Source organism: Takifugu rubripes, chromosome 15 (assembly GCF_901000725.2).
Source record: "Takifugu rubripes chromosome 15, fTakRub1.2, whole genome shotgun sequence".
Classification (NCBI taxonomy): domain Eukaryota; kingdom Metazoa; phylum Chordata; class Actinopteri; order Tetraodontiformes; family Tetraodontidae; genus Takifugu; species Takifugu rubripes.
This window is the reverse complement of record NC_042299.1, coordinates 6,775,822-6,835,639: the sequence shown is the minus strand read 5'-3', so window position 1 is coordinate 6,835,639 and position 59,818 is coordinate 6,775,822. Positions and strand designations below refer to the sequence as shown.

General features: G+C 45.2%; 1 long non-coding RNA gene across 1 annotated transcript; it reads right to left on the bottom strand.

The window, feature by feature from the left end:
- Window positions 1–763: 763 nt before the first annotated feature.
- LOC115252679 (uncharacterized) lies at window positions 764–21,640 on the bottom strand. The gene is made up of 4 exons (XR_003891007.1): window positions 21,622–21,640; window positions 1,943–2,043; window positions 1,062–1,241; window positions 764–871 (listed from the first exon to the last, which is right to left on the bottom strand). It is a non-coding gene; the product is annotated as an uncharacterized lncRNA (long non-coding RNA).
- Window positions 21,641–59,818: the final 38,178 nt, after the last annotated feature.

Below are 59,818 nucleotides of genomic sequence, written 5' to 3'. Positions count from 1 at the left end.
ACCGGTCGGAATGATCTGAAACCTCCCTCCGACACCTCATCTGTTCCCGTTTCCCACAGCCCCTCCTCCGTTATTGCCAGTTTGATTGGCAGTCTGGAAAACTGCTTTTGATTTTTTTCTTCTCCAGACAGTGACCTGAAGCTTCAGACTGCTGAGATCTTTGGCTGCAGACGCAGGTTTGATGCGTGAAGGTCAGCGGATGACCTGCCGCAGACGGGGATGGATACATTTGCCCACATGGCTTCTCTGCTTTTCTGGCCCATTGCACCGAACCGGCCCCCACCCCCACCCCCACCACATCCCAGGGCAGATTCTCTGACAGATGGACGCCGCGTTGACTCTTTTAAAGCATCTGGGAGGAAGCTGACGTGAGGTCACAGAGCAACAGTTGGTGCACGTTAGCTCAATCTGGGTCTATTCCAGTGGATTTCAGCCACGTGCGACGGGCAGCAGCTTCTCCATTACCCAGGGCAGAAAGCACAGCTATAAATGTCTAATGCTGATGTTTAATGTTGTACTACTGTAGAATTACAATGCTCCGCATTGCATTAGCAAATGTTAGCTCGCCAGCTTTCCCTTTGATTTTGTCCAAAACCAGCTTTTAGATCCAGAAGATGAATCAGCTGGGTGGAATCGCTATCAGTATGATGCTGTTCGTCAACATGGATAATGCATTTGTCCATATGCGCTCCCCAAGTACCCCAAGTACTTGCTCCGCCCACTTTATTAAGTCTGCATCAGATGCGACTTGTGTAGGACAGCTGGGTATCCCAGGATGCATTTCTCCTCCACGAGCGACAGCAGCAGCACTGACAGGGAGTATGGACTTCAAACTGTGAGCTCCAGAAGTTCACAAGTGTGTGCCTACAGACTGAGGATGGAGAAAAGGCAAATAAAGTGGTAGAACCTGTTTAGCCAGTACATTTTATATACAGTTAAATGTGTTTTGATTTTGGCTTTTCTCTGTTTTGGGTCTTAAAGTGCGAAGTTTGTGCGACACTCCATCCTTTAAACACCATTTTAGTCTGATGACATCATCAAAAATGATCAGCATCTCTCACTTGATGATGATGGGATGTTGCGTACGTGGGAGCGTCAAGCAGCTGTTCACAGCCTCAGGACACCATTTCACTCTTCAGCCTGGTGTCACACACAGCCGTCCATCCCATAAAGAAATATGAGGCGTCGTCTGATGTTCCTGTGAGGTTCTCCGTTTATCTGCTCCGCTTGTTCTCAGGGAGCTGAGGGGGGGATTGGAAATTGAAAAGTAGCATTTGGACTGTGGTCAATTTGATCTTTGCCGTTTTAGCCACAGTAGCAGATTTTAATTACCGTATTTTCTGGACTATATGTCGCTCCGGAGTTTAAGTCGCACTAGCCAAAAAATGCATAATAAAGAAGAAAAATAGATATATAAGTCGCACTGGACTATAAGTCGCATTTTGGGGGGAAATTTATTTGAGAAAATCCGAGACCAAGAACATACATTTCATCTTGAAAGGCAATTAGCAATCCATTAGCATGGATTAGCAATAGGGTTACGGTATGCTAACGTAACAAATTCAGCTACATGACCCACAACAAACTGAGTACGTGTCTGCTTTGTAAACGTAACATATTAACAGTTATTCAGATTACTATAGCATAAAGAACATCCGAGCAAGTTTACCAAACAATCAAGTCTAACTCCACAGACGAAGCACCGCTTCTTCTTCTGTGTCGCTAAAGGAACTAGTTCCTCAGTACACATGCCCTCTTGTGGTTGTCAGTGTGAAAATAACGAACATGTGAAATTTTGTAATAATGTATTTATATAAGTCGCTCCAGAGTACAAGTCGCACCCCCTGACAAACTATGAAAAAAAGTGCGACTTATAGTCCGGAAAATACGGTAGTGCTCATTAGGTGAAGAGAAAGACTTAATTAGAAATGTTGCATCTTACTTTGAAATGCGAATAATCTGCCCGTCATCGTGTCTCAGGCGTTTCATCATTTTCTGAGGTTTGATGGGATGTTGGGATTAGAGCCGCTCTCATCAGCTCTGCTTTGATTCCCAAACAGGGAAGACGAAACTTTGTTACCAGAGAACTTTTGTTAAAACATCACCAAATAAACTAACTTGATTAAGATCCTGATGATCCCTCAGATCATATGGATCTTAAAAAGGGTTAGTTGAGCGGTTTGGAGGCTGAAAATCAGACATCAGAAGGTAAGACCTGATTTCCATAACCCCAACCAACAATGCTGAATGACTGAATATATTTTCCACCTTATCAGAGAGGTGGATTCTTCCTCTGCTTCAGAGGAACCAAGGTTCTAAAACCCAACTTGGCAACAACATTTCTTTCTCTTTGGGTTTGTTTTGTGCTTATTGGCTCAGCCACTCGTGACATTAATTTAGCTTACAAGCTTAATAAAAACGCCTCGAAGAATAATCATATGCTGTATGCATCAAGTGTCCTCACTGTCCATTTAGAACCTTGGAAGAAGCGTTCTTTCAAACTGGGAATGACGTGGGCACTGCGATCTGATTGTTCCATGAGAATTCTCCGAAAAAAGCAGCACATTAATCAAGCAGCCGCCCTTCCTCCCCCCATCCAATGTGGCACCGCTGGCGTTCATTTACATCTGACCAGTCCAGCCGTGCACGGATGATTTTAATTCCGGCTATCATTTCATCGGGGCATCTCATCTGGCATCTCCCCAAAAATCTGGATTGAAGTAACAAGAACCTATAGACAAAAGAAGATCAATGTACAGCTGTGAGACGTTTAGTGACCAGCGCTGCTACACACACCCTCACCCAGGCAACACGCACTTCCCATTAATCTGCCGCTCTGCTGCATGCATCAGAATATAATTAGCTAAGCAGCAGCAGCTGTGCTAATCACCCCACCTGCCAATGCTATCCCGCTAGCATAGCAAGTCTAGCATAGCAGGTCTGGCTTCTTCACTCAAGTCAGGAGCAAGAAAAAAAAACAAAAGAGGGGTTCAGAACACAGAACAAACCCCTCAAAAAGACCCAAAATGTCCTTCTGTTTGTAGCATACCAATTTTACGTCCTAGCATCATGAAGCTAAATGGTTCCTCATTCAGCCCATGTGCAGCTGTTCCCCGGTGACCTGCAGACAGACACAGATCACGGACACGATGCGGTGACTCACGGATGCGAGCTGAAGCCGCTCCTTATCGTTCCTCAATGCATAAATGAAAAAAAAAGAAATCTGATGGAAGACAGATGAAGCCGCTGACATCACAGGAAATCCGGCTCAGTGTGACGCTCCTCGCCTACAGTGCCGCTCCGCTCCTCTCCATATGCTCTATTCTTTAATGATGCATCTCGCGGTTGCCACGCGATGCAGCGCCGCTGTCACTCACTCATGTTTCTGTGGGCTGAACAGACTTTAAAACACACCAGTCCCAAACAGGCAGGCAGGCGTTCTGAATCTCCACTTTTCTGTTGGTGGGATCAGAAGAGAACGTTGGAGATGATGTTCTCTGCGTCTGAAGATCAGAAACTCATTATTTATAAAAAAAAAAAATGAATAAATAAATAAAAAAGAGGAAGCCAACAGGTGCTGAAGAATCAGGTGTGTGAGCAGGTTGAGGATCAGCTGAGGAAAGCAGATGTGTCTGAACATCAAAGCTTGTTAAATCATCTTCTGGTTGGTTCTCAACATTGTTGATGAGGTCACCGCCTAAAAATGACTCCTCTCACCCCCTCCCCCATCTGTGCTGGTCAAGAGGAGCCCAACCTCAGGGAGGTTACGATCTAAAGCTTTAGGATCTTATCTGCGTCCTCCAGAAAACGTTCCCCCTGAACCCAGATCTTCCACCAAGGTTCTGCAGCTGCGCTCTCCTGGTGGACCTGACTGATCTTTCCTGCTCATGTGGTTCACATCTGATATTTTTCAAATATTAACAGAAATCTCACCGACGCTTTATTCTGTGTTCTCAGACTGAAACTGAAGGCACAAGCAGTAATCAGTGTCGCGCACGTGCGCGCACTCAAGATTAGCATCGATGCCGCCAACATCGGTGGTGATCCCGCCAACGCTGTGGCCGTGATTGCTTCCGCTCCGAGATGCTGGTATCCTGTTTGGATCAAATTTCCTGCTTCAGTGTCGTCTCAGAGCCGCCAAAAATCCTACTGTCGTTGATAAATGTGATTGCGATTTCATGCGCGCGCGTGTCACATGCATGCGCCTGAGGGTCTGCACGCAGTGTCAGGTGTAACAGGATTCATATGATCTCCTTTTTCTGGAGAACGCAGGCAAACCTAAATAATCAAGCGGCTCCCGTCGACGGATCAGGATGAGGAAGGCTTGAGGAGAACGCCGTGCGTTCCACGCAGATCTTACTTCCTGTCAATTCCAGCGCCCAGAAAGTGCTCTTCATCGGAGGAGGCTGCATTGAAACTCATTCTCCAGCTAAAAACTCGCCTCCTTTACTCCTGATTGGCGCGAACGCATCCCCAGGAGTGATGCAACGTGAACGAGCCGTAAGTATCTTCAAAGGCCGCCTGTGCGTCTCTGGGGGTTCCTCACCTGAACCATCTCCAACATCTCACAGAACATATGTAAGAGAGAAGAAATGGACCACTTCTTGTCAAAGTGACAGGTTGACCTTCCCCTGAACCCGCCCACACCTGTCCCCCCCCCCCCCCCCCCCCCCCTCCCGCCTCCCGCCTCCCGCCATTCTCCCTTGCCCGCCTTTTTTTTAAAAAGGGAGGAGTGTGGATCCCCCCCCCCCCCCCCCCCCCCCCCCCCCCCACCTCCCTTTCTCCCTCCCGCCTCCCGCCTCCCGCCATTCTCCCTTGCCCACCTGTTTTTAAAAAGGAATGGCGGGAGTTACAAAACAGTTACAAATCAGTTTTGCCATAGTCCTGACATATCCATCTGTCGGCAACATGAGTAGTTCTACATCCGTGATTGGTGAGACGGCTGTGACCGTTATAAGAGAATTGTGTGGAAAAGTAGTTGAAAAATCCACGGTGTTTGTACAGCGTTCTCAGGCGTCACCTTGTGAGCCTTTGCAGCAAGAATGGTCTTTGGAGCCTTATAGTCAAACAGGGAGTTTTGGGTATGTGTTCCGTTACAAGACGGGGGAGTTGATTCTCTATCAGCGGGAAGAATCTTCCAGTGAGGGGTCTATGTTGTCGGCTACGATGTCTTCCAATGACTGGGGTGTGTTGAAACTGATCAAACCGGGAATGGTGTGTGTGACTGAAGAAGGCTGTGAAGAAAGAAACAACACAGAACAGAAACCTTCCACAGAACAAACATTTGTGAGCATTTGGTTGACGAAAACCTCGGGTACGGGAAGATGGTTCTATCGTGCTAGCTACAAGATGCAGATGGAAGAGATGTCAGGGAAACCGAGACAGTATTTTGTCTTGGATCTTTTTAACTCAGACTGTGGGGTTTTCAGCAACGTGTTGACTCTACCTCTTGCAGCATGGATCGAAAAGATGCATGAAATGGATGATAAAATCACAAAATTTTTTCACCATTGTCGTCTTTGGAACAACACTGTGGTGACGAAAAAAAGAGTCCTCCCTCGTGTAAGCCCACACCCATATCTCAAATGTATAAAAGACGTTCGTCTGAACCATACGTTACCCACTACCGGAGTGAAACACTAAGGAGAGCATGTCTACCAACAGAAGCGTCAAGAGCGGATCTGACAATCCGAGCAATTCCTATCTGTGGGATGAGGATGAGACACAAGCGGAATGCCGTCAACGTCGGCTTCGGCCTCGCAGGCTGGATTTTGACTCACTCATCCAACGCTCGGATCCCACGGATTCTAACGAGTCTCTCACTCCTTGGCTAAGCCCTCCACCAACCCCACCCCTCGGACGCTCGGCATCGGATCCTGGGGTGTCCAGTCCTCACTCACCCTCACTGACACCACCCGTCAGAGACTCGGCATCACTTCCAGAGCTGTCCGAGTCTCTTCTCCAAGGCAGAGATCCTGCGCCGTCTCCGGCTTCTTCATGTCCAGGTTCTCCAATCTCTGTGAGCGGTGTGGAGAGTCCTTCACGCTCAACAACCCCTGATCCGCCTTTGCCCGACGACGCATCGGATCTCCCCGGGGCTGTATGTAACGGTGCTGACCAGCTTGACGGCTGGGCATCTGAATTCTTTGGTCTGGTAAAAAAAGGCGTTCTTCATCTACTTAGCGTCGTCCTGGACCTGTACAAGGGTGAGGTTTGCAACGGATGTCGGATCGACCACCCCAGCCAGCGCCAACACCAGTGTTTGGATGTGATCGAACCGGGTTTCTACCGCAACAACTTTTACATGTTGATGAAAAGACTCTACACACCCAAGTTCATTCCTGCTATTCAAAATTTCCTGAAAGCGTGCGGTGTCAACGCTGACTACGTGAAAGTCAAGATCGCCGCAGAGAGCCTTTTGCTCGAGCTGAAATCCAGCGAATTAATCTACACTCCCATCCACCAAATGTACGAGAGTATCGCCGACAACGACAGCGAGATTAAACAGGAACATCTGGACACGGTGACTCAGTACTGGACTGAAAACACTTATATCTGAAAACACCATTTTCAGATATAAAATGGGGAGCTTCTGGGGAAAAGTTGTAAACGATGTAGAAGGTGTCAAGATCCAATTGATCAAGGGTCAGATAATAAACATCTTGTACCAGGCTATTGAGAACAAAACGGCTTCAAACAAAAACATCTTGCTGGAAAAAACCAGAACGTGTGCAGGACCCGCACTTTGGGAAGAGATGGTAAATGACACGATGCTTATGAGCAAATCTGGATTGTCGGATTGTTTTAAAGTAATTTTTAAAGAACTGTCCAACGATGTTGTAAAACCATGTCATATGATAGCCTTTTATGCTTTGCTCATTGATGTGACCAGCAGACTTGTGCAAAACAACCATTCTGTAAGCATCTTGGAAGAACTTGGAAAATTTCACGATGATATCTGCCTCAGTCTAGATCATAAAGTCTTAACTCAAACTCTATTGATGATAACGCATTGGTCTTAGACTAGTTTTTGACTATCTGTACTTTCACATTACAAATGTTACAAATGTATTTGCTCATGTTACTCACAAAATGTATTTACTCATGTTACTCACAAAATGTGTATGCTAAAGATTTCTTAACAGCTAATAAAAAAAAATAAATACCTCTCAAACGAGCATCCCTTCTCATTCTGTTTTCAACATGTCTGAGACACGCTTCATGGAAAAAGTGTACTATGATCCCGCGCATCCCGGTAGCCTCGGTGGTGTAGAGCGGCTCCATAAGGGGGTGCAAGAAGAAATGGGAAAGACGGTTCCTCGAGAAAATGTTAAAACATTTCTACAGGGACAGGACGCTTACACTCTACACAAACCGGCCAGGATACATTTTCCAAGAAACAGGGTTTTCGCCCCCCGCCCTTTAAACCAATTTCAAGCGGACCTGTGCGATATGCAAGCCCTGTCGGAGCATAATGACGGATATAATTATTTATTAACGGTCATAGACATATTTTCCAAAAAAGCTTACGTCAGGGCTCTGAAGAGAAAATCAGCGGCTGAGGTGGTAAAGGCGTTTGAATCCATTTTTGAGTCAAGTCAGACGCCTGAAAAAATACAAACTGATGCGGGGAAAGAATTTTTTAACAAGAGTTTTGAAGCTTTGATGAGAAAACACAATATCGTTCATTTTTCCACCGCCAGTCACCTTAAGGCCTCTGTGATTGAAAGATTTAATCGTACATTAAAAGGTAGAATGTGGAGATATTTTACAGCAAACAACACTCTGCGATACACCGACGTCTTACAAGACTTGGTGAAAAGCTATAATCACAGTTATCACAGCAGTATCAAGATGAAACCCGCTGAGGTAACCTCGGAGAACACTTTTAAAGTGTTTCAAAACTTGTACGGTAAATCTGAAAACCGACGGAAGGTTGAAACCAAGATGAATTTCAAGAAGGGGGACCTAGTTAGAATTTCAAAACTGAGAGGAGTGTTTGATAAAAAATATGAACAGAGTTTTACGAACGAGGTGTTTACGGTATCTGAACGCATCCCTCGCGACCCTCCAGTGTACAAGTTAAAAGATTACGATGGAGAACCCATCCAAGGGTCATTTTATGAGCCAGAGCTACAAAAGGTAACGATGGGGGAAGACAGACTTTTCCACGTAGAAAAGATTCTGAAGCATCGCGTCGTCAGGGGTGAAAAGCAAGTCTTTGTAAGTTGGAAAAACTGGCCGGAGAAATTCAACAGCTGGATCAAAGCTGCAGATTTAAAGAACGTATAAAAATCAACTCGCGATCGCAACGGATATCATTTCATCATGTACGGTCCGAAGGACGAGGGTTTTTTTATTACCCTACCCTCCAACGCCAGCGTCGATGTTTTTAAAGAAAACACGAGTTCCAGTTACCGCGTGGATTTGCCTCAACATATCGATTTAGAGGGAAGCTGGGAAGTAGCTTTAACGCAGATTTCATACCCGCACACCTTTTATCACCTTTCTCAGGAGGATGCCTACTTTTACTGGAGGGAAAACCCTCAAGAACCGGCCACGGAGAGCAAGGTGCATCGTCAAGAGATGAAACAATCATATTTCAACGGCTTCTCAGCCTTTAGATTCGAGATGGACGGACAATTTAGAAGAATAAAGTCTGATATTTACCTCGTCTATGACAGTCTTCTGAAAAGATTTGATTTCCAATCGGGAGGTAAAACCCACGTACTCTTCGAAGGACCCCTGGCATATTTGATGGGTATGAAATCAGGGGAATGGTTTACGTTTGACCAAAGGTATGCGTACTATCCCTGCGATTTACGAGCTGGGTTTTATCACATGTATTGTTACAGCGACGTAGTTGCACCGCAGATGGTCGGCGACGTTTATGCGCCACTTTTGAGAACGATTGATGTAAAAGGAACGTTCGGTGAAATCGTCACACAGTATTTCAATCCTGCTTACTATTTACCGGTGTCCAAAAACCACATTGAAAACATTCAGGTGGAGATAAAAACGGATCAAAACAAACCGGTAAAATTTTCATACGGCAAGACTATCGCGACTCTCCACTTTAGACCTAGAACTTGAACCCCAGGGTTATATATATTCCAATCGCCCGCGTCCTCATCATTCATTTTCAGGAGGCTGATCAGCTATCCACACACAAAGTGTTCAAGGCTAAGAGAAAAATAGAGAAAAAGAAAATGGCTCGGGTAGGTTTGAGAGAAGATCCTCACCGATTTGTACAATATTATGAGAGTCAAGTAGGGGGGAATTTGCCGGGGTTTTACGGTGCACCGGTCATGTACGGTCGGGGGATAGGATCTTTGTTTTCTAAATTATTTCGTTTCGTCAGCCCTTTGGCCAAGAAAGGTTTCGAAATAGCTAAACCTCATCTTAAAGCCGCTGCGAGTAACATCGCCTCCAACGCCGTCAAACACGTGATGGAACGGTTCGCCGGTGATCAAGAAGATGATCAAGAGATGAAGCAAGAAGGATCCGGGGGCATTATGGTGTTGTCGCGTAGGAAGAGAAGACGACCCCCCGGAGAACGCATCCCCTCCAGCTTTAATAAACAGCCGTTCGGTAAAAGGAAGAAATCAGTTGCAAAAGGCCGTCGTGTGAAGAAGAAGTCCGTCCGGAGCTCTGATATTTTTTAAGAATATCTTTTCTTTGAGAAAAAAGAAAATGGCTCTAGTACATCAGAAATCTCCAGAGTGTACTCTGGCCGAATTGGATTTATTTTCAGCACCTATGACGCAGCTGTCTATCGATGAAAAAACCTACACGGAAATTTCTCCCCTGTCAGCCATCACCGACGGGGGACCCATTGAGTTTTTCATCCCCGGAGACGGGGACCGGTATCTGGATCTGAACGACACTCTGTTGCATCTCCGTGTAAAAATCACCAACGCTAACGGATCGAACCTAGCTAATGACGCAGCGGTGGGTCTTATCAATTATCCTCTAAATACAATTTTCAGTCAATGCGACGTGACCCTGGGGGATCGACTCATCTCTCAGTCGAGCGCTACCCACCCCTATCGCTGCATGATTGAGACCCTGCTCAACTTTTCACCGGACACACTCTCCAGTCAGTTTACCGGGGGTCTTTTTTACAAAGATACCGCCGGGTCAGTGGACTCTATCGTGCTCGTGAACGGTCCAAATAAAGGGTTAACGAGGAGAGCCGCGTCCACAGCCCGTTCCAGAGAAGTACACCTGCTCGGTCCTCTCCACGGGGACATCTTTTTCTGCGAGAGACTATTGCTCAACTCTGTCGATTTGAGAATTAAACTGATGCGAGCCAACGATGCTTTCTGCCTCATGGGGGCGCGTGACTCTACTTTTAGCCTAAAAGTACTGGGGGCTTCCCTATTTGTTAAAAAAGTAGCCGTGTCCCCTGCAGTCAGGTTAGGTCACGCCGCCGCCTTAATGAAGGGCAACGCTCTCTACCCCCTTTCACGCGTTAATGTGAAAACTTACTCTATTCCGGCAAACTCTAGGGTTTGCAACCAGGAGAATCTGTTTCTGGGTAGCATACCAAAGTACGTGGTTCTGGGTATGGTACACCACGAAGCTTTCACAGGAAGACGAGACCTGTCGCCTTTTAATTTCAGACACTATGACATCGAATACCTGGCTCTCTGTCAGGACGGCCGGCAAGTTCCGGCTAAAGCTTTCCAACCCGATTTTAACAACGGGGTGTCCGTCAGAGAATTCTACAACATGTTCCTGGCTACCGGGAGACATCTCAAAGATTTACCCCTGAGTATCAGCCGTGATGACTTTAATGACGGCTACTCTCTGTTTGTGTTTAATCTCAATCCGAGCGATGACAACGACGCACTGTCTACCGTCTCAAACGGAAACCTCAGGCTGGAGTTGAGATTTAGAACACCCCTGCAGCACACCGCGACCCTTATCGTCTACGCCTGTTACGATTCTATTCTGGAGATCAACGCCAAGAGGCAGGTGCTGGTGGACTATTATTAAAAGATGGACAACGTTCAACTAGAGAACCTTCTGCATAGCCTGCTGGGAGATGTGTTTTGCGGGGTGTGGGCGTCCGATCAACTGCCCATGCTGAATCCCTCTTTTAGAACCCCGGCCTACTTTATCGTCAACACACATCCGGCTCACATGCCGGGGGAGCACTGGTTAGCTTTGACGCTGGAAAATGGTGGCATAGCCACCTTTTTTGATTCTTATGGATTTCCGCCGGACTTTGATCACTACCCCCCGAGCATCTTACAGTTTCTGGAAAAACGTTCTAAAAACATTGAGTACCACGACGTTCAGTTGCAGCACCACATGTCGACGGTCTGCGGACAACATTGCATCTATTACCTCTGTCACCGCGCGTGCGGGCTATCTTTTGATCAAGTACTGTCTTTGTACAATGATGATGTAATAAAGAATGACTTCATGGTGTACGACTATGTGAGGAAATATCAGCGCTGTATTAGAAATAAAATCAATGGTCCCTCCAAGCAGGGGTGTTGTTTTTTGCAATGTTTTAAAGATTTTTAAAGTTTTTGAATGAATGACTGTACGCTCGAAAAAATGTTTAATAAACGCTTTATTGGTAAAAGACAAAACTTTGTGTATTACATTTATTCACGATGAAATGTTAATCCAACGCGGGGGGTCATTTGTTCGTCTTCTAGTTTTTGACGGTAGATCCGCAGGTGTTTCAGAGTCTTGAGATCCGATCGCATCCATCTTGAGGAGTCGGTATTGATTACGCGCTTTTGGGTTACTTATAGAAGACAAAGGGATGTTTAATTCTGAGAGAGTATTTAAAAAATGTGTCCATCCGGGAGGTTCAGAACCCTCTGATTTTTTCTTTTTAAAAGGAAACAAGAGTCGTTTGAATAGATCGATCATGTGAGACCCTTTTACAACGTTGCCCCGGTACACAAATTCCCCTTTTGTATTCCAAACATCGTGACGGTCGGATAATTTCTTTAAGACGTATTCGGCATTCTTGCGATCTCGCGGTGGGAGGCTCTGCAACACGTCGTCGATGATGCTATCGGACGTCCGTACGTCCGTCCCAGAATCTGCCTCTGCCTCCGTCTTTGTCAGATTCTCTGTCAGATTCTCTGTCTGATCCTGCTTCACAAAGGTCAGATATCTTTGCAGTAACGCGTTATATTTTTTAATTTTTTCATGAGAGCTCAGCCCCTGCTCGTTTAAGATGGCTCTCATCCTAGCATCCAAATCGTCCTCCGCGACATCTCTGATGGACTGGGAGGGCCGCGTCAGGCGGTTGAGTTGATGAGGGGTGACGAGAAACATTTTTTGGGCCTTTTTCAAAGTCATTTTCGTATCAATCCTCCGACGAGGTTCCCGATCAAAGGTACCACCGCTGAGAGGAGAGGTAAAAGAAATCCGCCCGTCTGCTTCTTTAGAACCTGTTGCTTCCTCTTTAAACTGGTTCTTTTATCAGCCAACAGTTTGATAATTTTTTTCTGTCTCTTCAGTTTTTTAAATTGAGAAGGAGTCAGGGGGAGGTTTCCTTTTAGAAGATTTAAAGAAATCTCACACAGTGTCTGGATAAAATCCGGGGAGCTGTGAATAAGAATGTCTCTACGTTTCTTGGGTGTGGCACGGTACAGGGCCTTCAGCAGGGGTGCGTTTCTTTTTATACGCGCTGACATGATGATCTACGTCGACGCTCTGGGGATGTAAACGGCCGCTTGCTGGTGAGGAAGCACACCCGTCCTCAGTCTGTACGGATCTGGGCAGACGGGGGTGAGATCCACTATTAAATACCCGTGAGGGTCTTTTGTGGCGTCTTCAAAACTCTCCAAGAAAAATGTCTTTTGTGATGGAAAAATCTGATGAGCCAATATATTCATTTGTAGTTTATCCCGTGGGTTTTTAAACATGACCAAATAATTGCTGTTCAAACTGATGGTGCGACTGTGTTTACCCTGGTGAAACACGTTTTGAGTCAACATCATAACACTCATGTTTCTGTGGTGGCGATACTGTGTAAAAATCTTTACCACTTCAGGATGGTCAGAGGCTTGAAAAATAACATCGTCCAAAATAATCAAATGCTTTTGATCAGGAGGAAACAGTGTTTCATCTTCAAAAGAATCGGGCAGACCTTTGACAAATTTAATGTTTTTAATCATCTTTTGCAGTTCAGCGTACATAGGTTGAAAAGAGGTATAAATCCACACGATATTGTCAGGTACAACATTTATTACACGGTCACAGTTTTCCAATACATTTTTTACAAAATAGGTCTTTCCACACCCGCTCGGACCCGCGATTAAACAAGAAAAAGGAAAGATAAACCTAGGATCAAATTCAATTTCCTGCATTTCTAATACCCGAAAGGCAGAGTTGTTCCGTCAGCAAAGAGTCGTCTTTTGTCATACACCACCCTAAATTTTTTATCAAATGACACATTTCTCAATGCGAAACCCTTTTTATCACGTCTGATGCTGTGTTGACGGATCTCGATCGTGTTTCCCTCTTGTTTATTACTCAGGTAACCCTCCACCAGCTCTCTGACACTGTCAAAGCTCACACGCTCACAAAATTCCCGGGTCTGAGTGATACCTTTCACACGCATGACGACTTTCTTTTTATTTCGTGTTTGGTACGCGTAACTCTTGGGACCCACCGCTGCAAACTCTTGAATGCTGTCACCATCCAGTTCATCCGTCAGGTCACCTAAATAGTTACCCAGCTCTAGAGGTTTCTCACCCTCTTTGACCAGATAGATTAAACTATCTGTGTCGATGTAAAACACTCTGTCTTGTAGTTTTTCCAGATAACTGTACAGCTTCAGTCGTGCGTGTGCTGTGGTGAATGCTGCAATAAAAACATTACTCTGTTTACCTGGGGGTTGAACGTACCTGTCGGTGTATTTCCACCTGATGAGAGCTCTGTTGCTGTGGAGAACGGAAAAGTATTCGACTTTGTATTTACCTGAAAACATGTAACTAAAGAATTCTTTAGGATCTGAGACAATGGTGGTTTTAAACAAATTATCTCTCTGTGCAAACTTTCCCCACAAACTGTTGAGACACAATTTAGCAACCTGTCTTTTCACAGGATTGGTCTCGATTTTGCCAGCATCTAAAAGAATGCCCTGATGCTCCTGATAGTCCCTGATGTATTTTTCCCTGCTCTCTCGGTCCGTCGCCTCAGCGGGGTAACCCGAGGCTTCCTGCTTTCCTTTCAAAAAGGTGTGTATGTAGTCGGTAAACACAGTGTCGCTGCTCTTGTCAAAGTGCCAGACTTCTGTAATTTTACCCACCCTGTACCCCACATCCAGAGCTTTGATGAATTCAACGGTGACCCAGACCCCCGTCAGAGCTCTGCCCTCATCGTCGTGTTCGCAGGGGCCACCCTCATTGTTAGTTTCGGCACAGGTGCGACACAGTGTAAAGAGTAATTTACCTCCCTCACTTTTGTGCGGTAACACGGGGAATAAAAGACCTCGAGGAGGATACACAGTGGCTCTGATGAAGCCGTAGTAGCTGCGTGGGTCCTCGAAATCTTTGTAGATGATCACGGGGTGACCAAAGGGGTAAGAGCAAGTACTGTTGACAAACGGGTACAGTGAGGTGACATCAACATAGTGGATGGTTTCATCGGGCGCTGCCGTGTGTCGCAGTTTTAAAGCGCTCGTTCTACCTCCGAAAAGTGCTTTTCGGGGGTTGAGAGGCTCAGGAGCGTTAAAGCAACGGAGAAATTCTTTAACCTCCGTGCATGTTGTTTTCATCTGGTTCCACGTGTGTTCTCTCATGACTACAACACGAACCCCATGTGTGGTCTGTAGCTCACTCACCCTCTTCTCACTTTTGTAGTGAAGTTCACCAAAGGTGACGCCTCTCATATCGCACTGTACTGTGGGATCAAAGCAACTGGGACAGCCGTGGTAAAAACATCCATGAAATTCCCAGACATGTTTTACACCGTCAATCTCAGCATATCCGTCTACGAAAAATGCACCAATCTGTTTTTCACCCATGTTTAGAGCATGCTGTATAAAGATTTTTTCTTTGTGCATCAACCATTCTAACCATTGAACCGATGCGCTAGAGAATCTTTTGCTCTGATTCAAATAGTTGTGTGGGCAGGGGATAGCCAGAGTGTTAGGAGTCAGATAATTGGTGCGAAACACCTTCATACAGGCTCCGGCTATGGCGATAGAACCAAAAGGGTCTACCCCCGTCTCACCTAGGAACTGATCTCTAAATTTAAGACTGCCCTGGGTGAGAATGTCAACATCATTTTTGCAGTACAGCGAGGCCTCCTTTTTGAAGTCAAAGGTACCGCGGCTGACCTCGTTGTACCACGGGTCAAATTCTTCCCGTTCGCGCACCGTCATGCGATCTACGTCGTAGTCGGACGGAACGGGATAGGACCCCACGTAATTGAGGTGAATTTCTGAGCTAAATTTGTGTGGGAAATACCCCTTGGTCTTGTCAGTGAATCCTAAGGCTTTGGGCATAGCGCTGAGACGCATGGGGAGAAATGACAGGGAATCTATGAATTTGAGACCATAATGGGATTCCTCAAAACTGAGGATTTTACTCCCGTTCATCAGAATCTGTTGTGGCGTCACATCCAGTTCCAACATACCTTTTAACACCAGATAACTGTCAAACCCCTTGGCATTATGGGCTATAAAGATGTTCTGTTTGTATCGTGGCTTCCTGAAATGCAAAATAAACATTTTAGCACAGTCAAGACCATAAAACGCCTTCTCTTCACCTTTGGATGTTTTTGTATGCACTAAAAAAGGAACATGCTCTCCATTTTGACCCACAAATGTTTCAAAATCATAAAAAACCAAATCAGGATGTGAGATGTCTGGTTGGAGGGTAGGAATGTAACAACTATGATCGACTTTAGAGTCGCTCTGCAGTTTTTCACCACAGATTTTACATTTTTTCACCGCACAGCGATGCTTTGCATCGTCTAACGACAAATTGACACTGTAGTATAGTTCGCATCGTGCGCATTTTTTGATTTGGTCGCAGAGGCTGGACTTTCTGCTTGAACCGACCAATTTGTGTCTGGTGAAACAAGAGGGTGAGCGACACGTTCTGTTACAGTCAGAGCAAACCACTGTGTTGAACCCTTCTGTGGGGCAGGCAGGATCGTTGCACACTGCGCAGTAACCTTTACAAAAGTGGGTATAGGGATGCTTAAAAGTCTTGTAACAATAATTACAGACTGACGACCCCAGGAAGGCTTTGAGATTTTTTATCCCATAATAGTGATTTTGTAGTAAAAAGAGAAACAACTGATTGGAACGATCAGAGAATTTTGTCTCATAATGTGAGAGGGGTTTACTGTGGCATGTTCTGTAAAACACAACAATTTTACGCCCCAGAATATTTTCAAATTTACCAATGTCACTGAAAGTGACCGGGGTCTCATCATTTAAACCAGCCTGATGCTGCAACTTCCTCGCAATATCAAGGCATTCTCTTTCAGTAAGTTTCGGGTAGATAACGTGAGCTAGACTGATGGCGAAGCAAAGCTGGTTGTCTCTGTTGTCTACGATAAATAAGTGGCGTCTTTTTTTGTCAATGATTTCACAGTCTAGAGTTTTCTCCATCTTACGTTTGGCACCTCCTCCTGGGTTCTGCACCACGTGAAGGATGAATTCTATATTCTCATCCGATGAAATGATACCGTTTGACTGCACAATCCGATCTAGCATTCCATTAAAAGCCGGTAGAATATTTTCACCTTGTTCATCCACAGCAACTGTAACATGATTGTGTACGTTTTCACCCACCACCTCCAACTGTATTAAATCATTGCGACTACTATGTCGTCTGGCAACATCCACCAATTCGCTGATAACCCCTGTTACATCTCGATAGAATGTTGCAATGTCAGGCACATTTCCCCGAGTGGGAATGTTAAAGGAGCGTCTTGTTCTCCATGTGATAAAATCATTAAAAAACCTCTCACCCCGCTCAGGAGAGAGATCGGGTGGATTTTCTCCTAGCCCTCCTCCCCCTTGCTGAGGAGAAAGTTTAGGGGGGGCCATGTGTGTAAGGGCTGAGGGGCTGCTCTCTGACCCCCCTTCTTGTGTCTCTGCTGAATCCGTCTCTGATCTGATTGTTACCGCGTGTAAGACATGATCACTTTGCGTGTGGAGAGCTGATGAAGGAGAATGATTTTCAAACTCTACTGCATTAACTGCATTAAGGTTTTCGAGGGCATCATTTATGAGTTGTAAGGTGTCAAGTTCTAGGACGTTTTCATTTTGCTCTGTAAAATGTAAATTTATTGGAATGGAGATTGGAATTTCACTTAATTGATCAACAGCTATTTGTAAAGCATTCGGTACTTGATTAAAATATTCAACATTGAAATCCTCATCACTTAATTGATCAACAGCTATTTGTAAAACAATCGGTACTTGATTAAAATATTCAACATTGAAATCCTCATCCATATCTTAAACAAAAGACAGAAAAAGGAAAAAAAAAAAATTACAGCTTTTTCAACACTGTTTTAGTACACCTTTGGTTACAATTGGAGGAAACAATATACCGTATGACATTATTGAAAATCTCCAGCACTACCTTGTCTTGGGGGTGTAGGGAATGAATGTAGCAGCCTGTATCCTCCTCCACCCTGTCAAAGAGCGGATCAGGAACGCTCTCGTGGTGCTCGTGCTGTTGTTGGGGATGATTGTATCCGGCTGTATCCCCGTCCACCCTGTTGAAGGACGGTTCAGGAACGCTCTCGTTTAATCTCACCCCTGAATCTGTAATTAGATGAGAGATGAGTTATTTTTTTTTTTTTATATATTATTATTATTATTAGTCAAGAAGATATAGTATAAAATATACCATCAAACAATCTCCTGACAATGTTAGACTTGTGTCTCTGGTTCCTACGTCTCCTTATCGGCCTCGCAGGTTCGAAAGGATCTGGTGAAAGCGAGAGTGGAGCTGCCGTGGGTCCCGCTGTAAGTACAGGGGTCAGAGTGGTACACGCTTGCCGTATTCTACGTCTCCTCGCAGGGGCAGAAGGTTCACGGGAGAGTGGAGCTGCCGGGGGAGTCACAGTGCTCAGAGAGGCGCACGTTTGAAGGTTCTGTTTTGATGGTTCTGTTTAGACAGAGGGGAAAATCGTTAAAATACAAATCATCAAAACGGCACATATTTTGTATATACTTCTAATCACAGATAAATATATTACCTTGTACAGTCGACTTCGGTCCTCCTGGCTGTCTCACACGTCTTCTGGAGAGTTTGTTCGTCTGCTTACTTGAGTCAGTCCCATGTTGAAGTGCCGAGGGTCTGCTCTCAATCTCAATTTCACCAATTTCAGTTACACAGCAATTTGTCCCCTGCACGGGGGGTGGGGTTTCAGAACACAGCAATGCTTTTGCTGCTTTTTCAGTTTCTTGGTTGTCTTCGGATACCAATCTTTCAGCCCTGGCTAACAGATCTGAAAAATGTATCATAAAAAGTTATATTTCAGCAATCTATGAACAACTGAGCTGTTCATAAAAAACAAAACAAAAAAAAAAACTGTATGTAAAATACCAATGTCTGTTTGCGTGAGGGTTATTCCTTCAAACTCATCGGCGCTGACTTTAAAGATACAGAAAGTTACACTTAAAAATCTAGAATAAAAATAGAACAACTTTCAGGTTAAAAAGATCACGGCTTGCTTACCAGGATAAATTGGCATATGGTGAACCTCTACTGTAACTTCTAAAACACAGTTATTCGTAAATAGTAGTTAATCATTAATAGTTCATTCATTAATAGTTTTCTAAAACTATTTAGAAAACTACAGAGAAAAAGTTTGGGAAGAATTTGAGGCTTACCGGTAGTCATCTTTGCAGCCATCTTTGTTTGTTACACGCGCTCGCAGACGGTGAAGCTTCCGATGAAGTTCTGGAGGACTGAGCTAATGACTGTGAGATGATCATGTATATATTCGCTTTACAATGCTTGGCGAGAGGAAAAAAAAAAAAAAAAGTTGATTGGCGCCGAAAAGTCTGATATTGACGACTGCCCCGATGGACCAACTGGTGGTGATGTAGCTCCCATGGGGATAAGGCCCTACACGGGAACTCTACCAAACAACAGGTTCAGGCGATATAACTCATGTTAAGAATGTTTTTCTCCAGGAGGGCCTCCAGGTCTCCAGGGGATTTAAGCTTCTTCAGTTACACACCTCGGACACCGGAAGACAACGCAGGCCCCTAAATTTCTTACTTGAAGCCACCAACTGTTTTCTCTTTTCTTCTGAACCACAGTGTTAGGGTTCTAACAGTCTAACTTTCTCCAATAGTTTTCACAAATGTTTCACAAAATGTTTGTTCTGTGGAAGGTTTCTGTTCTGTGTTGTTTCTTTCTTCACAGCCTTCTTCAGTCACACACACCATTCCCGGTTTGATCAGTTTCAACACACCCCAGTCATTGGAAGACATCGTAGCCGACAACATAGACCCCTCACTGGAAGATTCTTCCCGCTGATAGAGAATCAACTCCCCCGTCTTGTAACGGAACACATACCCAAAACTCCCTGTTTGACTATAAGGCTCCAAAGACCATTCTTGCTGCAAAGGCTCACAAGGTGACGCCTGAGAACGCTGTACAAACACCGTGGATTTTTCAACTACTTTTCCACACAATTCTCTTATAACGGTCACAGCCGTCTCACCAATCACGGATGTAGAACTACTCATGTTGCCGACAGATGGATATGTCAGGACTATGGCAAAACTGATTTGTAACTGTTTTGTAACTCCCGCCATTCCTTTTAAAAACAGGTGGGCAAGGGAGAATGGCGGGAGGCGGGAGGCGGGAGGGAGAAAGGGAGGGGGGGGGGGGGGGGGGGGGATCCTCCTCCCTTTTCAAAAAAAGGCGGGCAAGGGAGAATGGCGGGAGGCGGGAGGCGGGGGGGGGGGGGGGGGGGGGGGGGGGGGGGGAACAGGTGTGGGCGGGTTCAGGGGAAGGTCAACCTGTCACTTTGACAAGAAGTGGTCCATTTCTTCTCTCTTATGTATATTAAGACCCAGAGGAGCGGCTGTTGAGGAATCAGGTTTCATGTTCTAGATAGAGGACAGGAAGCAGCACCGCGGGGAGATCCGTCCTCCACTGATGGAGCTTGATCAAATTAAATTCCTCCTCTGTTGTCTGACGCTTTGGAGATTTCCAGAATCCCCCCCAGAAAACAGGAAGCTGCTGAAGATGGTTTGAACCTTTTCTCTGAAGAGTTTCACTTCTGTCCAGAGAAGAGTGAATTTTAGAATAAAAGTGTTTATCGCACATGAAGTAAACAACGATTTTGGGGTGTTTGTTGGGGCAAAAACTAAAACAACTTCAGCCATTTCAGATTTGGAATGAATATCATGAACTTTTATTTCCAGACTCAGTTTTAAGGACCAGTTGGTTCTGAACTGGGAGCATTTAAGTGTAAATCTAAGTGTATTTATTTAATGTTGAGTAAGAAAAGAAACATATTATCTTTCACTTTTGGTGAGATTTCAAACATTCACCATTATTCAGACTGAGCCGTTTGCGTGGAGTCTTTTGGTGGGCAGAGATGAGACGGAATTATGCACAGGTGAAACACTACTAGGAACAGGTGAGAGGCAGGGCGAGTCGATGGCTGTTTCCGAAACCACACACTCATTCCCTGTTCACTACTCACTACACGGGGGACATGGATTGAGTGAACTACGTAGCGCACTCAATTTAAAGCTAGTATTCGGACAACGGCGTCATTTATGGCGCACGTAAAGTGACGTCATGGTGTCGCATAATAATTACGAACCGGTCGCCGGGAAAAGTGGCCAGGTCCATTTAATTATTTTAACCCATCAGAAATATATTCAGAGGTCATTTTATGAAAATGCAATTTTTTACATGATAATTAACTTTATATAATAAAATGAAATATTAATGTCAATAATAATTACTTATTACTTAAAATAATTAGTGTCCCTTGACATTTTCAAGATGTGACGGCACATTCTCAAGTCATATTCTGCTGTAGTGAAAACATTTAATAAAGCAATTTTTCATCAAAAAATGGATCCAGAGCTACTTTTCATCTTTGAAAATATTCTCTTACTGAGATTCTGTCGCCTGGTGAGCAACAGACGATTCCGAAGAACAATTTTAAGTGATCAGTGAAGATTGATTGATTTTTTTTGTTTACACATTTATGTTGTAATATTTTAGGATGATCATATTGGACCCCCACTGAAAAAAATGTCTTATTTCCAAAAATTTCATATATCAAACCGCACAGTAGAAATTCCGTTAAAATATGTACGGATACCGTAATGGCTGATGGGATACATTTTCCGAGTTAGGGTGCTCACTTGTACACTACTTTTCGCAGTGCATTGGCGGATACATTGAGTGCACTAGATAGGGTACAGCGATGCTCACTAACAATTCGGACACTATTTCAAAATGGCGTCCACACTCTTGAGTGCACTATGTAGGGTATAGGGTTCGGACACAGCCATAGAGTCACAGGTGAGCCTGGGAGGCACACCTGAGATGGGAGGAGACACAGGTGACAAACATCAGACAATCACAACAGGTGACTGACAGTCTGTCTTAATCCTGAAATCTGTACCTTTGCTGGAAATGTCAACTGATTTCTAACATTAGCGCAGTAGCACCCAAGCTAATGTCGGTAGGTCCATGCGTGTCGGGACGTCATCAACTGCTGAACGTCTGAATCCAGGATGCTGCTGAAACGCCGTCTGCAAAGCACGCGTTGTTTTGTGGTTCATGCAGAAACCTCATTTGGAATAAAACCTGGAGGCTAACGATAAAAAGTGCTATCAGCAGCGCTCAGCCTTGTCCTCTCCAGCTAACACAAACATGCTGCTCTCACTCATCACATGATTAATTACAACTTGATTGCTTGCTTGAGCGTTTTGAGCAAAATAAACATCTTGACCCTGAGTTGGTGATGCAAAATGAGAGTTATTATTTGGGACTGAATTTATATTTATTTGTTTAGTTCCTGGTGCAATTCGAGTGATAAAGCTACAAACCCGAGCTTCACTTTCATCCGTTTGAGTGAAGGCAGCATTTGCAGACATGTTTGTGGCCTCCAGCCTGATCTTTCTGTCAGCTACAACTGTTGCAGCAGCAGCTCAGCACTGAGACGTGAGGCCACCACCGCCGCTGTGCTCCTGTAGGAATCAGCAGAGAGCAGCAGACCCGCTGGTGGGGAGTCACGCAACGCATTTAAGGAGCAAACAAAGAAGGGGCAAGTCACTGAAGGATGCAGAGGAAGTGTGCTGACGTGAACAGGAAGCTGCTCTGAAGCTGCTGAGACCTGATTGGCTGTCATCAAGCTCTCGGCGGCAAGAGCTGGAGAGGACACTGTCAGAAACATCGTCAAGCTTTTGGTGATTGGGTTGGATGCATTTCCCCTTCCAAGAACATCTGAACATCTAATCTGGGCCAACAGAGGGGAGTTCTGAGTGCGCGTGAGAATAACAAACTGAGGTCACATGATTTCACATTCTGGGGATTTCTACATCTGCAGGCTGATGGAGTCTGGCTGTTCTGTTCTTTCACCAACAACCTGCACAACATCTGCTCACCGGTGACCCTTTTAGCTGGTGCTGCTCAGCATCTGGTTCCAAGTGGAGTTACTCAAGGGTCGCGCCTCGTCCCGCTCCCCTTCACTTTCCGGAGTCTATTCAACAAAAAGTTTCTCTCTCCATTTTGCTTGTAAGCTATTTTTACCCCTAAAAAGGAGAAAAGCATTCCCCCCACAACCTGCTTCCTGGGTGGTTTGCACTTTTATCTAGTTTTAGATACTGTAAGTGACTTCATGCAGGTCTTAACCAAGCAGGTGGTTCAGTGCTGGGGGAGAGCACTTACTCACAACAGCACAAATGACTGATCAATACGCAGATACTGATCAGCCCAGAACTCCGACTGTAACGGAGGAGGGAGCCAACAGTCGGACGCACACTCGTCCATTTATCTATCCATCCAATTGCAGACCTGTAACTGGAGCTACGCTGTTGTTTACATCAACTAGAGAAAAAAAACATCATTGGGGAATACTGGAGCTCAGTTCTTCTGGGCCGTAGTGGATGCAGGTGGTCAACAGCTAAAAATAATAACCAGCACAGCAAGATAAAGGTCACACTGGTCTTTTTGCTTAGCATCAGGTCCAAAGGTCCCTCGTCAGAGCACATGAGGGACGCAACAATGGAGGAAACACTGACGCAGGAGCAGAGTCGGCAGCTCCACAGAGAAGTCCCGCCTGCACAGTCAAGCCGGGTTTTAGCTGTTTCTGGTTCATCTGTCACGACCCACCCGCTGCTTACACTCAACATTTATCATCCTTGGTTACCGTTTTCAAATTAATCCTCTTGCTTAATTTCTACTTTTTTATGAAAATAAAAAAATCCCAGGTAGCGCGCGCCAGTCTTTTGCCTGTTGCTAATGCTGTCTGTTGCTCAGCTGCCCGTACAGATGGCCTCCGATGTGATGGCGCGTCTGAAGACCCCAGCCGAGAGGGCTTGTTCTGGGTTCTGTGTCTACGCCGATACAGGCCTCGTCTCTTTACGCAATCCCAGCAAGTCACACGTGCTCCTGTCAGAGCAGATACCCCCCCACCCCCGCCTCCTGTGGCTAACCAGCATCTGTTTTCATGGATAAAACATCAGGGAGGTTTAACATGCTGCATCACTCGAGGTATCATTTCACATCCGGCTCATTCAATAAGACAGCCGGAAGATGGCGGCGGCCCACGTGCCCACCAACCGACTCCAGGAGAGCCTGCAGAAAAGCTGCTGTTGCCGAGATACGCCGCGGTGATTGATCTGGGCTTTCTGCCTGCAACAGGAAGCTTAAGGGAAACGGAAAACACATCAAAGTAAAAGAAGGTGACGGCTGGGAACTCATTTAGCATGAAAACATCCAAATCGGAACATTATTTTTGTGCAAAGTTGATGGGAACATTTCAGAGGGAAGACTCGCTATCGTGTCCTGATGTGACCGATTTCTGGGACCCTCTTCATTCCTGCACATTTGCTCAAACATGTTCACATGTCGAAGCTCGAGTCACATATTATGAGATTTGAAGCGATGGCGTCAGTGTCTCCCAGTGAAGAGGGAACCTGCACCATCTCAGATCTTCCTCCCAAGTCCGACTGCTGAACCGGTGCTGCTGACAAATCTGTTCTGCAGCATTAAATTTTGCAATTTGTGGCACACAAATGGTCTCATTTGCTCTTCTTCAACAGATGCAGCAGAGGAGGATGAGAATGGCCTCCCTGTCAGAGAAGTTTACCACTAATAGCATCGTTTCAGCATCTGTGGTGTAGCGCGGCGACAGCTCTGGGTCGCCTGAGCGGAGGTGCCCGCCGGGGAGCGCCCACATGTTCACCAGCTGTGGAGCAACGTCCACCTACAGCTGCCCCACTTTGGAGGCTAAACTCAGCCTTATTTTTTAGCTTGGCTATCATTTCCAAAGTTGATGATCCTGCAGAGATTTGGTAAGCTGCTGCCTTGGATCTGTTGGAAGTGTTCTCCCGTCTGACAGCAGTCTGCAAACCAACAGTGGCAAAAAAAGAAGGATAGAAGGACTCAGTCTGGAGGAAGGGGAAAGCAAATTAAATCAACTGAAAATGTAGTTATAATAAATATCTGCATGGTTCGATTAAAACAGCGCCAAAGCCAAACAAACTTGAGGGGACAAGATTTAATTTCAATTTCTGCTAAAAATCCACTAAGAACATTTCAAAGAGCCCTCCTACTAAATCAGACCTTGTTGTTTTCCTGCTTCCAAATATGCTGATCAGCTGACAAAACTGGCAGCTGATGGTTAGAACAGATAAAGAACAGACGTCTCGAAAGTTTCCAAACTTTCCCCAGCGTGAGGGCCCTGCCGATAGAAAGCTGTGATTGCTGTGTCATTGCGATTCCACAGCCTTGCGTGCAGTTAGATCAGCGAACCCACGCACGGTTTCGAGCAGACACTGCCGACAGAGGACTCCTGACGGCTTCCACCTCAGCCTCGGCAGCTCAGTTTCCTCCTGGAAGACCCAGGCACAGACCAGCAGTTCATATCCACATTGACATTCCCACAGGAGGAGGAGATTTTCCCCACACGAGATGACAACGGTGAGAAAATGGTGGTTTAGGGAGCAAAAAGGGGCTCTGAGAATAGCAGCATAATGCACTCAGGCCTGGCTGCTGAGTGCTGCTGGGGGTGAACGGATGCAGGCTGACTGCTCCGCCGCCGTGCTAGCATGTGTAACTAATGAGCAGGACCGGCTGACAGGCCCCACAGTTGGCACACTCACGCACCACCCCACCTTCATCCATATTCAACAACCTCTTTCCTTTGTGTGGCGTTAACCCCGTGCTCACCCTCCGCCTGACAGCGCTGAGAGAAACACGCTGAGTGTTTGTGCAAGAGGTTAACTTGGGTTTACTCTCCTGCACGGCCCTCAGGGAGGGAGCAGAGATACTCTAAGCAAAATGGATTAACATTTAATTATAAAGTATAAATATTTCAAGACCAAATCGCACTGATTAGCCTGACGTCTTTGCGACATTTTGATATCGGTTTGTGTTTACAAATTACTTTAGTCTCATAATGTCAGTCCTGTGATTGCTGTGTCACTGCACTAGCGTCGAACCCATCAGCTGCTTCTCTGAAACAAGCTAGTAGCCGTTAGCAACAAGCGAGGAACTTTAACTGGAAGACATAATTGGCAGAGGTCAGTATCAATAAGGTTCTGGGAAGCTTCCGGCACCATTGGGCTGATGCAGACTGGCACATCCCATCTCCAGTCTGGAGTTTTGGAGCCCATGAAGTCTGAGTCATGTGACCTGAAGAGACAGCAGATGAGGTTGAAGGTCATTTTGGCTGAAGTTGCCTGCATGTGCAACTGTGATTAAATCAGACGGATCGGGATGCTGATGAGGATGCTGGACCAAGCTCAGACGACAGAAATATCAGCTGATTGATATTCAGGGATGGAGCCAGACATGCCTTCGTCCTGGGTCTTTTTTAAAGTGGGGGAGTGTGGAGTTTGGAGCTCCTGAGCACCTTCAGCACAGCAGACAGAAAGCAATAAAACAGAGCTTTGGTATTTCCTGCCGTGCTGTCTGACACTGCTCGACCCTGGAGACGCGCGCTGCCTCATATTCTGACCAGCCGCTATTGATGGTGCACGGGTGGGATCAGACTGGCCACAGCACTTTATTGATGGGTTTTAGTGTTCTTGGATGTGGGTTTCCATATCAACAACATCTTCTTCCTTCTATTTATAGAATTCTCTCCATTTCAGGCCATAAAAGATGGCTTTCTTTTATTTCATCTCTACTGTTTAATGTGTTTTTGTATTTCTTTGTCAAAAACTGCAGAGGTTGGATTCTGGAGGTTCTGCCTGTCAAAAATAATCTTTTTGAAGTCTGATGATTACACCCGTCCTCTACTGTTGGTGAGAGGCTTGTTGTTGTTGTTGTTGTTGGATTATGGACATATGGATTCTTTAATTCAAACCCACCACAATCCTGAATCATCCCGAATCATCAGGCTGGAATATTTGCGTCGTCTCTGCCGACACTTGATTACATGCATTTATCTGCTGTTAAACCCTTTTATCTGCTCTCTTAAACCCTTTTCGGCTTCTTTCTCAGGTCCTCAGCTCTGATGGGATCAATATCTAATCATACTTCCTCCATTGCATGTCTCTCGTCGCCTCCGATGGAGCGCTTTAGTTATCCCGCTGTGCTAGTATCTCGCCGTGTTATAAAAATCCTGTTTGATGTTCAATGATCAATAAGAGCTTCAATCATCTGTGACCATCGTAGCAGCATTTAAAGGGTAAAAACAGCTTTTCTTTATGTTTTATTGAAGATTGTTTCATTGGTTTGATTGCAGCATCTGTTGCCGTCGGCATCAAACATGACCTCATGACCAAGTTTAGTTTCCCCAAATCCCCCCTGATACAGTTTATGAATAATAAGCAATAACAATAATAATCTATTTTATTTACAGATGCCTTTCTGAACATTAAAAAAAGACATATCTGTAGGAAATATCTGTAGATGAGCCGCTTCAGTCCTAAATTTAATGTAACAATTAGGTGTTATGGGCCAGGTGGGAAAGGGGAAGTTTTGAGGTGCTATTAAAACAGAGTGAACGGGGGAATTCTGCCTGTTCTGAGGGAGAGTTGCAATAAGTTTCCATGGTGTGAGCCAAGATGGCTGTATTGATGGAAGAGAGAGGCAGACGAGTGAAGAGATGTAACGGAGACGAAGGAAAGCTGTCCGGGTGATGTCACTGGGACTGGAATGACAGAGGATGACACCCAGACCCTTAGCATGGGAGGAGGGGAGAAATGAGTTATTATCTTATTATCTCACTCCTGCTTGGACCTGCACTATTTCTTACCACATACCTCTTACCACCTACTATTTATGTATATAATGTATATATGTCTTATTTTGTCTTATTTTATTTTATTTAACTTATTCTAGTGTGGTCTTCTTTATGTTGATTGTCGCAGCGTCACACCATGACACATTCCTAGTTTGTGTAATACTGTGTATTACATGAACAATGGCAATAAACCTGCTTCTGATTCTGATCAATGAAAATGGATTTGTTAGTCTTCGATAAGGTGGAAAGAAACTCTTCCTGTCAACTATGGCCAACAGGGGGGAGGTAGATAACAAAAAGGAGGGGGCCAAGGGCAGAACCTTGAGGTACATCAGAGGGTGGATGACAGGTAAAGGAATGTTTTTAAGTTTGGTGATGCAAGCATGACCACAGAGATGTTATTTAAACCTGTGTGTGTGTGTGTGTGTGGTGGTGGTGGGGGGGTGTGTGTCAGATATTCCAATGTATATTAGTCCGTTAATGAAAGATTGTGATGAAGAGAAAATGAGCCATCATAAAGTTCCGTCTTTTTGTTGCCTTTAGCGTGGAACCTACAGATGTAGGCTAATGTTTTTCAGCACAGCAGCAGGAGCACTCGCCCACGTCTCCTCCTCCCATTCTGTTCAACTTCCTGGTTGTTACGGGCAACAATAAAACCTGGTCTAAACTCACAAATATGTGAAGACACCTGCATAGGTTATGACGGCAGGTCGTTTTTACAGAGGAGCTTCTGGCTCTGCGATCCAGTGTGAAGATCCTCTGAGATTCAACAGGAACACATGAAGACTCTGTTAAATATTCTCCCTCGTACGTGCACACACATCTAAACCCAGACTGTGGGCACACCTTTCCCTGTAGGCAGCCAAGCTGGTGGATCTCCAGCTTTGATGAATAAAATATGAAAGTTCCGTCTTTACAGCTCTATTTGACTTGAAATATTTATACCTCTCCCTGTTGTAAAGACAAGCCGGTACCTCTGGAGAGCCAGGTCAAGGAGACTCCGGGGTCTAATCTTCATCAGCCCCTTTTTTTTCCCTTCTCCTCCACTCTGCTGTCCTCCTTTATCTCCCCCAGCTCGGCATAATTAATGATCTCCGACTGATCTTTACATCTGATAGGCTTAAGAACGGAACCTGAAATGACCAGAGCTTCAGCACGAACAGAGAAGAGCAGAAAGACAAGGTCTTTTAAGATTTCCAAAGTCATCCACTCTGTCCCACTTTCTGGTCCAGTTGTTGCTGCGTCTCCCAAGTTGATCCACTTACCGTTCTTTATTAAAAAGGAATATTCCATATTAAATAAGAAGTGATATAGTTTTTGGTTAGCATTTGCCAGACTCAGCATTTCGACCAGGCTTGTTGGAACATGTTTGGCTTTTTTGGACATTTCCTCTAATTTATTGCAATTTCAAATGACCCGGAGTCATACAAGTGCAATGAACACTGAGATTTATGCAGAGGTGACAATGGCGCAGGGTTCCTGCAGGGTTATTTCTTTGTAATTAACCTCATAGTTTTACACAATCTGGCATTCCCAGACATTTAAATATCATATGTTTGCTTCCCTGCAGGAATCCTGCACCATAGTCTCACCTGCACCTCTGCATAAAAGCTAATTTAAACTATATCAATTCTTATTCATTCTGGAATATTCATATATAATAACACACATTTATAAGTCTGACTTATATATATATAAATAATAAAACAAATATATAAAAATTAATTAAGTGTTAATCACTGAAACTGAGATTTATAAAGTTCCTGCTCTTCTGTGGAGCATCAAAAATTCATAGTTAAAGTTTGGGATGGTGGAATTTTGAGCCCAGACTCCTTTCATGCTGTTTTACCATGTTTATGTTGTTTCTTGGTCAGAGTTTGTGTGGCGCCATCTTTCCTGTCAGAGAGCTTAAAACCTCTGATCACAGGGAATTATTTATTCATGCTTGTTTACTTTTTTAGCGGCTGCAATTGAAGCTCTTCGTGTAGCCTGAAGCCAAAAAAAACATGGCAGCAAGATACAAACCAAACATTTCAAGCAGCAGTATGTAAGAAACATATTTACAGTAAACATAAAGTGGCCCTGATGTGTCAGCACACGTTGAAGAATCGTGTTTATTTCAAAAGCTCACATCGCTGACAACAATAGTCCAGGCAATATTGTCGAGGAGACAAGGCAGCTGTACATAACGTTGATGTTATGTGTGCTAGTCTGTAGCTCCGCCCTCTACCAATCACGACGTCAGTAGTGTTTCGGCAGCCAGGTTGCCAGGTAACACTACGTATGTTTCAAATCAGAAAAATCTGAAGTCCCTCAACCTAAAAGGCCTCCTAATGATTCCTAACAACATCATGACATAGTCAGAAATGGAACAGGGGACCCCTACAGGTGATGCCTTTGATGGCGATGGCTCAACTGGTGCTGAGGTTGCTAGTTGGGTCCTGACTGAAGACTCAGCTAAGTTTGGCTAACTGAATTTTAATTAGTGTAATCAGAGACTTTTCAAATATTCTCTACAGTCCAATAACAATTTGCATGTACCTTCATAGTAACTAGCATGTATGTAGGTGGTTCTATGGATTAAGTAGGCAATCAACTGTGAGAAATAACAGCTTACGGTAACTGGCAACCAGTACTCTGGGGGGTACCAGGCTCTACAGTAGTATGACGGGTGATTGCTGTTCCAGCTTCAACCACAAATTCACATACGGCCCCTTAAGTTCAACCTTTACAAACTACGAAAGTTCACCAAATAAACTTACGCAATCTTACGCCATTTAAACAGCATCTGTACACACACACAGATGGTATAGAGATCGTGCCCAGTTGGGGGATTTTTGAGCTAACAGCCAACAACGGCTTGTTTTTTTCAATTCCAGAGGGTCAAGACAGACACATTAGTAAAAAAAAAAGCTAATCGACAGTACCACACTCTTAAATGTGACGGCCTAAATAATTCTCACAAATTTCCTCCAACTTTGCTAACATTAGTGTTACTAACAACAGTAGCCCTGTTTTCACTTTGAAGCTCTTCATAATTCACCTGGATTGACCGTTCTCAGCTATCGGCACCATCTGCTGAAGCCGTTTCATCTTTTTTCTTGTTGCTGATAGAGGTATTAAAGCAGCTGTCGGGAGGAAAATGAGAGCGGGGCTGAATAGCGCTGCTGCCGTCAACTATCAGGTGTGAGTGTGGGAATTTGGAGAAGAAAATGAAATGCTGATTGGAGGGTAGATGAGAAAAGAGAATGAGTAAGAAGGCACACATCATGGCTGGGGATCCCGCAGGTGAGACAAGGCGATCAACTGATAGCGTGTGGCAAAACAAGACCGGCCTCCCTTTCGATTCACACACAGATCTGGTCTGAGCTTTGGTTTCATCATTCTAAGATAATACTTGTATCCAGGACAGTAAAGAGACATTCGAGCGTATTTTCATTGTGGAAAAAAAGGGATTCATAAAGCCTTCACCACATTCCCACCTTCCTCCTTTTCTCTCAGCCAATAAGAGCGGTCCGTTCTCACTCAGACATCAAAGAACCCGACAGCGTGACTCAGACATCAAAGTCTTGACCCTCTGAGCCGCTGTATTCCTGCGTTCGTACCTGCAGTTTGTGTGGCTGCTGTTCGGTTTATACCGTCTAACCGTCAGGGCCTGCGATTCCTGATGGCCAATCACTAACATCTGCTAGCTACGTGAAGTTGGAGCGTGTGTTTATTTGCTGTTATTTACTGAGACTGGGTTTTGGGGAGGGGGGGGGCTGAAAAGCCTGGTGAGAGCCAAAGAAGAGGCGGCACAGCTGGTATTCTCCTGGCTGGAATCACTATGTCTGATTGCCGCTGTGCAGCAATCCAGGCGTTCACAGGCTCTGCGTGGCTGTCAGTGATGAACGGGGGGTTGTGGTGGGGGGCACCACGTACCTGCACCTGTCTGGCCGCTCTGCTGTCAGCCTGGAGAGCACTCTGTCTTCTGCAGCGACACGCTGGTAGGAACAACACTCCCCAGCTCAGGTTCATTAGCTCAACAGATAAGCAATGACTGACAGACCGGGGGGCCGGTGGGCAGAGATTAGACCCGGGAATGGATGGATGGGTGAGGAGGAGGCTTACCGAGTGGGGTCTCGAGCTGAGGTTTTCGTCTGCAGAGCTGGGAGGATTTAGATCTGGACACGTCACTCTGGGCTGTAAATGGCAATAAAAATCACAAATTCGATTTAAATTTAAAGATGAAAGTCAAGAAAATGGGAGAACAAGAAAATTCTGTTGAATTTAATCCATAAATCAGTGTCCACAACTGGACTTTCAGAAAATTGTTGGTCAAAGTTCTGTAGTTTTGTACAGAATTGCCACTTACCTGCAGAACAAAACCAAAACAATGAGGCATGACTTGAAATCGATTGCATCTCAGTGGAATCTATGTAATCTGCTAATTCTGGTCATTTCCTGCACTTTAGAAAAGGTGATTTTTGCAGCATTGCGGGATTAAAACACAGAAAATCTAAATTAAACTCAAAATACCGATGTGTTAGCCAGCCGTTGCCTTTGTTTCATTTCAAATTGGTATATTGAAGAAATCTTTTTAAACCCCATCAGAGTTCCATTGGGTAAGCTTAATAATACCATGGAACAAAGATCACTAGTGATTGTGGCTGAGGAATAAATAGAGATAAACGTACCTTTTTTGATCCTGCAGTCTCTGCTGGTAAATATTGGCCCCCCCGGTGGGAGCAGAAGGAAAAAACTCAGCCGTTTAATCACAGTAGAGGCACAGAGAACAGACGACCTGGGACATCCAATAAACAGCGTAATTAATCACTAATCAGTACGAACACTGTTAAAGTTTAGATTCACAATGATTTATTCATTATAATCTGATGATAACAGCTTCACATCTGCTTTAACAATATCCCATAACGCTAAAAAAAATCTTGTTAGATTAAAGCCTGAACAGCTGCTTGTGGTTGTTGTGTATTTTCACGTTAATCCGAATTGTCTCTTCATCTAAATGCAGGAAGGAAACACGTCTAAATGTCTCCATGTAATCTACGCAGAGGTAAATAAGGATAAATAAGTACAGCAACTACTGAAACGTGTCATGAATATGCAGTTCCAACGCAAGAACATTGTCGTGAGTGATGGCTGCTGATGAAAAGCACGTCTTTGTTCTGACATTAGAGTGCATTTACATCCCTGCCTGCAAACCCACTCCTGCGGGAGGTTACTGTGGTTAAATCAACATCAGTTTCAGATTAAAAATGATTAAAAATGAAGTGCTTTGTGAATATAATAGCGCCACTGTGCATTTGCAATAGACAGAAGCTAAAAACAAAGCGTCATTCTAAGCCTTTATTGGTGTGCTGAAAGGATTATACTGGGTTCCAGTTGAGTTGTGTGGCGAGTGCAGTGTGGTGAGCGGCCGCTCTGGTGTGAACTGTTGAGGCTTAAGCGCCTCTACTGAACTTTGCTCGTCATAATCTAATAACTGTAATTTCTAAGACCTTCCCAGATTTACTCTGCATCAGTGCAAGTGTGTAATTGGAAAGAAAACTCTGGCTTTGCATTCAAATGAGCTCATTTAGGGGGAGAATCGTGCTCTTACGGTGTGTGTGCGTGCGTGTGTGTGTGTGTGTGTGTGGGTGGATGGGTGGGTGTGTGTGGGTGTCTGTGTGTGTGTGTCCTCACATTTTCTACTATTTGAGTAGCACCATCCTCATTCTACCAGTAAAGCAGGGCCATGTTGGGATGCGGGCCCACTGTTTGAGCGTTAAAACACGGTTTAAGCTAAGTTAGAATTGGGTTCAGGGTTAGAAGAAGAAAAAGAAGTAGAAAACATCCTTCATTAATCATTGTGAGTACGCACCAATGAAATTAGGTCTTTGCATTTAACCCATCACTTATGAACACACACACACACACACACACACACATACATACATACGTACATACGTACATACATACGTACATACATATGTGTGATCATTTAGTGAAATGATGGCTGAAAGTCCCTACAAAGATAGAATGGTGAGGACAAGTGAGTGTGTGTGCGTGTACGAGTTTTAAGAATAGAGAGAAAAATAGCCACACTAAAATAATAGTTATGTTGTTTTCTTCTAAAATCCATTGTGCAGATTTTAAAGAAAGAAATCTTAGAGAATTATAGTTAAGATGAAAGGTCCACCATTAATTACCCCCATAAACACTTAATGATTTCCAGTGAAGATTGTTGTATAAAAACCTTTTTTTTCCCATTCTACATTCTACTGGAGGGATTATTATCTATTTTCTTGTTATTTATGCTGTAAAAGTGTAAGTCCTATTAATTAAATGCATAACCTTGCTGATCTGAGGACAGCATGGCAGAGACCTTTGAGTCCTCCTGGACGGTTGGAGCAGAGACCTTTGAGTCTCCCTGGACGGTTGGAGCAGAGACCTTCAAGTCCTTCTGGACGGTTGGAGCAGAGACCTTTGAGTCCTCCTGGACAGTTGAAGCAGAGACCTTCGAGTCCTCCTGGAAGGTTGGAGCAGAGACCTTCGAGTCCTCCTGGACGGTTGGAGCAGAGACCTTTGAGTCCTCCTGGACAGTTGAAGCAGAGACCTTCGAGTCCTCCTGGAAGGTTGGAGCAGAGACCTTCGAGTCCTCCTGGACGGTTGGAGCAGAGACCTTCGAGTGCTCCTGGACGGCTGGAACAGAGACCTTCGAGTCCTCCTGGACGGTTGGAGCAGAGACCTTCGAGTCCTCCTGGACGGTTGGAGCAGAGACCTTCGAGTGCTCCTGGACGGCTGGAGCAGAGACCTTCGAGTCCTCCTGGACGGTTGGAGCAGAGACCTTCGAGTCCTCCTGGACGGTTGGAGCAGAAACTCTCCCACTCACATCATTTGCGCACCAGCTGTCTGTACAACTGTTAGCATTGAGCAGCATCTCTGTTCTACTGTGCTTCAACATGTACCTGATATATTTGTCTTCCCGGCGTTCCCTGGTTTTAGCTTCGTCTGTGTTTCTGTCTTTGTCAACCTCCTCCTTCTTTTGTTCCAGGCTTTCTCTGTGTTTGTCTTCCCGGTGTTTTCTGTGTTCTGGATCTCATTTTTTGGAGTTACTGGATGTTGACTCTTGCCTGCTGTCAGCTAGGCTTGTTTGCCGGAGCAGAGCTGCCCTCCTGCCCATCTTCCCGTCCTCTAAGCCTTCTGATTTTGAATAAAACGAACTTGGTAAGCTCTGCCTCCAGCCTCTACGCTTGCTTTCCTGCTTCCCCGTGCTGTTTGCACAAGCCTGCCAATTCTAATTCAAATATGAAATATTAAAATTCTATACACAATGGGTAATGTGAGTTCTCATAAATCACTTCTGCATGCAACTTAGTGACAGATTTGTTTCCAGTGAGTTGTTCTTGCTCGAGGCCCGACGTGTTTGAACTCTCGCCAAGCCCCAGATTGCCGAGGAAGCTGCTTTTGACATAAATAACAATGCAAGTCTAAACTGGAGACGGAAATGGGAAAAACTTAGCCAAGCAGAGGAGCGTAAAGCCTGTAAGAAACGATCCATCCCAGTGAGTCGAGGTAATTTCCTCCATTTCACTTTAATGGCCTTTCAAGAGGCTCCAGCTTTGTGCCCGTCGTCAATTTCACCGCGTCTGCTTCCCCATGTCGCCCAAACTTAGACATGCATTTGCGCGAACGTACTTGCACATTTGTCGATCGGTCTCAAGGACACGAGCAGACCCGATTTCTTAACGACGCCCAGGAACACGTCGTCACTCACTCGTCACTCATTATTTCTTTGGACTGACACATTTTCCTTTAAGAAGAAGGTCTCAGCCTGGAGACCAGATGAAGTCAGAGTCTAATTAAACGGGGATGTTTTGTACGGTACGTCTGCGTGGACGGAAGCTGGGGACAAGTAAACCTTCTGATATTGCAGCCGTCGCAAAAGCCTTGTTGGTTCTCCTGCATTTGTCACCTTATCAAGATTATTGTTCTTATTGTTCTGTCCGGACCATCACACAGACCTTTATTTGAGCTGTCTTTCATATTTCTTATTGTTCTTTCATATTCCTTATTGTTCACTTCTCAGAGGAACAACTGCTCTGAAGGCCTGGTGGCGTCCTACGGGAACCGCTGCGTATTCTGTTGCAAGGTCGACTCCAGATGGAGCCTGGAAACCGAACCTAATCCCATTAACCCTTTAATTATTTTACACATCTTCTGGGTTGAGCCGTTTATCCCTGGACTTTTTTTTGAGCCACTCAAGCTCATTAGAAGAAGGAGCACTTGACTCCTGCTGTTCTTCTCTCTACGTTTCAGCCAGCGAGCGTGGCAGGACTTCAAGTTTCACTCCTGATTGTGCCGCTTGTTAGTTTGTTTTGGAGTCGGGTTCATGGTCGATCTTGTCTGTCTCACACTGGGCCTTTAACATCCTTGGCTGACCAAAGACTGGGATAACAAGACTCTGGAGCAGAGAGGAACAAAGACAGAGCTTCTGCACGTCATTGTCTTATCAGTTTGATGTTGCTGCTGTTTGTTGTTTGAGCGGAACCGGAGAAGGAGTCTAAATAAAGATGAGCTGGGTGTAAAGATAATATATTCGTGTGTTTTTCAATTCACGTTGGTTCATCTTGATGCTAATGCAGCTACAACCCAAGATTTGAAACCAACTCTAAAAGATATAACGATGTGTACTGCAGCAGATGATTGATTGGAGGTGTTCTAAAGCTGAAGACTTCGCAGCAGCCATTTCAGCGTCAGAAAAAGCTCTTGCTTTTCAGATGCTGTTGGAGGTGATGCTAATGGCTGAGGACTCCGAAAGACTGTTGGGGCTGATAAACCAGCTAAGGGAGGGTGTATAAAGCAAGTAAAGGCTAAGAGACTCCAAAAGGTCAGCTGTGAGTTAATGGTGCTAATGAAGAACACTTAAAAAAGGGATTTAACCAGACCAGATGGGCTGAGTGGTGAAGGAAGACCCATTTATGTGCAGCCCAGTTTGCAGAGAACAGATTCATTTCATGCATCAGCTGCGAGCAGGTCTCTATACCTTCAGGAAGTCCACCACAGCTCCAGCAAGGCATTCAAAGCCCGTCTCATTCTCCCCAGTATGAGACATGATGAGATGAAGCAAAAGCCAGCGTGCCATTGTGACACGGTCAATGAGCAATCAGTGTTTTGTGACTGTAAATGTGAGCCAGCATCTTCATTTCACAGATGTTCCTCCACAAAGCCACTTCCTTGTTTGTGACGATGGAGGCGCAAGCGTAAAAATCACTGCAGATTATTCACCCTCTGCCTCACTTTAGTGAATATATTGATTATTTAATACAGAACTTCAATTTACACCAACAGCACTGCATAAAGACAAGAGATACACTTCCACATTTATTAATGAAGATCATAGTTGGAAAGCTTCATTTGTGGCTAGCTAAAGAATTCTCATTCTCTGGGTTTTCTCCCAGTGCAGCTGATTCTAACTGGTTTAAAGCTGATCTGGAGATGATGGAAGTATCAGGAGAAGGCTGCTAAAAATAGCTGAAAACAGCTGTGAGACACAAGCAGACAGGATGAGATGGAGACGGCTCATCCATGTTTCACATACTCTGTTTCATCGGAATAAAGTCTAATATGTAATAAATATATTAGACTTGTTGCAGAAACCAGAACATGTGCTTAATAATAGAAGTGAAGTGGGTGTGTTTAGCAGCCGTGTCCTCATGGTTCATCTTTCCTCCTTTATAAGGAGCCTCCTGCTCTCTGCCACATCCCGTCCCAAACTGTTGATAAAGACAAAGTAGGTTGCCTGATTGATTTACATAACTCCTGCCTGGATGCCCTGCTGGAATATTTGTGCTGTTTCTTCAGTATTAAGAGGGTAGCGCGGAGCCCAGAGTGGATTTTTCATTTCTCTTTTTTGTTGCTAGAGTGGTGCCTCGGCTTTCACCGAAGCCCCAGACCATGAATATCATTAAGTCCAAAATATTCCGAGACGCTTCCCATGCCACTAACTTCCAACACCTTGAGTGTGTAAAGACAAAGAAGTAGATAAAAATCCTAATATATTCCCCTTTACTACTGAAGTGCCTTGTTAAACCCATTTATGTCCATGGTGTCAGTTGTGTGAAGCCGTCGGATGTGCAGCCTCATCATTTCATCAGTCTGGAGCGAGAACATGTACCTTGAGCTCTGCATCATAGAAACCAAAAACTCAACCCTCATCTACAAATGTTACACGACAAGAGTTCAGCTTTGTGTCCTCCTGGACTGGAGCGCTTCACCGTCTCTCTTTTATCAGCCGGTTGTGGTGAACGGACCGTGACCTCTCTGCCGCCACTCCGGCCTTTTGTACTTGATGACTTTTGTATGTACTTGACTTTTGTATTTGATGCTCACAGATTAAAAGTTCAGCTAATTTCATCCGTTTCATCAGTTGAAGCTTCTCGCCGCTGATCGTCTCGCCACCACTGTCGAACAATTAGTCAGAGTAAACAAGTTATCTGTTTAGCAGCAGAAAGATAATGTGGGTGAGCGTATGTGCACGCGTTCACGTGCGCCCTCCCCCCTCATGTTGTCACAGAGCCGATTCTCTCGGGGCCAACAGGCGTGAAATGGAAAAAGGCCATCTTTGTGTAAACTTGCAGCACTCAGCAGCGCACGTTTAGGATTAAATCTAGGAAATTTGGTCAGAATGAGCCTGTTACAAAACACTAGAATGAATCTTTTCAATGGATGTTGTCCTTCACAGTTTGTCTTCATCAGCCTTGGTGGCGGCTGCTCATGGAAAGGATCTTAATTAATACACTTTCTGTGTATGATGACATTTCAGTGTTCTACGACTGAATGAAGCTTCACAGCCTATAAAGAAGGGCGGCAGGCTGAGGAATAAGAGTAATAAATGAATTTCAGCAGGTTGCTTTGTGGCTTTTTAAACAGCTTTTCTTGTTTTTTATTCAGGTGTTACCTAGGTGGTTTGGCTGACAGAGGAACCCTTTTTTTTAAGGAATCTGGGACAAGATCAAGGTTTGTTTCACCACAAATCACAAAAATCTAACAAAATCCTGCAGCTACGGGTGACTCATAGCTGCACACTTGGTATTAGGCACACAGGTCCATGAGTTCCGCCCCTGTGCCGAGGCTAAGTTGGCCCCTCTACTGATATGGATTCCATGTTGAAATGCCCCCCTCGAGGGCAAAGCAGCGGTGGATTTGACTGTCCTGACTAATGAAGCGACTGAATTTCAACACAGATCATTTATTGTGTCACTTATCCAAAGTGCTGGAGGTGGACTGTGTTTTTCAGAGGATGAAACTGTGGATTTCTTCCATCACATGTGACCTTTTTCCTGATTAATGAGCAGCAGCAGCCGCTGAAGCTCGCAGATCTGCAGCAAATATGAAAGACAGCTCAAATAAAGGTCTGTGCGATTGTCCTGTAATTTGTCCCAAAGCAGCTGGAGTCATTAATAAGACGGTCCTTCAGAAATGGAAAATCTGCCGTCGTCTAATCACAGTTTTCCGTTAGTGAAGTGGATAGTTGAGAAGCTTGACTGGCAGCATGTGAATCTTGTCAACAGCCTCCAGAGTTGTCAATTAATGACAAACGACCCCTTTTAATAGGCAAATTGCTTCAGTAGCTATGTGGACCTTTACATCATGTATGTGGTTCAAAACAGCTTAATCTTGCACAATTTTGGACACAATTTCTTTTTTATTAAGCCAGGTGAGTACCATCACTTCAACAGTTTTCTCATGAAACATGATGCTTTGCTTTAAAACCCAAAGAGGTTTAATGTTTTCTACATGACACAGAACTGACACGAGCTCATGTTCCCATTTAAACCAGTTTAGTCAACAAATCAGCCAAATGAAAACTATTTTATTTATTTATCGCTGTAATCTGTTCCTGCCACGTCGTGGAAGGAAAACCGAGGCTGACGTCAGGTATCGAGCACAGAATCCACCAAAGAGACTCAGAGTCCGATCTTATCAGGTTATCTCCTTTAACCCGAATATTGGTGCAGCTAGAAAGAGACAAATGAAGCTGCGAGACTGATACGATCATGCAGATGATGGCGATGATAATTATGTTCTTCAACGGGCCTGCAAAAGTACGGAACAGTGCGTGTTCCTGGGAAGTTTCTTCAAATGTTCCAAATGTCTTGTCTCTTCAATGTTTGTCTCTTCATTCTCCTAAGAAACTTGTGAACAACCTTCATCATCAATATCAAACAACAACAGAGTTGAACTCTTTGCAGCAGCAGGAACAGAGGAGAAAGGAGCTCCTGTGTGTTTTGGTATTCTCCCAGCAGCAGCTTAATCAGTCTGAACTGCAGAGTCCATGTTCCACTTTGAACCTTTCTGTAATAAATCAGAAGACAAGTGCAAAATTATCACTGGGATTTAAGAGGAGGGCGGTGGAGATTTATCAGAGTATTTGGCGCATCATTTCCTGTTCACGTTTCCAAAATAAATGAACGGTGGGTGGGTGTGTGGGTGTGTGTTTGTCCTGCAGCTTTGGTGACCTCTTTCACCTTCTGAGATTATTTCTCATGTGAGCTGAGATTTTTTTTAACCTTGAAATCCAGAGAAGAAAAGAATGGACGTCAGCTGCAGGGTCCCCAAAGATGTCAGAAAAACCTGATCATGAAGTGAAACTGGACACAAATCATCATCAGAGTAACTGAGGTGAGACTCAGCCCGGCCAAACTTGTTTATTTCATGTAAATAAAGTCCATCAGAAAACATTTCGTAACTAAAGTTGATGTATTTTAAACCCACTTGACCTTGTCTCCAACAGTTGATCTCCTTTGTTAAAAGGCAAATCTGACCCAAAGATCGAAGCGTATAGAGCAGAGCAGCTGCAGCGCGGAGCATCTCTGCAGCGCTGAGCATCTCTGCAGCGCGGAGCATCTCTGCAGCGCGGAGCATCTCTGCAGCGCGGAGCGCCGCTCAGTCCCGATCAGCAAATCAAATCCTGGGTGTTTGCTCACTTTCACCATATGATTTCATACAGGGAACAAAAAAAAAGCACCTTGAATAATACAAAGGTGGAAACGTGAGACAAGGCTGAGCCAAGAGAGGAGGAAGAGCAGGCAGGAAGTCGTGGGAGGGTTGGATATATTCTGCCCTCCAGAGTTACTGGCACCCTCGGTGAAGATGAGCCAAAACGCTGCAAAGGCAAAGAGCTCATCTTCATCCGGGCCACCAATCGTTCACGAGAGCTTCTTGCTGTTTTAGATGTTGGTGGCTCAACTGAATAAATTCAATGAGAAATTCAATGATGTCTAAAGGAACTCTACAATCTCTGATTCGTCTGAGTCCCTCCAACCCTCCCCACCCTTCCTTTTCAGTTCTGCACCCTCTCTCTCCTTCATTAGCTGAACATTAAACAGACTCTCTCCTCCCCTGGGAAAGCTATTAAAAGATAATACAATGCCTTTACTCACCTCTCTCCTCTGTCAGCTCTTCTCTTCTGAGGTGATAAATGATTAGCCAGGAGATGACGACAATGTTGATAATGACAAATTCCTCAATTAAGAATTTGCCTCTGTACATTCATTTGTTCTTATAGAACCTAACGAAGCTTTGAAGGGAACATCTGGCCCCCAAATAAAGAGGAATTGCTAAAACTACTCCTTTACATCCAAGAGAAAACATTTGTTTTTATTTGTACTTTCTTAGAAAGTTATTATATTAAAGGCAACGTGGGAGCACACCAAACTATTCCTGTGACACGGAGGGTAAAAAATGAAAGTGTGCACGTGTAAATAACACCTCGCCCTGCTGGCTCATAAACACAGCTACTCCGGGAACACGAGCTAATGAGTTAGCAGACAGCTCACGATTCAGATGCAGACGAATCAGGTTGGAGGTAATGATGCTGAACGCTCTGCCTGTGTACCATGGAGGCCGTAATTAATCAAGTCGTGTAGATGTGAATATGAACACGACAAAAGGGCGCCTGCTCACACAGCTGCAGGAAGGTTCCTGGAAAACCTTTCGCACACAGTGTTTATATTCGGACTCTACGGGAGGATTTTAGCTGTTGGAACTGGCTTTAAAACCACCAGACGGGAAGAGACAGAGTATTTTTGTGAGTAGATCTGTTCATCTGTAAATGGTGAATTTCCTGTTCATGATTTTCACTTTCTGTTGTTTCTCTTTGTGTCACATCTTCTCGCCTCCCTGATTGACCTGATGTCTGTCGAGTGTGTCTCACCTATGCCTCGTTGCTGCCAGCCCTCCCTCATCTATGTAAGATGTTCTCACCTGCTGGTATTTGCCGGTTTGGGCATGTGTTTGTGTGTTTCTAGGGTATTTGGGTTGAGTCTGCATGTGATGAGCGTAGTTTTGACCTTCTGAGCAGCACTGCTGGCTGGTCTGAATTCTGGTGCAAACCAACCCCTGAGATCAAGTCAGGTCCATCATCTTAGGTTCTCCAGAGTACAAGCCTAAAATGCATTTACCTCAAAGGAGTCTCCAAACTAAATGAGCATCAACACCCAACCTCTCTGTCCCTCACCTTCAGCAAATCTGTAAGAGGACTTCATTAAAAATGGTGCCTAAACCTTCACCCCCTCTCTGAAGCTTAGCACCAATGGATTTCTAGCTTTAGCCTGGTGGGCATCAGACGGTAGTGTCTGTTAAATCTGGACATGATGTAGCTGCACCAATTTAATAAAGCTTTTTGCTTCTTGCTAGTACCAGAACACATTTGCAGGTTCTGCAAATATCAGTTGCAATCACATTCAATGAAATCGTCCTTATGTATCTGAAGTCGGTGTAGGTTGTGTTTTAAGCCGCCCGGACCACAGATATGCAGACTGAGAGGTTCCAGACAAGGTCGGTGCGGGTCGACCGTGAAGCTCTGCTGCATGTCCGCAGTCATGTTTGCAGCAAAGCGGCTCCCCTTCACTTCAGTTCGGCATCAGAAGGTGTTTTCAGGCAACAACCGGAGCAGCATCACAGCTAATCAGAGACATTTTGGGATCCCTGACCTGCTTGAATACCTAAACAGGTCTCAGATGTTGAGGCAGACAACTGGGCTCTGCAAGTAAATAAAAAAAATGGAATTCTCCAATTCACTGCAGGTGCTACAAATAATTTCCTTTAAAACTAGCATCATGGAGCTCTTGTTTGCTTAAACTCCTCCTGTGCTGAAAGGTTGCAGGGTGATTTTTAGTGCGACCAGCTTGTGTAACTATAGATGATCGATGTGGGATAAATCAATGAGAGGGCGGAGGGCTTCTGTAGGAGTGATTGCTGTGTTTCATCTCCCAGGACTCTGCCCGTTGTTTTCCCTTGGCCTGCTTTCATCCTCCTGCCTCTGTCTTCCATCATCCCTGTCTTTCCAACGAATTGTTCTCCATCCCCATTACTTTTCCATCTTTCCAAAACTCTCCAATTGTCTCAGAATCGAGCTGCAATGCACCTTTAAAAAAAAAAAAAAAATTTAAAAAAGAATATACGTGCGGCACGGCCGTATCTCTGACATAGAAGCGCACGACAATCCATCAGAGCACTCATCCAGGAACAGGAGAGACCCTGAAATCAAAGAACCGCTTGTTGTTTGCAAGGACATCTATGGACGCAATCATCTATGGTAAAATTGTTGAGTCGGGCACCATATCCAGGGTCCGACGCTGCTCGGAACAAATGAATCTGAATCATCCATCCATCCTTTTTTAAAGGCCTTTTATTTCTAATCAGGGTCGGGGGGTGGGGGTTGCCAAAGCTTATCCCAGCAATCAGCAGATGAGAGCTCTCCATTCTTTTAGACCACAGACACACACACACACACATGCACACACACCATTCAGAAGTGGGGAAAAATCACACAGGAAGGATGCAGTTGTGGCTCCTGCATCCGACTTCATGGAGGGTGGGGCAAGCAGGCGGCACGGTTGTTTGTGTTCACCAATAAACCCTGACAGCCAGCGACAGCACGAGTTAGCGATACGGCCATTTAGCCCAGAGTGTCTAACTAGCTGCAGGGTGGAAATTGGCAGTTTCGAAGCATGCAAATGTGCACGTGGCTGCATTAAATCACTACTGACTGACGCCTCCGCTCAGCTGTCGTTCCTGAATAAGAGTGAAGATTTCAGGGCAGGTTGCACTGTAGCTGTCACTGCAGCTGCAAAGACAATGTTGGCAACAAGGAAAGTGCCACCGGCTCGACTCATGTTGTCTTTTTCCATCTGTACGTGAATCATTAACATCACACGGAGACTCCAGACTAGAGTCAAGCTCCATGTCACATTAACCTCAAGCAACTTGTGGGTTACCTGACCACTAAAGCTACTCCACTCACTCTGACTCGAATCTGTTCAGCTTGGGAGAGAGACAGAACCAGAATTCTCACTGGGCCAGTAAACAATGCGTGAGGGCTGTGATGAAAAGCAAACATTAATGTTGTATTAACACTTGGATGGCTCCTGCTGCTGAAAGTGTTGGAGGATGCTAAAGGGCTCAAATGCCAAGAGGAGGTCTCTCGCTCCGTTTTAACCGAAGACGTCAAACATCCAGGAAATTGTTCTGCATCTGCACATAAACGCGTCTTGGCATGAATGGTACCAAAGGTCGTCACACTTGCAAATTCTTCCCATTATCTCATCTTCTTCCATCAAATGCCTCTTTCATGCGACAAAGAAAATAGCTAAAAAGTGCATTTCAGCACAGTTGCAAAGGGTGAAATCAAAATCACACAACAATGGCAATTGCACAATGGCGCCATCATCACCTGCTCGGCGGCAGAGCCGTGTGTCTTTACCTCCTGAGCTGCCAAATGTGTTTTATTCAGCTGCTCTACGGGGAGGAGGTCCCACCGCAGCCCGAGCCGAGCGCCATTATGTCATTTGGCACCTCGGAGCTTGTCACAGGCATTCAGAGCCCACGGTGGTGCAGATGGGTTAATTGGTTCTCGGCCCTGCGGAGCCCCATCAGGCTCGAGTCCACGCAGGAAGAAGATGAATGCTGCAAGATTCTCTCGGAATTTCCTGATTTAAAGGCTGTGTAAACACATTTAAGATGGGGCTGTTGTGGACATTGGCATTTATTTATTTATTTATTTATTTATGGGTGGCTTGGCCCCAGCCCATTTTTTTTATTTTTCATATTTTTTTTGGTGGGGGGTTAAGTTGCTGTCCTTTTATTTACCCGCAATGTTCTCCGATGTCTCATTTCTAAGACGCCTTACTACAGTTCTCCACTTATTGTCCTTCACTTATCAGCATGTGAAGAATGGAATGCAAGTAGAACCATTTTTCAGATGACCTTGGAGCTTGCAAGCAAAGGCTCCAATGTTTTGTAGCATTCAAGAGTTTAAACTCTTTCAACTACTGCGTGTAAACCATAAAATCGGACTGCCGTCACCTGCAGGAAGTTTTATTTTAATGCAAGCGTCTGTTTAATGCAGTGCAGCAAATCACCCTGTCATGCAACTACACGCCACAGCGGAGGTTATTAGTCTTGAGATGAAATGACTAAAAGGCTTTCAGGGTAATCCCTGTGGCAGAGCTCAAACTTCAGACTGTACAAACAGACGGTCCCCACAGCCACTGAGCTCCAAACGGTGCTGGAGAGGATGAAGGCTGGGAAATGTTTGGCATGCTAATGGGAAGTCATAGCAAGCAGGGAGCACCAAGACAAGTATGAGGGGAATGAGATGCTGGGAGCGGCGTCGCAGTGGGGGTGGAGGTACTCTTTTGTTGTGCTGGAGACAACAAAGCAGCGCTCGTGAAGTAGGTGCCTTTTTTTAAAAGGTTAACCAGTGTCTCAAGAAGCATTGATTTCTTAGTTTCAATGAGACTGTAATTGCAGGCCATCGCGTGTTTGGTTGGTCATTTAGAGGCTGAACTTCTTCTGACCTGTTTAAGTGTCTTTACTGGGGATCACCTTATTCACCTGTGTAAGGTGAAGCCCATCTAGTGTGGGTGTATAAAACATGTGGACAGGGAAGCCATATTCCAAGTCTCCGGGCATCATTTATGCCTGTGGTAACACTAAATCTGAACAGGAACTCCAAAATGCAAAACCCATCAAAGAAAGCAGTTCAGCTTTTCATTTTCGACTCAACTCCCACTGCACATACATCCTATGTTTCCTTGGCTTCCATTATTTACTGTAGGAACATCAGCTCACCCTTCTGTTAGTTTGGGAACCAATTCTGATCCATAAAGTATTTGTAGCTTCCAGTGATTCTCCTCTGACCTTAAGCATATTCATACATTCCAAAACCACCTCTTCCACTTCAGAGGAGGAAAAGCTCTAAGGAAGAGGCTCAGTCGGACCTGAAAGTGATTAACATATGAACCAGAGAATCCAGACTTTAAGGGTTCGCTTTCTTATCACCTAAACTGACCCAGGATGGGAGGGTCGATGCATGCAGGCGGCTTGGTTCCGTCCGCAGGAGCAAAACTTCAACAGCCTCTTCGGTCTGACGGAGGGTTAAGCGACAGTAAGTGTTCGGGGACGTGTGTGAACCCGTGTGTAGGTCACACACGGGGATGTGTGTGAACCCGTGTGTAGGTCACACATGGATATGTGTGTGAACCCGTGTGTAGGTCACACACGGCGATGTGTGTGAACCCGTGTGTAGGTCACACACGGGGATGTGTGTGAACCCGTGTGTAGGTCACACACGGGGATGTGTGTGAACCCGTGTGTAGGTCACACACGGGGACGTGTGTGAACCCGTGTGTAGGTAGGTCACACACGGGGATGTGTGTGAACCCGTGTGTAGGTCACACACGGGGACGTGTGTGAACCCGTGTGTAGGTCACACACGGGGATGTGTGTGAACCCGTGTGTAGGTCACACATGGATATGTGTGTGAACCCGTGTGTAGGTCACACACGGCGATGTGTGTGAACCCGTGTGTAGGTCACACACGGGGATGTGTGTGAACCCGTGTGTAGGTCACACACGGGGATGTGTGTGAACCCGTGTGTAGGTCACACACGGGGACGTGTGTGAACCCGTGTGTAGGTAGGTCACACACGGGGATGTGTGTGAACCCGTGTGTAGGTCACACACGGGGACGTGTGTGAACCCGTGTGCAGGTCACACACATCTCTGCCTCCTGTTGTAATGTATATTTCATGCTTTGTTGGTCCTCGCCGCACGTCGAGTTCCCAGCAGCCATCAAACATTCATACTACAGCGGCACATTTCCATTTCGAGGGACCCGGCTCTGCCACGCGGACTTGGACGAGTACCTGTGCTTCTCCGTCCCGTTATCGCCGGTTCCGTATGTTTTCGCGTCTTCTTCTGGCTTTTTGCTCTGCCCTCCCCTCCCTGCACCCGTCGTTTTGTTCTAATCCCTTTTGTTAAAAGCCTTTTTGTCTTTTCACTCATGTCCGTTACCTTTCCTGATTACTCGCATGAAAACAAAGAGCTGCAAATGTTCCGGGCCTTGAATGGACCCGAACCTCGCTGCTGAAGTTACAAAAGAACAAATGATTGCACAGACTTCACAGCGCTCCTCCAGCGCTGTGGGGAGTTGGGACTCGCAGCTTTAGTAATTACTTTTCAACTTTTGGTTGCTGCAGTGTTCTTATGGGCCGGTTCTATTGTTTCTGCACACAGAACCTGCCCGGTCTTTATTTCCTGACATGTTCATCCTCTCTGGATGGAGAATATTGCCACTTGTGGACGCCATTCCCTGCCCCAGCCCCCGTGTTGCCTGCGTCTGGCAGTCTCACACTCTTCTATCTGTGTTTCCACCCTCTTCCCCTCTGTGTCCGGCCTTTTACGCCTCCCGAGCAGCACCGGACCACCTGAATGATACACCGTCCTCAGCACATCCATCTTAGTTACTTTCTCATGGCTGCGTGGTGGACACAGCTCCCTTCAGGCCACTCTGACAGGAAGTGCACTCTCGACAATCCCCCAGTGGCTTTAGACTGTGTGTGTGTGTGTGTGTGTGTGTGTGCTAATGTGTGTGTGGCCAACCATTATCTAAAACCAAAATGAACTTTCATTCTCATTTGTCTCGTCTTCATGTTAAATAAACGTAAGACATTGAGCAAAGACATTGAGCATAAAACACACAGTTTTAATCAGGGAAATGTTGAGTCGCTCCAACTGTACATTTTTATAAAATGTAAGCAAATATGGGATGTCTGACGCCACACACCACATATTCCCGGCCTCTCGGCCATGACCGGAGCGGGTTTGATCAGGCTAATAATGAGCTGCTGTGTGTTTGATGTCACCGTTCCGTCGTGTTTCTGCTTTGATCAGGATTGTTCATACGTTTAACCAAAGCACTGAACACAATACGTGCAGACGGAACATGCAAGCGGGGCATGGGGAGGATTACAGGGGCAACTTGTTAAACACGTTCAACAAGGGAGGACTTTCAGCACAGAAATCACCTCTGAAGCTGTCAGCCGCCGCTTCCTCTTCACTTTAGCTTTCACCGTTAGCGCTGTTAGCCGGGACCCAGCTCACAGGATTAGAGGAACACAGCAGCAGTAAGCTGAATATCCAAGGAGACGTAAGCCTTGTTAGATGCTGCAGGGGCACCGACTCAGAGCTGGAGAGCAGCAGGGTCCCGGTTCTTACCTGTCAGGACCGAACTGAGGTGAAGAAGGAATAACTGTCCCCGGTTGGAGCAGAGCTCTGAGGAAACCAAAGAAACGGGGATTTATTCAGTCTCAGCTCATGGTTATACTGCAGGCATTTTAATGTAAGACTCACTCTGCTGGTAGATTTAAGGTTTTTGTGGCTCTTTATATTTAAACAGTGAAGCGACTTGATCAAGTAAAAGCAGAAGTGAATTTTGGTTTCTCTAGTTTAGAATTTTGGGTTACAGTGAGATCTTTATCTGTTGAATCAGTCAGAATGACATCGCTGCCTCTGCCTCCTTTCCTTCACCTTGCTCTTCTTTCTCTGCCGACTTATCATTTCACCATAGAATCTGTTTTCTATGATTGAAATGTGGGTGGAATTTAGTTGATTTTGTTCCTCCCTTTTTCTTTTGGCAGCTTTAGAAACTGGAATAAAGCCAGCCGTGATATAATTAAAACAAACTAAATGGCTTCAGCCCCTGGATGAAATTTATATTCATGGCTTTAAAGTCTTGACTACAGAGACCTCCTGAAATGGTCAAAGATCTGTTTGATTTCAAAGCAGCAAACATTTGAGCGTCTGTTGAACTGATCTGTGGCCCTTTTGGCTTCTCCCTCTTTTATCACTGAATATTAAAGAAGGTGACCAGCAGGCAAAATTATGAATTTAGCCCTAAACAGCAGAGATGTGGTCACTGATGCATCTCTGATTTGTTTTTCAGGCTGCTTTGCGCCACACAGAAACACTTTCTGGGTGATTTGATAATAAAGTTGGTGCTTCCGAGTCTGGTTCTTTCATCTTTGTAATTTCCTGGTATTTTTCAGTCTCTTATTATTCTGTCAGTGGCTCTGACTGCCCCCCATCCATCACCTAAACCCTCAGTGTTGGACAGAATCGGCAAGACTCTGGAGAAGATATTTCGAATGCAAGAGCTTGTGTTTTTTTCCAGGCGGGAATGTTGACTGAAACCATATCCTGGAACCAAATTAGCAGCCTTTTTTTTGCAACATCAGCAAATATGTTTTGCGAATTGGAAAAACTGCAGCTAGAGCTTGTGGGCAAAATCAGTGAATACTAAAGACAGCTCCACGAGGCTTTATTGACACTGTGGAAGAGCAGAACATAATCAGCGTTGAGTTTCCTCAGAAGGTTCCCAACATCCCGCTCTAACTTTAGAGAAGGAGCCTTCTCAAGGAACTTACTCCTGAAATGCATCGTTGTCAGGAACAAAGGTTTAAGTCACATGATGGCCTGCTGCAGCCATGAAGGAGGGAAAGCTGCTGATAAATGTGTTGTGGCAGTCGAGGGGCAGATAAAAAAGACACAACTGGTGTTTCCACCTGCTAAACATCAAACACACAGAATGCCGTTGTGATAAAGGATGAAGGTGCATCATCACACAGGAAAATAAAAAGACGCTCCAGTCAAACAGAGCAGCCTCAGTTAACGTTGAGGACCTCTGTTCTTCCTATTTTGGCTGAAAAGATTCCCACATTTGTTGCAGTCCTGGCTGCCCCTGATAATGGCAGATGGACCGATTGGTTTTCTGACGCGGAAGTCGTGTCTGACAGAGTTTGACAGCAGCAGAGGTTTTGGGAATCGTAACCTTGTTTGTCCTCTGCGGAGTGATTTATTGACTCCAGCTGCTGCTACAGTTTGTCAGGAGTTGCTGGTCTGCCGCTGCCTCAATCACTTTCATTTGAACGCCTTAAAACCAAGAAGGCTCATTAATCTGAACTGACTGGACTGGACAGGTAATTGATGAAAACCTGGATCTTCACTGCTTTCTTGTGCCCACTGTAACAACTCTGAAGTGTGTTAACTGGTGGTTTCAAGCTGCTTTCCTTGCTGCGTCCTTACATGCTCTCAAAGGCAAATGGTAACAAGATTCTGGTTTTACTCCGTTCCAGCAACTCTCCCACATGAGGAGAACTGCAGCAACTGTGTCTTTTCCCCTAAATTGGCCTTTTTTGTGGCTTCAAATCCAACCGCAGAGACTTTGTCCACAATGAGAAACAAAGACCGGCTTCATGGTGGGAGAAATAATTCAATCAATAAAACCTAAAGGCGGCGCATGTTAAGAATGGTGCAAAATTACGATTTGCACATCATTTATTTTGTGCATCAGTGAGTCCAAATGGCGATTTCCTGTCATCCTTTTATTGATGGAAACGTGGATTTTGTTTATAATGCCTCAACCTGCGCTACACTGACAAGGCGAGACACAGGTGATTGAAGAGGAATAGGCAGACACATTCAAATGATCCTATTTCTAACAGCACACTGGGATGTTTTCATGACGCAACTGTCGATTTACTGGCAGGTTCATCCTTTTCTCTTGAAGGATGAGCTTTTGTTCAATCAAAATTACGTCCAAAGGAACAAAGGCGTTCATTAAAAGTCGGGCTCGTCGGCTGTCCTGGAAAAGCAGCGGTGGAGGTCACAGCATGGTGCCCGCCCCCCCTCCAACATCCCCCCTGGTGAGACACCGAGTGAAGCGTTGGTGTGGATGTGATAGATAATGTTTTTATTATTAAACATTCATTTCAGGATTTGCCGACTGCTGTTTTGTTTCAAAGCCCGCCGCAGTGCAGAAGGGAATCGGAGAAATAAAACGCCTTTTTTGGGGGGGGCGGGGGGAGCTCAAATTATGAACAAAGGCAATCCTGCGGGAGCGGACTTTCATCCCGTCCTTCGGGTGGGGCTGGTCCTGGGTCTGTTTGTAGTCGATCCACGCTTGCGGCCGTGTTCAAACCGCCTGCAGCGGCGAGGCTCAAAGGCACAGGTGAGCTGCAGCCACATCCTACACAAATATGACAGGTCACATGACATAAAGGTCCTTTAATAAGGTTTGAAACCTAAACTTTAAACAGAAAACCACTCAAATTAGCAGAACTTCCCAACTAATGTGTTTACTCTGACAGCTACTTTGAAGTGGCTCCGAGGTCAAAGAAAACAGGATGAAGTCTGTTTGAAGATGAAAGCTAAGTGCACTTCGTTTTTTAATAAAGCCGAATCTGCAGGAAAATGACTTTTCACTTTCTGCTCTGACACCTCTTCTCCACACGCAGCGTTTGAGAGCACAGCGACCGTCGCTTTTAATGTCACCGGAATGATTCCAAGATGAAAGTGTGCGTTCATGTGTATTTTCATAAACGGTAGACTTTTGTCGGATCCATACGGAGCAATTTGGGTGCAGAAACAAGCAGGCTAAAAACAAGCAGATGACAGCTTGTGCTGAACTTACTGTAAAGATTTAAAAAGTCCAAGTGAGCTTTGCTCGGAGGATACGTGGATGTGGAACCATCCATTAAAGTCCAGCTCATCTTCTGAGATTCGCTGCTTCGCTGAAAAAAGTCCAACTTCCAAACTTCACCAACAAATAATCATTTTGCATTCCAGGCCTGGTCCTCATTTCACAAAGTGCTCTGTGGTCCAACATGACAGCAGTGGCAGGCGTGTGAGGAAAGATCAGCCAGAGATGTTTGGACAGACTTTGGCAAGGACGTCCAGATGCTTTCATCCATCACGGCTGATGCTTTCACCATCTATATGGGGCTGAGGACAGGCTCTCACGTTAAACCCGAACCCTCTGAAAGCTTCAGACGCTTCACGAATGCACCCGAAGCTGAGCCTTGTCTTGTGTTGACCCTCTTCCTCTTCCCTCGTGCGCTTCTTCCTCCTCCCTCGTGGCTTTAATTAGCTCTTTGTCTCTGTCTTCTTTGTCTAATAATCTCCTCCTCGTATATCTGTTGGCTGCTTCCTGCTCTACTGTTTCTGTGTCAGGCTTCACTTCTGCTGATTCCATAAATTAGCTCACATTCTGCGGAATGTGGACTTGACTTTGCGTTCTTGTAGATTTTTTTAACATAAACCATCAGGAGGGGGGGTCGGGGGGCTGTATCCGGTCGTAGCACTCGCGTCTCAGTCTGTTTCCCATTTGCTAATTATTTATCAGAACAATCAGGGTACATCAAGTGTTGATCTTGCTTATAGGCAGCGTACAAGATCATATCGCAGATGGTGGATTATTGATTTAATTATTCCTCAAATCCACGTTGGCCCGGTTGTGAGCGATGGCGGCGCTGCTCTGTTTGCTCACTGCTAATAAACAAACTGTTTGGAGGGAAACGGCCGGAAAAAAGTGGCTTTGCAGTCAATACAGCAGAGAGGACATCGCCATGATCGAGTGATCCATCTGTTCCTTTAAAAACAACTGCACCCACATTTTTGCTCATTCTCCTGTTGAATCATTTATTATTCAGCTCTTTTATGTTTCGATCATCTTGTTAAAAAAAAATGATGCTTCAAACATATTTAAATGATTCTGCTGTAAAAGTCAATCGTTCAGAACGGAAATAAGAGCCACACAGCCAGAAGGTTTTTAAATCTGCATCATCTTTTTACTTAAAGATCTGAAGGATATCCCAGTGTTAGTGTTGCCTTCATGGTCATCTGTGACGGGAGAGCCAAAGAGACTCGTCCCTGCTGCCCAAACATCGATTCGCGCTTGTCCAGATTTTCCTGAGAGGCTTCTTCCACAGTGTGAAGCAGCCGTGAAGTCAGGCTGCAGATGTGGCCGTGAAGAGATCGTTCAAAATGATGCTCTCTCTCTCTCTCTCTCTCTCTCTCTCTCTCTCTCTCTCTCTCTCTCCCCCTTTCTCTGTCTCTCTCTCTCTGTCTCTCTCTCTCTCTCTCTCTCTGTCATTACATACCTGTGACCCATGCTGGAAGCCTGGATGGTCGCCATGACATCACAACACTGAAGGCGAGGATGGAAGTATCTCAACAGCACAGAATTCTGCTCAGGCAAGGCTGTGTTGAATTTGTGTCCCTCAGGACAGGTCCAGGATCGGCCCTCTGATAGAAACCATCCTCCTGTAGATCATCTGTAGTCATGAATGGATACCCTGATAATTCCAAAATCAATTTATGGATGATTTCCGTCTCCAAAAGCGATGGAGCTCTTATTTAAAGAGCTTTTACTTGATGATTTCAAGCATCATTACAGCCCCGTGAAGAGGATCAAAAGGTTGGACTTCTGTTAATCCACTCCCTGAACGCACTCGAGATGCATCCAAATGTCTCCAGAGCCAGAACAAGGAATGCAGTTCAATTAATTTGATAAAAATTCTGGGAGTTCTGTCCCGCTGCTGCTGAGAACGCAGCCTCTAATCTCCGCATCAGCTGGATGCAAACTATCAGAAGGCTGTGCCAAAAGGCAGAAGGTGCATTCTGTGATGAAATGAGGTAATTCCACTTCACAGTAATCACAGGGGTCCTATCAAGTCCTAGCAAATGTCTCTCCAAGTAGGCCCGGCAATTTTCGGTCCTTCAATAGCTGGAAACCCATTTTACTTGGGGTGAGGAGGGAATTGGTGGGTGCTGAAGGTGAAATTTCCCATGGGGCCTGCGACATATTGTGAAAATCACCTGAATTGGAAGGCATCCAGTGGATTGTCAGTCAGATGAGAGAGAATTTGGGAACAATGTTGTGCGCTGGCTGGAACTGAAAGGGGCAGCCACTTCAATTGTGTGCTGCTTTCAGAGCAGCTTCAGACTGGAGCTACAGTCGTTTCCACTGCAGTTTTATACCTGCAGAATGAGCTCCTGGCCTACTAAAGGACAGAACCTCAGCATCCTTAGAGCTTTATTTTATTAGCGTAACAAACAGCCCTGTTTGAGCAGTTGTCCACAACTTCACATTTGTTTTTAATGTTTTTTTAATGTCCTGATTTGACACTTTTGGTCAGATTGTTGTAGATTTAAATCAACTTCTCAGAGCAGCTTCTTCAGAATGTTTTTCAGATTTCGTCCACCAGGGGCAGCATTGCACTCACGCTAAAGACTTCTCATAATTTTCCCCCTCAGGGGACACCACAGCTAATCCTCCTCCATCTCCCTTGATCTCTCCAACTACGTCCCCGCGTCCACTTTCGGGATTTCCTCGAGGTCTCCGGGCTGGCAGTTCTAATCTCGGCACGCTTCTTCCAACATTCACTGTCCCTCCTTATGGACATGTCCAAACCATCTGATCTGGGTTGTCTCACCTTACTTGAAGGGGAATAAAAAGGCAAATTACATTTTCCATTGACCATTTATGGGGCCTTTGCTTTCACACTGCTGAACTTCACATTGCTCCTGACTGGCTGCCTCATTAGCACGTGATTTCATAATGGAGCAGCCTTGACGAGACTCGGCACCCAGTTATCAACCGCTCATCATACATTATTTGCAGGACACACCAGCAGAAATGTCTCTCGGCGCCCATTTTGATGTAACGACTCACTCCTTTGATGGACAGGGGCTTTTAAACGATAAGCACTTCCCTCCAGCAAAATTAATTTTGATATGTATCTGCAGGGGGACGCTGTGCTATCTCGCTCAGGCAGCTGGCCTCGTGCCACAGCAAAGCGCTCATTATTTTCCAGTTAAAGTCACTGGTATCTAAATCTACTTATGATGATGTGAATGTAAATGGCAGGCAGACCAGACCGGCTGGTTTATTGGTCAGCCAGATCAAAGAGGCTTGAGGGAGGAAAATGCTGAAGCGGGGCTGCATGTGCAGATTGTGATCTTTATCTGTGTTTTCTGTGCTATTCTTCACAGACGCCTCTTTTTTCATCCCCTCACATGAAATCCAACCACAATCAGGTAGCATGCGTAGTCGCGAGTGTCCCAGGAGACGGCGAGGTTTCTCTACTGCCTACACGCATCTTATATGTAAAATATATGCATAAAAATTCTGCCGTACACTGACAGAAACACCCACAGATGCAGTCGCTTCAGTGCTGCGTTTTCAGACTTCCTCCCCAGAACTGATTTCCTGACCTGAAGGAGGTGTTCAGGAAGAGTGAAAAAACCCATGAGGTAATTCATATGAAATGCTAAAACAGCCCTTTTTTTTTTTAAGACTCCCACGTGTGCAAGACCGTTCCCTATTGGAAAAACTGGAAGGCACATGATAAAAAAATGGTACGTAGCATGTCCAAATGCAGGATTAATACAAGAGCCTGCCGCTCTGGCTGCCACACTTTTCATAACAGAGCTGGATTTTCTATATTTTATTATGTCAATATGATGTCTGATGGTTTATCTAGAGTGTCAGTCATTACAATTGTGTTTGGCAGCTTATTTTATGGTTGAATTCATCTGTAAAACAAAACAGCACAATACGTTTAGGGCAACAGGAAGCAGTAACAGGTCGATAACAGTGAGACGTTACCAAATCTCAGCCCGGGCTGAAACCTGTTTCGCGTTGATGAGGAAGGCGCTCAGGGTCACGGGACTGCAATGCATCACTGTTGAGCTGCCGCCTCGCGCTGCTTTTACACGCTGGCTGATGTCGTGGCGGCGGCTCCGGTGGTAACCCGTGTCGTTTATTTGAATTATGAAGAGACGTGAGACGAGGATCTGCTGGCAGTTTTCAGAGGAAGTCGGTCACATGTCGTAATCAGTCATTTTGCTCAGCTTGATTGAGTGGACGGGTGGATTAAAGAAGCAGTCACACCAACCAGCCGCCTCCCTCGTACTCTGCTGGCCAGCTAGCATCACTCATTTGTCCAGGTCGTCACTGGTCGTCATTTGTCCAGCGCCCAGACTGAATTATTACTGAGGCCACGCATGCAAACCTGCACCGACTGGCTCTGCCACAGCTTGTAGCTTAGCTAAAGTTAGCAGAGTGGAGGAACGGCGACTTTCATTGTCAACACTGATGATTTAACTAGTTAACCTTGGAGGGGTGCAGCAGCCTCTGAAATCACTGCTGAAGGACTCAGAGGTTCCTGATGGCTTAGTGGCTAACAGTGTAGTCAATATCGCCTTTGTCACATTGACATCGGACGGGCCATTCACATGGATTTATGATCAATAAGGGTATATGTTTCCCCCAGAGTGGCACACCTAAATCTATGTCTGTCACTGGGAACAAATCCTCCCCCCCCCCGCGGTGATTAAGGCTAACTCGATACCACAGTCTTTTTTATTAGCGCAATTAGCTCATTAGAATATACTGTCATGTTTACAGCTCAACCTCCTGAGCCTGCAGTGATGTCGTCTCCTCAGCCAACTGCCACACAGCTAGCTTGGTGTCGGCCAGCTCCAGCACGGCTCTGCCCACTCTCCCTGATTAGGATGAAGGGTTTTCTGCTTTGCCATGCTGCGGAGGGCAGCTTGCTCAGCAGGCCCTCGAATTGATCGCATTTTTGTCGTTTCACACTGAATTTTTGACAACTAATTGGCTTCCTGTTGAACTTTTAAAGCCAGAAAATTTAGACGCTAAAGCGCCAAAATGCTCCTGCAGGGTTGAGCGATGTTGTGTCCAGACATGGTGCAGTTTCTCAACGAGGGTTCCCAAAGTCAGTTACGCCGGTTTAGCTGCCTTAATTCCAAAAAGTTCCATCGATCAAAGACCTAAACCCAGCTAAAATCACATCAGCCTCAGACTTCAGGACGAAAGTTTTGTGCTTCCTGTCAGCAACTTACTGAGAGGTCAAATGAAAGTGCATTTGCTGGAAGCGCAGCTCCAAAGCAGCAGCGGCCATCTGGCTACCAAGAGAGTCCACGGGCCATTGTCTGGAAGGGAACCATGACTCAGCAGGAAGACGTCGGGATATAGAGGTCAGGTGAGCTCCAGGCAAGGTCGGTGGAAGACCCAGCCAGGCTGTGCACACGCAAACGCACAAACAGATGGCTGATCTGCCCATCCATCTGTGGATTACTCTTATCATTCCCAAAAAGGTGATGATATTGATTTTCAGGGCTTGGGCTGAGAGTGCCAACACGTTTGACTGATGCTTACCTCAGTATGCAGCACAGTACCTGCTTGTCAGCACTGGGCCGCATGAAGCAGCTGGTGACCAGTAAAACCTAGCATCAGCTCATAAATAAAAGATTTAAGATAAGCATTTCTTCATTATCGTTCTGTCTTTGCGCAGAATTTGGTGGGGAAGAAAAGAGCAGAACCAGTTTGAAAATGGATCGGGGGGTCATGAGGGGATATAAGGCAGGATTTACTGCAGCATGCATTCAAACATGAGCCGCATTCAAACGTTCACACCAACAGTTTTTTCCAATTTAGGGATTTGCCTTAAAGTTGTTCACTCTAACAGATGAAATTATTAGATTTGGCAGCCAAGATTCAAGGTCGCTGACAAAGCTTTGGGAAGGAAAATGTTAAAAAATAAGATTCAGAGAGCCGCTGAAGGATACTGGAATCATGTCGCTTGGCACTCCCCTTTATTTTTTCCAGGAGAGACAAAGCTGTGAACGATGAGTGATATAACGTCAAGTTTGTCTGCAAGTTTATAAATATAATCACTTATTTGTAGAACACTTTTAACTCAAACATGCTATTATTCAATGCTACAAGGAAACACTCTGTGTTGGTTAAATACAGAAGCTAATCGACGTGTCAAGCTAGCATATCAGGCTCCGCTCGCCCACCACGAGGATCCTCTGGAATCCCAGTTTAAAATACCTTCTGCAGAAGCAGATGATACAGGGAATTCTGATGTATTTATCCGACCAGGATCACAGAATTGTGGGCTGTTGAATTATGCGGGTAATTAAAGCACGACTGTTAATGTGCTGGCTGAATATTCTGAATGTTTGACTCCTCCGTATGTTGCTGCTGCTGTATAATTGAATGCGCTGCAGGAAAGGACATGAACAGCCTGGAACAGGGCCGAGGTGTTATTTTTCGAAACCAGCATGCAGCGTCAGAATTGTGCTGGGAAAGAGGGGAGCTCCCATGATTCACAAGGAGAAGATTCGATTTCTTTATATTTTACATGTGTTCATATTTAAGAGAAAGACCACAGTGTTGTGTAAAACCTAAAGGAACTTTTTCTGAGAAGAAATTATTATTGGTAATTATTATTGCATTCAGTTCAAAATTGCAGTAGCATTAGCCTAGTTAGCAAAGAAACCTTCCAGAAATCACTAAAGAGTGTAGAAGGTCAGATTTATGCCAAGATTCATCCATTTTACTGGACTCTGCTGCAGTTTGAAGATATTCAAACTGTCAGAGGCACCGAGGACAACAGTCGGACGTCGGTTTCATCCATTTTTAATGCCAAAAATGACGGCAGGACTCGCTTGAGAGGTTGTTCATTTCCTCTGAAACTCAAATTCTTCTGTGTGACGGCGTCCACCGACTGAAATATTGTCTCTCAACATTCTCCGGGCAGAGTTTATGGATCCATGACAAAAGGATTTATGGCTGGTTCATGTCTGACCATAAAGGAATTCCTGGGATACACACTGGAATTATGGAATTATTTTGACCACCGCACAAAAGTCTGACCTGCTCTAAAATATATCTGCGCCTCCAGCTCAGCCAGCTCTGTCACTGGTTGAGGGTTTGATTCCTTTTAGCGCAGTTTTTTAGTAACAAATTCAAATGAAATCAAAAAATACACCCTTGTTTGCAGAAAGGTTACTGTGACCGGAGTTCTGAGCCCTCGTCGTTGGCTATGAGACGTCTACTGGAAGTTGTTTGTGTGATTAAACCAAAGCTAAAACTGGACCTCTGCAAATAAACGGGATGCTGCTAATGTGTGAAAGATGTTTAATTAGGAATATCTCACATGGTTAGTCGCACATTAGTGCTGGGTGTTGATCAGTGCAGCATTTCAGACTCATTACTTTTACATCAATATCCACCCACAGCCAATGAGATCTCAACTCACACATGCAACTATCGCCACTTTCGTCTCGCTTTTACGAAGCGTTCGACACATCAGTTGAACCAATTAAGACCAAGTAATCAATAGCGGGAGCATTTGGAGAGCGTTGCCATTCCCCCATGTGCCTGGAACACACCCACAGACCGTTACATGACACTAACAAGTTACAAAATAAAAGTTTGTCTGCCCCAGAGACTGATTTGTCATTTAATTAGAGCACACAATGTGAGCGGATCGTCATCCATCATGAAAATATGGCAGCCCTGCTGTCCGTCCATAACCATCATCGGCAGATGCGGAATGGTGAAACAATAAGCTGCATCCGCTCTGTTCTCTCTTCCTCTCTCTCTCCCTGCACGGCCGAGCTTTGGGAAAGGTTGGCGCACCGTTGGCTGTCGCCATTTAGATGACATCCATTATAGATGTGTCAGGCTGAGGGTTGAGCTCCCAGCGAGGACCTCCAGCAGGTCTACGCCAGTGAAGCGTGTTGCGAGCTTCTTCCCTTCTCCGCTGTCAGTCGGCGTGCTTCCACAATAGAGTGGACCTGACGGGAAATGCGGCCCTGCACCACAGCAGTGACCTTTCAGCAGGTTAGTCACCTGCAGAACCCTCATGGATCCAAACAGAAGTGGAAGTCGGGCGGTCTGAAGCAGGTCCCCATTTTGGAGGCTATGTGGTAAACGTCCCTCTGCTGTTAAAACTGAGATGTTCTAATGTTTTGGGCTAGTCTCCAGACCTCCGGAACAACGCTGGGCATCCGTGGAGGAAGAAGAAGCCGTCTTCTTCCTCCACGGATGCCCAGGGTCAGGGTTAGGGCTCCACATCCATCATCCTGGGCAGCAGCCAGCCTGAGTACCAACCCTGCCAGGTATCACTTAAAGCTCAGTGTTTAAGGAGCTCTCTGGTAATCAGTGTTGTCAAAGTGGAAGCTAAAACTTTTGCTAATTGGGAGTTATTCTTGTTAAAATACCAGTGCGAGCAAAATAAGATCTCGTCTGACCCATTTAAACTTTTAATGGAGACAGATGAGAGAAAGTGCGCATGAAGAAACACGTGAAGTTTCAGACTGATGGAGCAGAGGTGATATAATGAGGCTGCGGGACCTCCGGGGGGCCATAACGAAAGAGCGATGGGCAACTAGGCGAGCACGCATATCAGTTGAT